Below are 63,356 nucleotides of genomic sequence, written 5' to 3'. Positions count from 1 at the left end.
GTAATAGCCTTCACATATTATAGGACAAATAAAATAAATACAAAAGTTTAGTTTTATCAATATATACATGTTGGTAGACATCAAGTAAATATGTACATATTTAGAAAAGTTAGGCTATAATTACAGTTGTTTTCACAAATATGATATGGAAGTTTTCATGAGTCCTGGGGTGTTGTCTCAAAACAATGTTGTGGATTAATTTCTTGAAGGTCCTGGAAATAAGATATAGGCTATCTTTTAGTGTATTTTAAAGAGATCAGTCTGTAGCGACTGACTAATCTTTTCATTGCTTCTTAAATGACTCCGAAGCTGATGCATCAACCTTAATGTATTCTAAAGTATATTTACTTGAATCTAGCTATTGGCTAAAGTTAAGTAGCAGTGTTTAGTAATGTCGCATTGATCAGCACTGTGAATAGTCAGCGGGATGAGCACGCTGCGATGCCACAAGAGTCACACACACACACACACACACACACACACACACACACACACACATGCACACACCTGAGCCTACACTAACTACGCGCGCGCATACATGCGCACACACAACTACAACTACATACCATTTTACATTTATTTTAAAATGATTATCCATGAAACTTGTAATGTGTGCGCGTGTGTTTATATTCTGCACACCTGCGAGCGTATACTGTGGCCTATAGTAGGCCTAGTTCCTTTACGAATTACTGTAATGATCACGGCTTTTACAAACTCCTGTTTTATTGACTATAATTGTCCATTGCATGGGTCAATAATGTGTCCGTCTCTACAGTTGTCTTTGAGGATGTATAGGCTAATATGTGGGGTATTGCAGAGGGCCAGGTGAGGCACTGCACCAGCGGACACCACAAGGGCGGTTGGAGCTCGGATAGCGGTAAAGGCTCCCAGCGTGCACTGCTACGCCGCATCACATCTCCAATCTGTTTAACTCCATATACATTATTTAAAATACACATGTTTTTTAAACATTCATAAAATTCTGAGCTCTGTAGTTGAATCATGCAGCCTACATACTCATGGCCCACGTCGCGTTGAACAGTAGCCCAAATAAATAAGGAATAATCTTTGTGTTTGTATACCGTTTGTCTGCAGTTTGTTAAGGAATAAGTGCGTTGGCATAGATTATTATTTAAGAACATTTGCATTTGAAAGCAGGCTGCAATGGAAGACTTGCAGAGATCAATAGCGTACGGGTGCCTTATGGATCAATTCCCATTCTGATCGATCCGAACGAAAATTGATCACAGAATGTTCAGAACACCTCTTTTCTGTCACCAGCGTAAAAGTAGGCTATAACACAAATGTATGTGCGAGTGCAAGCTTTATTTGACAATATCCTGCAACAGGTGTTGGCTGCTGTGGTGCAAAATAATAGTTTAATTTTTTTTGGTTTTTGTTAAAACGTATGATCCTTTACATCGTTGATGTATCGATAATCAATATATTTAGCCGTGGCACGGATGTTTATTGACTACGTATTAATCAGACTGATGGGAAATATTTCACTTTTAAGATGAACTGTTAAACTATTCAGCATAAAACGGCATCAAATCAGTCTTCACCGTCAAATTACCTTTGCAAGTTCATTTAGAATGTGATTGTTTATAAAGCCAAATATAAGATATAAGAAATAAGGCGTATGCCTTCATTTTCTGTTAACATTTTCACAGGCAATTTAATTGAAGATATGAATTATACCACTGGTAAAATCAATGTGTTATTATTTGATTTGATTATTTGTGATTTTTATAATAATACTTATTATATTATTATAGCTTTTATAACCTAGTGTAATAAAGGCCTAAAGTTGTACTTTTTACTTGTTCGTGTCAGGATAAATAGGTCTATTTTCATCTAAGATCTTAGATCTTAGACCTAAGATCTAAGATCTTAAGGTCTAAGATCATCACGTCAAAGCTAAAACATGTTCATGTGTTACAAAATAAGATATGTGTTTAAATTCATTACTTTGAGATATATTTTTTTGTATGGAATCCTTTCAACAATCCAAGTTACCCGTGAAAATACTATGTAGACTCTAATAACGGAACATCTCCTAATATTCCGATTTGCAAAAATGGCCACCATCAGGTTTGCCTGCATCGTCATTGCCATCAATTAGGCTATTAGAGAGAGAGAGAGAGAGCGGCAATCGAACGAGAGGCTGATTGGGTCCGTGCGGGCAGGCACCTAACTTGATCCTATTTCTCCCGATCACGTCTACTGCACAACATTTGCCGGTCAGTGCTTCTTCAAATGATGTTCACCCTGTGTAGGGAGCGGCTGCGAGTCACAATAAAACTAGTTTTCCAAGTTGCAGGTCGGTGCGTTTCAATGTATTCATGTAGCAATAGCTTTCATCCAAAGCGACGGACGGGGTGGTGTTGAACCTAGAACCTCTTGATCTGCAGGCTACCGCTAAGCTACATGTCCGTCCTTGTGTTTTTGTGTTGTGTCGCTTAAAGATAAATATACTTCTCTGCGCGTGTTGATAAAGACGTCACAGGACTACCAATTTAATAGTATTCCTTCTGTAATCATCATCATCAATGTCATCAGTAAGGTATGACATGATGTTGACCTTGTGTGTGTGTGTGTGTGTGTGTGTGTTTGCATACTGCATGTGGGAGTCTTTCTTTCTGTTCTTGAGTTTGTATGTTTGTCTGTTTGTTTATGTGTAGGCCTACGGGTTCATGTGTGTGTGTGTGTGTGTTGCAATGCTTAAGAAATACTAACATTCAACCTAAGGGTATAAAGTTGTGTTGCGTTGATCAATGGCCATGCAGGGCTCTGTCATGGCCTGGCTTGACACACACACACACACACACACAAACACACACACTCAGGTCTCTGTGAGGGGCTGGCTTAATGCACGCACAAACACACACGCACATTCATGCACACGCTCACACACATGGACAGACTGATGGACAGACAGGTAGTGATGTGTTAAGATCCTGTAGGACCCCAATCAAAGAGTAATTCAATGCAGGAGCAATATAATCTCGTCTCGTACATATATCCCATACACATGTCATTGGGGGGCTTTCAGATATATCAAGCATCATAATTATGATTAATAGATTAAATATGACTTTTAGGAAACCCATGGAGTAGATTTGTGAGGATTAACCTCAGATAAGATAAGAGTAGTGGAGTTATCCACCTCTCTGTGTCAGTCCAGCCCTGCGAGTCAACTTCAGTCTCTCTCTCTGTCTCTGTCTCTCTCTCTCTCTCTCTCTCTCTCTCTCTCTCTCTCTCTCTCTCTCTCTCTCTCTCTCTCTCTCTCTCTCTCTCTCTCTCATTACCCAGACTCCCCAGCTCCACACTGCATCGCCTGCTTCAGGATTTACCAGGCTTAAAGCCGCCTGCACCACTCCTTACCTCCCCCTCCTCTCCTCTCCCTCCCTCCCACCCCCCCCTCTCCCTCTCACCCCCCCTCTTCTCCCTCCCACCCCCCCTCTCCTGCTCATCCCCACCCCTCTCCCCTAACCCCTCTCCCTTAACTCCCCCTCCTCTCCCCTTAACTCCCCCTCCTCACCCTTAACCTCTAGCCCCTAACCCCTATCCTCCCCTTTCTACCGCTGGGGTGAGGTTAGATTGGGAGGCAACAAGTTTGACAGTGTACTATAAGCTGTTGCTCCCCACTGCCCCCTCTGCCCCCGACTCCCACACCCCTGAATATCCCCTGCCGCCCCTACACCCCTCCCCTCTATTACCTCCCTCCCCTCCCTCCTGTCCCCCACCCTTCTGTCCCTCCATCCGTTCCCCCTCCCCTGCCTCCATCCCTCCATCCCCCAGTAAAACTCCCAACCCGATAGAGCGCTGGTTGCTAAGCGACAGAGGTAGAGATGGATTGAGGAGACAAAGTCGATCAATTCCGGAGAGAGGGGGAGAAAGAGAAAAGAGAGAAAAAGAGAGAGAGACACCCAGAGAGAGAGAGAAAGGGAGAGAGGGAGAGCAGAGAAAGGGGGCGAAACGCCGAGCGATTGCTGTCGCATGGAGCCTCCAGAGCAGAGGGAGTTAGACATGGTCGTCTCACACATCTGTCTTTGTTAAGAGAGTCCGAGACATCTGTCCTCCTCTCCATCTCTGTCCTGCCGTCCCCCTGCTCTCACCCTCGCCGCTGCACAGGCTGTGTTGAGGCGTAGCTCCTTAAAATACAGTTAGGATTGGATCATGCTCGCTCTCTCTCTCTCTCTCTCTCTCTCTCTCTCTCTCTCTCTCTCTCTCTCTCTCTCTCACCCACACACACACACACACACACACACACACACACACACACACACACACACACACACACACACACCACACCACACACACACAGATAGGTACACACACACACACACAAACACACAAAACAAACGTACAAACACTCTCTCGCTCCCTCTTTCTGTCACACACACACGCAAACCCCACAGCACCACATCTCTCACATTGTGTGTGCGCGTGTGTGTGTGTTCAGGGCTTGGTGTTGAGCACATCGACTGGGTATTGATCGGCCCACTCCACCGCGCTGCAGTCAGCTTGTCCTACATAGCAGACTGTCTGAGTCTCTCCTAATGGCCCCTATCCACACCAGATCTTTATTTAAACTGAAAAGTAGGAATTAGCACTCACTCCACTCCCCTTCACCCATCCTACCATCCTCCTCCCCTCCGTCCGGCCATCCTCCTCCCCTCCATGGAACCCACTCGCCTGCTTGCATGGCCCTCTTCTCCTCTCCTCTGTTCTTTATCACTCCATCGTTCACACAGGACGCACATGCTTTGCTCGCTGAGATGGAGAGATATAGAGGGTGGGGAGAGGATGAGAGATTGGCGGGGGGCAGATGGAGACACAGAGAGGGGGTAAAGAGAGAGGGAGAGAGCCAGGGAGACAGAGAAAAAGAGAGAATGAACTCAAACAGGTGCCATCTTACCATCCCTCCACCCCTCACTCCATTTACATTAGATTTACATCTAGTCATTTAGCAAACGCTCTTATCCAGAGTGACTAACAGTAAGTACAGGGACATTGTCCCTGAGGCAGGTAGGGTGAAGTGCCTTGCCCAAGGACACAACGTCATTGGGCACGGCCGGGAATCGAACCAACGACCTTCTGCCCCAAAACAACCTTCTGCCTATCAAAACCAACTACACCTTTCCCTGCCCCGAGAGCGGTCCCCTCCCCAACCCTCCACCGCCAACCCTGCAACCCAACCCCACTGTGCGAGGATGGCCTGTATTCCTCTCCTGGTTGGTGAAGGGTGGGGGGGGCCAGTGTTGAGTAGTCCAGGAAGGTAGAATGCACCTGTGGACCAGGGAGGGGGTGGGGGGTGCCTCCTTAGCTACCTGTCATTCCGTCCGTCTCGTTTTATCTGCTGCTTCTAGAAGGAGGAGAAGGCAGGAGCTTCTTATCTGAACCCAGCAGGAACAGGCAACACCAAATAAGACGCACGCCGCTATCTCTCCTGGCACACACAATAGGGATTAATCGATCTTCTAATACCACAGATAAATCAATGACTGCCTTCCCCCCAGAGTTAGGCTGGCCAATCAGGGGCCTTATCGTTTGATCAACAGCGACTCCCTATCCAATCGGGATGAGAGGAGTAGAGAGAGAGGGAGATAGGAAGAGGAAGAAAGAGAGGGAGGCTGGTTGTAGGGAGGAAGCATAGGACTATTGTGGGGAGCGGGGAGAGGGGGAGGGCTTGGGGGAGGAAGAGGGTTGAAAGGTGTGAGAGAGAGAGAGAGAGAGAGAGAGAGAGAGAGAGAGAGAGAGAGAGAGAGAGAGAGAGAGAGAGAGAGAGAGAGAGAGAGAGAGAGAGAGAGAGAGAGAGAGAGAGAGAGAGAGAGAGAGAGAGAGAGAGAGAGAGAGAGAAAGAGAATCCCTACACCATCCCCCTCTCTCCCTCACCCCTCCATCCCCCTATCCATCTCCCTCACCCCTCCATGCCTCTCTGTCTCCCTCATCCCTCCATCTATCCTCCTTCCCCCCATCACTGATGTTCTGTTACTCTGTCCCACCTTCTTTCATTCTTTCTCCCTCTCTTTCTCTCTCTCTCTCATTCACTTTTTCTCCCGCTCTCCATCTTTCCCTGCCTCCTTATTGCTTTTTTTTCTTCATCTTCCCCGCGTCCTCTCTCGCTCTCATTTTCTGTGCAGGGTTCCTCTTCCACCTCATAATAACAGACTAAAAATATGGCCTTCTTCATGAGATTATTGATTTTGCCTGTAGCATTGTCTATGGAGAGTGAGAGGAGAAGGACAGGGGAGGGGGGGGGGGGAGGAGGAGGAGGAGGGGAGGAGAGGGGGTGGGGGGAAGCACCAGGAGAAAAAGAGAAAGGATTAGTCTTCCTCTCGTGATGCTCTCACCTTCCCTGTGTTTCCTTCGCCTCACCTCACGTGTTCAGATAACTGCTCTCTCCAGCTGTACAGGCCTTCATCACACTTACCCAGATTAGCCCTTCCACTCAGAGAGAGAGAGAGAGAGTGAGAGAGAGGGACATACTGTAATCACCAGAGCCTCCCATCATAGACGTGAGCTGTGTGTGCGTGCTTCCCTGGACCAGGGAGAGGGACCGTTCTGGGACTGGAGGGTAATGGGGGAGGAGGAGGGGGTGGGCCTGGGGGGGGGGGGCTGATCAATAAGATATTGATCCCAGCTGGCCAGAGCCTGGGGAATTGAGAGAGGGAGAGAATAGAGGGGGTCGTCGAATGGGGGGGCTGGGGGTGGGGGGGGGGGGGGGGCTCATCTCAGAGATGACAAATAGTATCTGTGTGAGGTGAGGTGGGGGAGAGAGGAGGAGACATAGAGAGAAGAAATGAAAGAGTTAGAGGCAGTGTGTGTGTGTGAGAGAGAGAGAAACAGACATTAGAGAAGAATAGAGAGGGAGAGACAGAGAGTGAAAGAGTGAGAGTGAGACTGTGCATGTGTATGGGAGAGAGAGAGGGAGAAACACACAGAGGTGTTTCCCCGTTACTATATTGCCCGTCACCCCAACCCAACCCAGGGGGCTGCTTCCTGTTTTGGCAGGAAGTCTGTCTGCATTTGAGTCCTGATATCCTACCCTGACACGGCTTCTACTTGTGTTTGTTTCCACGGAAATGGTAAACAGGTTCTACCCGAGCATTCTCAGTCACATCACGTATGATAAACACAAGGAGCAAATTCATCTTTGGAGTGTGTGCGTGTGTGTGTGTGTGTGTGTGTGTGTGTGCGTGTGTGTGCTTGTGTGTGCGCACATGCAGGAGGAAATGGAGGAGCAGCATACAGGTTGGAGTGCCAGGGACAGCAGGAGGAGGTGGAGGTAGAGGAGGAAGAGGAGGTGGAGGAGGTGGAGGAGGAGGAGGATGAAGAGGAGGAGGAAGAAGAGGAGGAGGAGGAGGAGGGGGAGGAGGAGAAGGAGAAGGAGGAGGAGGAGAGGAGAGGAGGAGGAGGAGAGAAGGAGAAGGAGGAGGAAGAGGAGGGGGAGGAGGAGAAGGAGGAGGAGGATGCAGGTTAGAGCACCAGAAGCCTCCAGGGACATGGAGGGCCTGCTGCCCAGTAACAACTCTGTGGTAAATAATGTATTGACTGCAAACTTCATCTCCAGAGGGAGGCTGGTCTGGGATCGTTAGTGCCGGTTTGTTGGCTGGTTTATGTAGTGAAGCTACTCAACGTTCTCCTGGAGTTGTTCCTCTCTTCTGATTTACAACGCTTTTACCTCAGGGTATGAATTATTAATCTGTAGATTGTATATAAGGATAGACGTATGAATGCACAAGTTATGTGGGTTCAGGTCAATTTGCCCTCAAGGGCACATCAACCCACCTGTGTGTGTGTGTGTGTCTATGTTCGTGTGTGGGTGTGCGCATGGGTGTATGGGTCTGCATATGTGTGTGCGTGTGTGTGTGTTATCAGGACGGCTGCATGGGTCAGGTCTACGTGTTAAAGTGTCCATGCAGGAGTCATTGATCCTGTCCGGATGTCAAACATTTTAGCGGCGTTCTCCATCTCCTTGTTATTGCCCCAACCCAGCTGTTAATGCATCAAATATCGTTTGCCCCCATCTCCCCCCATGCCGTCTCTCATCACCGCACGCAGCAACGCAAGAATACGACTCCCTCGTATCGCGCACCACTCCTGCCCCCCCCCCCCCCACCCCTCCCTGTTCCCTCCTGCTCCTCATCCCTCCATCCTCTCAGTCTCCATCAATCTTTACGACACCCGGTTGCATCTCCCTAATGTTTCCGGACTTGGTGGTATCCCTGTTCAAAAATTCTTAATTAAAGCCGTTCTGTGTGTTTACCGTTGGCCACATGACAAGCTGGACGAGGCTCATAAAACAACGTGAGAGGGTGGGGAGGGGAGAGGGTGGGGAGGTGAGAGGGTGGGGAGGTGAGAGGGTGGGGAGGTGAGAGGGTGGGGTGGGGTGGGGGGGGGGGGTCGAGAGCGAGGCCCAGATGCCTCTAGGCTCGCATCAGATATTTACCTCCATCTACACCTCGTTGCATCTCCCTCCATCCTGCTTCCACCATGTCTATTTTCCACTTCACTTCGCAGGACAGGAAGGAAGGAGGCGGTGGTGGTGGGGCGGGGGGGGGGGGTGGGGCACCTGTCATTGTGTGTGTGTCCATCATGCGACTGACACAGCTCAGTGTGATGTATGGGGGGAGAGAGGGGGCACAGATGGGAGGGAGGGGTTTGAGAGAGGACCGGAGGAGGAGGAGGAGAGAGGAGGGAGAGGGTGTATGGTTTAACTGTAGTTGGTAAAAGCTTTTGAAGTCACCTAAGGTTATTAAAGTTCATATCCTGGTTGTGACCCTCCTAGCAGCGTGTTTGACCAGGGACAGGACCCAAGCCTGTGACAAGACATAAACGTTTCATGTGGCAAGTCCTGGTTTGTGATGAGAAACCTCAAAAGAAAGGAAATTCACCTGACCACTGCACTAACCGCATAAACAATGTGATTGGGTGAGTTGTTAGCATGGCACCTGTTTATCCCAAGTCAAAGGTCATCAGTTTTCATATTCTACATGAGAGGCCTCTGGCACTAGACTCTGAGGAGACTTGAACTGTATGATGAGATATGACATTGTTTAATTCCCTTCCTACATGGGCCGGAATATGCACATTGTACACTATCAATCTCATACTGTGCCCTAGAAGGAAGGAAATATATGAAAATGATAATTGAACTTGGTTACAGCTTATAAGTCACCTTGTACCCGACACACATTATTCCTTCAACCACCAAGTACTAGGTTGTGATAGACCATTGATCCGGTACTGTTACTAATAAACACCTGTAATCAATCCTTGTACTGTAGTAAGCTTCTGTGTTCTTCCATGGCAACTGATTTACATTGTCATTTAGCAGACACTCTTATCCAGAGCGACTTACAGTAAGTACAGGGACATTCCCCCCGAGGCAAGTAGGGTGAAGTGCCTTTCCACTACGTCAGGACACTACGTCATTTTGGCACGGCCGGTGCCAAATAGTTTGTTACCTATTTGAAGTTGTTTTTCTACACTGTGCTTTGGGGTGTTGGATAATTCTAGTACAGTAGAACACGATAGCCACCATCACGCACATAACAACGGTCAGTTTCCCTGGAAACCAGTAAAGTTCCTCAAGATCTAATCGGTATAATTAGAACAACTGCCCTGACATAGACATATCAAATATGTAGCCGAACGCGTTCAAGTAACACCACGCGACGATGAAAAATGATACCCATCTGAAATGTGTGTGTGCACGTGTGCCTGCGCGCCTGATTCCGTGTGTGTCTGTGTGTGTGTGTCTGTGTGTGTGTGTCTGTGTCTGTGTGTGTGTGCGTACATCAGAAAGCCCAGCAGGTCAAGGACTGTTGTATCTTCCGCTCCAGCACGCTGGCCTCACCTCCGATGTGTGATAAATCCATCTCTGTTCTGGGAGAACCTTTCAGAGTGTGTGTGTGTGCGTGTGTGTCCATTACACAAGCGACACAGTTCCGTGTGATGTTACTCTCTCCCTGGGAGCTGTGTGTGTGTGTATCTTAGTCTTCTACCGGGAGCCGTGTGCATACGCGTGTGTCATCCTTTCTCGCTGGGAGGTGTGTGCGAGCGCGAGGTGAGAGAAGGGAACAAGGAGCATGTGTCATCCAGTGTGTGTGTGTGTGTGTGTGTGTGTGTGTGTGTGTGTGTGTGTGTGAGAGAGAAAGACAGCATGTGTGTGAGAGTGTTTGTGTCTGAATCCCCCACTTAGGGTGTGTAATGAGTGGAGAGGACAGCAGAGGCTCTGAGAGTGTTGAGCTCAGTTGAAGAGACTCTCCAGAGCTCAGGCTGTTGTGTTGACACCTCTTAACCCCGGTCCATCTTCTCCCTCTCACACACACACACACACACACACACACACGCTGGTCCGACCCACCTCACACTGGAGGGAGGGAGGGAGGAATACACAGAGGGGTGGAGGAATGGGCGGTTTATATGAGGGAGGGAGGGAGGGAGGGAGGGAGGGAGGGAGGGAGGGAGGGAGGGAGGGAGGGAGGGAGGGAGGGAGGGAGGGAGGGAGGGAGGGAGGGAGGGAGGGAGGGAGGGAGGGAGGGAGGGCACCTGAACCCGGGAGTCTGAGAACGTAGTGGGATCAAGGGTCAAAGGTCAGGACCACAGGACCACAAAGTCTTGTTAAAATATCTTTCATCCTCTTGGAGGGTCGTTATGTTATGGAGGTGTTTGGGGTTATATGATTCTATCTATCAGCTTCATCAGAGATCAGAATGGAGGTCAAGAGGGATCAGGAGAGGGTGGAGGTGGGTTTGAGGAGGACCTATGTATGTGTTTGTTCGTGTGTGTGTGTGTGTGTGTTGAGGTTCTGTTCTGTCAGGAGACCAGTGAATGCCAGTCTGTCTGCACCAATCACAACAATCGTACGGCGATAATTATCATATACATTTTCATATGTTTACACTCGATATTCTTTCATCGGGAGCGATGGCCGGCCGTCTGAAAAGGCGAGACTTCATCTCTCTCTGGCTTCACACTGTCATACATCAATCAGCACCAGCAATCTCTCTCTCTCTCCTTTCTCTCTTTCTCTTTTCTTCTTTCTCTTCATCCCTCTCTCCATCTCCAAATCTTTCACATTTCAATAATCCCTTTCTGGATAAATAAAGGTAGAAATATATACACAGGCATGCATGTCTGTTTTTATCTCACTATCTCTCCCCTCATCCCTCAATCCTCCCTTTTTGCTGTTAGAGTCGTCCTCTTCCCCTCCTTCCCTCCTGCGTATTCTACCTTTTATCAGTCCGCAGCTGTTAAATTAATAAATTGATATTGACGAGCTATCAGCCGAGGGATAAATTATTTGGGAGCAGCGGGCTAAGGTCACGTGACTGCCAGTGCCCAGGACTTGGTCATCATTCGCTACAAAGAATGTGGTGGAGCATCCCTCACCTTCCCCCCCTCCTTCTCGTTCATGCTGAGGGTGAGGTGGAGGTGAGAGAGGGGGGAGGGAGCAGGAGGTGAGGGGGGAGAGGGGGGGAGGTGGAAGAGATCGAGAGAGGATTGAGAGAGATGTAGAGAGCAGGGTGAGAAGAAGGAAGAGGGGGAAGAGAGATAGAGGGATGAAAGTCAAGAGTTTTAATCGTGTGAGTGCTCTAGCTACCCTCCGGCCATTGCTGACCTCCTGACCCTGGCAATGGCCTCCAGGTCAAAGGTCACCGACAAGGGTCAACGGGGATCACTGCCGGCCTGACCAGAGAACCATTCCCATGGCAACGTCACTCCCCTGGGTACCCAGAAAGGGATGGTGCAATGGACTTTCACACACACACCCACACAACAGGAAGAGCATCACATCTTTGCTGCTTGGTGAGGTAGCCTTTATTGGGCTCACACGTGCCTACCACACACACACACACTCTTTCACACACACACCCACACAACAGGAAGAGCATCACATCTTTGCTGCTTGGTGAGGTAGCCTTTATTGGGCTCACACGTGCCTACCACACACACACACACTCTATCACACGCACACACACATTCTCTCTATCTCTCCTCTCACACACACACACACACACATACACACACACTACACACATAGTCTAGCAGCTTACAGTAAGCAGTATAAATACACAACTCTGTCCAACAACCACACAAGGGAAGGGGCATAACCACAATCATGGCGTAAGCCATAGCGCTGCTGTCAGTAGAATTGGGGGTGACATGTGTAAGCAATATGATCCTCTGTAAGAAGGGGTGGGGGGGGTCTCCGGAGACGCTCGTGTTTCGTACAGGACATTAGTATCTGTTTGGCGCATCTGATGCAGTTAAACTGGTCTCATCGCGGGATTGTACTCGGCTGCCGTGCTGAGATAAATGTGATATTCACGCTGGAGCTTCTAGCTACCGCTGCGTTGAAAACAAACAAACAAACAAAATAACGGTTAGGTGGAGGATTTAGCAGCCCAGCGTGTGGACTTCTAGCGGGTGGTCAAAACAAGAAAAGCGCGTTTACAGGCGAGGTGCGCCATCTAGTGGGGGAATGGGAGGCTTACGTTTTACGCAGCGAGCGCGAACACCTCTCTTATCGCCTTCTCCCTCCTGGTACTCCCACTCAACGCTGCTCCGACAGAGAGAGAAAAAAATCTCTCGGTCTGCCTTGGTCTCCCGGGACCATCGGTCGATGCCTCGTCCTACCATATGTCTGAGCCCAGCTGTCAATCAACAGGTCAACGCGACCCCGGGGAGCCAGAGTTGCTGAGGAGAGAGAGACGGAGAGAGAGAGAGAGAGAGAGAGGGCGGGGGGGGGGGGGGGGGAGTGAGAGAGAGAAAAACGGGGAATGAGAGGGATGTTAGGGGGGATCAAACAGCCGACCTAAGGGATGACAGATGCAGATGAAAAGAGGAGGCAATAAAACATTTCTTCAAAGATGGCTGCGCGGCTCTCTGGCCGAGCGCTATGGTTAACAGTAAGAATAGCTGAATAGCGCCTCGCACTCATGACGATCGATTGGCCATTAAGTAAGGCTTTGATGCAGGCACACCGGCTATTGTTCAGCAGACACGACTAAGAAGGCAGCTGATTTCAGAACAACTGTCGGCTAATGCCACAAAAAGTGGCAACGTCCTCTTCCTAATCACCGGTAGTGCATTTGATTGCAAATCAAAAGGTCGCAGGTTCCAATCTCTGTATGTTACTTAAAAAAACCTTTGCTTTGAGATAAAAAGCTGCTCTGACAAAGATCTTTCAAAATCTCTTACATCAATGTAGTAATGTAATTCTAAAATGGTTTATTTCAGCAGATATTTTATCCAAAGCTATGGGGGTACCTGGATCCCGTTGATAAGCCGTGGAGTGCTCTTACCAATGACTCATACCTATCTCACGTTTTTCTTTGACTACGGATCAAGAGATTGCAGGTTCAAATCCCCGTCTACTGTATATGTCTTTGCCCTACCACTGAACTGCTGTCAGTGTTTAGTCAACATTGGCCTAGTGTTGGACCACACACTCAATCAAGATGATCTGGTTGGTCTAGGAGAGCAGCTTAGCACACACACACACCCCTTCACACGCGCACACACACACACACACACCCCTCCACACACACACGTGGGAGAACTAGGAGCTGATTTCAGAGCCGTGGCCAGAATGTTTCTGTCAGCGTCACAGCGGGCGTGATCCTCTTAGATCACTCTCTGGTGCATCAAGGCCAAGGCCTGGGCTTTAATCCAGACCACCCCCCACCACCCCCACCGCACCCCGCCGTACAGCTTATTAGAATAAGCAGATCAAAAACACTCAAACCTGTATGTGTGTGTGCGTGTGTGTGGTGTGTGTCGGAAGCTTGAAACTCATGCACTTAAAACACTCCAAACGATGTGTGTATGTGTGTGTGTGTGTGTGTATTGGTGTGTGTGCGTGTGCGAGTAGTTCCTCTCTTGATTCTACAATTTTTGGCAGCTGTTTTTAATTTTTAAAAGGCTGTTTTAAGAAATAGATGAGTGTGTGTGTGTGTCAGTGGTGTGTGTGTATGTGTGTGTGTGTGTGTGTCTTTGTGTATGGTGAAGGCAACCTATTTAAAGCCCTACTTCCAAGCAGCATGCGCTAAGCACATGCAGGAGAATTAAAGCCTTAAAGCTGGCAAAATGAAGAGGATTTGATGCAGAGAGCAATTCATGGGAATTAAACAAATTAGCGCCCCAATTAGTTTACCCATAATGAATAGGGAGATTTGCGGAATAAAACAAATTTATCGGGTGGATTTGCATCCATGCTAATAAAGAAAGAAAAAGATTCAAGTTTAAAATAACCTTGGAGACCTGTTTTACCTTGGAGACCTGTTTTACCTTCATCCCTTCCAAACTAGCAAATCTCTAGCTTCTTTCTGTAATCTAATTGCTTGTCAAATATTTGTTTTATTCAGTTGCTCAATAACTGCTGGAACAGAGCTCCCAGATCAACTGAGACAAACATACACACCTACATACACACACACTCTTCCATGCACACACACACATGCACACATACACACATGCACACACACCCTCAATGGAAATGTCAAGCAGAAAGGAATCATCCAAACTATTGATGGATGGACTGACAAGTCATAATTGACTGACAGGTCATAATTGACTGACAAGTCATAATTGACTGGCAGGTCATTTTTTAAGACGGTTTAATTGTTTGTTGTTTAGGTTTTTCACCCTGAGTTTACAGAGTTTTGGGTGAAGATATTTCCCAACGGCTTCTCACATACATCATTTATATGTTTTATACAAGACGGTTACACATAGATAAGGTTATGATTGAACTTTTTTCCCCCATTCCCAAAAACTTGGATAGCTTGAATACCATTCGTGACATTTTAGTTTTTGTTGTTTTATCATAGTTAAACTGGTCAAGTCTGTGTGGTCATCATTGTGCGGACTCTGGTCACATCTATTCTTCACCTCTCTCCTGACATCCTCTTCTCCTTTCTTCTTTCATATCGCCCCCTCCTCTCCTCTGCTCTCCTCTCCTCTATCCCACCCTCCTCTCTCTCCTCCCTCCATCAACCCCTCCTTTCCTCTCCTAGCTCTATCTCTCCCTCCTCTCCTCCCTTACTGGGCCCCCCATGGTCGTTCCTCCCTGCAGGAGAGGTTGTAGATTACACTGTGTGATAATCTGCCTATTTTCCGAAACTGCTTGGGATTGGTGGGATTATCTGTGTCGTTATCCCTGCATGGGGGAAGGGGGGGGGGGGCACAGCTCCAACACCCTCCTAGGCACACACACACCCACATGCTGAGGAAGACACACACATGCACACCCCCCCCCCCCACACACACACACACACACATAGGCATTGCATACACACACATACTGAGGCAGAGACACACGCACACAAACACAACCAGACTGTTAAGGGATGTTCTGATGACAGTCTTTAGACTATGAAGAAACTGGTTGGTTGTTTTTTTATTTATTTTTGTAAGTCACAAGTCATGATACATAGTATAGAAATAAATACAATATGATTACAACCTATTTACAGCAGCATCAAGATTATACAGTGTGTCAGTGCATATCTATATCAGAGTGTAACATTTACTCCAAAACATTAAACCACCCATAACATCTCAACTTTGGTATCAAGCATGTATTCACTTCTCCTATGTCTTCATTTACCAGACACTTTTGATCATGTCCACCCTGCCCATCGTCTGTCGGGATTTACAAAGTTCTCTCCTCCTCTCCTCCTGTTATCATCCTCTCATCCTCTCCTCCTCTCCTCCTGTTATCATCCTCTCCTCCTCTCCTCCTCTCCTCCTGTTATCATCCTCTCCTCTCGTTAATTTCCACCTCTTCTTCTCATTCACCTCTTCCTTTACCCTCAACCCCTCAGCCAAACTGGATGGGGGCCTGGAGGATGGGGGGCTGGAGGATGGGGGCCCTGGAGGGTGGGGGCGAGGAGCCCGGGGGGCCTCCTCTTCTGCAGCCCAGCCCAGCACCAGTACACCCAAGGGGGAAGGCAGGAGAGGGGGAGGAGGGGGGCTGGAGGAGGGCAGCACCAGAAGGGCCCCCCAGCACCCTGGAGCCGGGGAAGGGGGGAGTAGTAGGGCCCGGGGGTGCCTAAGGGGGCGTAGGGGGGCTGGGCCCCCATCCTGCGGATCCTCCTTCGCGCTCGGCGGCGGTGGTAGTCCCCATTGGAGAAGTCCCGGTAGTTGGAGGGGTGGACGGCCCAGAAATGCCCCTTCCCGTTGTCGCTGCGGCCGGCCTTCATGAAGCACTCGTTCAGGGAGAGGTTGTGGCGGACGCTGTTCCTCCAGTTCTTGTCCTGGAGGAGGGGAAAAGATCCTTTATTTCCTGCTGTACTTTGTACATGCACTGTTTGCATTTCGCTTCGGATAAAAGAGTCAGCTCATTGAGCAAAATGTCAAATGTAAATGCGATTTGAGAGGAGACCAACCTTGCTCTTGAAGTAGGGATAATGGTCCATGATCCACTGGTAGATATCACACAGTAGAAGCTTCTTCTCCATGGATGACAGGATCGCCATGGAGATGAGAGCAATGTAGGAATGGGCGGGTTTGTCCTCCTCCAGGCTCCCTTTGTTGGTCTGATTCTCTTCTTCGGGCACCTGCACTTCCTGGTTTTCCTGGTCTGAACTCTCAAGCTCCTCCCCCTGGCATTTGGGGCTCCTCGATTCTCGATCTGCCAAGTACCGTGGACTTGGCACCTCCTCCCCCTCCTTCTCCTCCTCCTTCTCCTCCTCTTTCTCCTCTACCTTTTCCACCTCCTCGTCTATCTTTACCTTCACCTCCATCTCCTCTTTCTCCTCCTCTATCTCCTGCTCCTCCTCTAGCTCCACCTCTTTCTCCTCCTCCCATACCTGCTCCATCTGCTCCTTCTTGTTAATAGGGCTCTCAGAGTCCTCTCGGGTCCCCTGCTTGTCGCCCTTGTTGTAGAGCAGGTAGTCAATGGTGAACCTCAAGCCCAGTCTCTCCCTGCTCCTGCTGCAGGCGCTGCCCTCCTCCATAGTCTCCCCTGGTACTGAAGCCTACAGACCTTCTCTTCCTCTGGGACAGATACTGATTGGGTGGCCCCCCCCCTCCTCTCCTGACAGGCGGAGTTCCCTTCGGGTAGGGGCAGAGTCCGATGCCCCCGTGAGACAAAATAAGAGGCTATCGTTGGTCTCTTCACCGCAAGTCTCGGTTTGAGTCGTTGACACCGTGAAAGACCGCAGGTCCTGTAGGCGCTCTGCGCACTCTCGCTGCACTGCTCTACTCTCTGGTCTCTCCGGGGACTCTCTGGTCTCTCTTCGGCTTCGCTCTGGTCTCCCTCTGGTACCTGCCTCTCCTCAGCTCCCTCCTTCAGACCTTTGACTCGAGCAGTGCTCCGGAGAACCGGAGGACGTCCCTATTTAAGCAGCCATCCCAGAGAGGCCTGCGGCGGGGGGAGAGGACAAGGCCAGCCAGGGGGTCCCATCCACTGAGATTATGTTTTATTACCTTAAGCAAATCTGTGTAATTACGGGAGATTAAACAGTCAGATTTAGTAGAGCATGGTGTGCCGAGGGTCGAGGATGGTGGTGCCGTCTCCGAGGGCCGCTGGGTGTGGTGATCCTCTTTGGGGGCCTGGGGTGCAGGGGGGGCGGGGGGTGAGGGGGTTCTGGGGGGATGCTCTGGGGCCTACAGCTTTCTCACATACATGCTGCTAAACTGGCATAATTAACTAATCAACATGTCTGTGGAAGCATCCAACTGCAAGCCTTAGATTTCTGGTCCTTGCAATTGCGCACGGCTGGGGCGGACTGGTTCTGCCTGTCTGGTGCTGGCTGGCTGGCTGGCTGGCTGGTGCTGACTGGCTGGCTGGTACAAAACGCAGTAGTGACCTTGACTAAGAGCTCAAATATTTCAGTTTAGTAGATAATAGATAATGGTGGTACAAGTAAAAGAAGAGTTATTTTCTTGACCACACAGTTCCCAAACAATGGGACTGTCTGTTCTGTAGTATTCTATTCGATTCTACATTACTCTACTCTGTCCTGCTCTGATGTAGTCTACTATTATTACTGTTATGTTGTTTTCTATGCTGTTCATTCTAACCTGAGTCTAATTTTTTTACTTCTCAGAACACCTTCAACCTTATGTTTCTTGTAGTGTCTTTTACAGGTTTGGAAACAACAAATAAATATGTGTTGATGAAGTATAATGTTCTAAGTAGTTCCCTGTTCATGAATGCTGGCGGACTGTAAGAGGACACACACTGTCTGGTATATTCAAGTACCATCAGGAAGGAGAATGGAGTTTACCAACCGTGGATTACAGCGCCCCCATGCGACCAAACACCAGAACTTCTAAAGTTGTCATCTGCTGGGATCAGAGTCGGAATTCAGTCCGGGCAGTGCTTTCGGCTTGTTGTCCGTTATGGTCACTTAGAGACACATGCAGGTCTGGTATGACGGTATCAGCCTGGGGTTCCACTTCCGACGTGTCCAGCATGCGTCTCCTTAATCAGTTGACATGTTAGACTTAATCGCCCCGGGTTAGATTATATTAGCCTACATGTTATTAATTTAGCAGACGCTTTATCCAACAGTGCACACAGGAAGTACAGCGGAATGTCAAGAATCAGAAATGCATTGTTCTACTGTAGGCTATCTCAGTGATAAGAAACAAGGAACAGTCTGTACAAGGTACATCGCAGAGTAATCACATCTCAGTGATCTCTATAGTAACCTACCACATAGTGCCTCAAACTAATTATGAAACACAAACCCCATAGGTTTTTCAGAATTCGTATGTAGAGACCATCATTGACTGGGCCTGCATTTGTGTGTGGCTACGTTTTGGTATATGTATGTCTAGTAGTCTATAACATATTGAAATTATGGAAAAGGATAGTATCCACTTGATAAATAATGTTATCATATTCCTGTGTAATTTACGGGTCAACTGATTGTATGCATCAATGCCTTCATAACAAATGAATAACTTTTAAAAACCAGAAATGGATCTTTGTTAGACGAATGTGGATCTCCTTTGCCCAACGAGCAACCGATTTGATCCGATGTGTTCTTGTTTTCCAATCCGTCAGTGCTTTACATTGTAACATTGACAACCTAATGTCAATCTCCTTTACAACGGCTGGTTCCGGCCCACTGTATTTGTGATGACGGTGTATAATTTGGCTACCTGTGGTTCGTTTTATTTCTTGTTAAAAATAGACAAAGCATTTATTCGATAAGCAATGGCTGTATGTAAATCGCGAAGTGGAATATTTTGCTCGGACGGGAATTGAATGGGCCATGTGTCCATTTCTCCGGATCACAGCGGGCTTTTCTCGGCTGCACAATTTGAACCGTTTTCACTGAGTACTTCCGACTAAGCTCAACACTATTAAACTAAGTGTATGTAAATGTTCAAATACTTTGACACTTTTTGCTTTTTCCTGACACCGAGGCCTACCGTAGGGGGTACGCCTGCCTCTTAGTATTTTTTTAAAGTTGGACTGTCACTTTAAAAAGCCTTTGTCACGCCTACTCAGCGCTTTCTCCCCCAGGCTCATGTCCAGGCCGCGTCCTGATTGGCGGCTGGGAACCGTCGACTAGCGTCTCCGCTGCCTCTCATTGGTGAAGTACTTGCCTTCGGCTCTAGCTCTCGCGGGGCTGCTGTACGAAGATGGCGGCCGAACTGGTGGAAGCGATGGCAAGTACAGCTCCGCTCGCCTGGGTGGTGGGGAGAGGAATGCTTTGGGAAGGGAACGGTGTCGGTTTGTCAGGGGAAACATGGAGGGTTTTGTTTCAGTACTGTAAACAATGGTTTAGTGTCGATATTGTTACAAATGCACTGTAGGGAGACGGGTCGGCTCCGGCTGTAAGTGCGCGTCTCTAGCATGCTGGCTAGAGACGCAGAAAAATGAATGATGAGACTACGAAAACATTCATCAGTAGGGAGTTGGCGTGAAGCACTATCAATCCACGCTTTATTCGAACAATGCAAGCGATTCTGACTGCTGGCCGCAATCGTCAGCCTTTCAAATAGACGTATTTACACTAGTGAGGCATGACAACAAAAGCTACCCCCTTGTCAAAGTGAAAGACAGGCTCGCGCTTTTCTGCCGTTCCCGACAGATGCATGTAGGCTACGGCTCGGATATCTTCAGTTCAGTTTAAGCCATTTATTACTTCAACTAGGTGGATTGTATGGTGTGTCCATTTTTTTACCAAAACATTTGAGTTTGGTGCTGTAAAATGTGACATTCATGCGCCTCCACTAGAGTCTCTAGATTCGGTTAGCAGTGGAAACCGAGCCGGTTTTAGTGTGTGCCTCTGGAACACAGGGTTGTTGGATTCTAGAACAGCCAAAAGCCAGACTGGACAGTAGAACCGCCATGTACTGATGTCTGACAGAATAGCAGATTGAGGTCTGACAGGAAGCCTTATCTAGCATCGTTTATTGTACGGACACGGTGTCTATTTGATGTTTTGAACGCAGCTCAGAAGCAACCAGCTCTGGATTCCCGAACCCAGCAGTCCCTTACTCTTTTCAGTAACGCATTCCCTCTTTTTCTGTGTCATGCACTCTTCTCCACACCTCCCCCCCCCCCCCTCTTCACATCTCTCCCCTCTCTCTTCCTCCTCCCCATCCTTTCCTCCCTGTAGAACATGGTGAAGAGTTTCCGGGTGTCAGACCTCCAGACGCTGCTGGCCTCCATGGGGCGCAGCAAGAGCGGGCTGAAGCAGGACCTGGTGGGCCGGGCCTTGCGTCTGGTCCAGACCGAGTACAGCCCCGAGCTCCTCAAGAACATCCGACAGCTGTACGAGTCCCGCTTCCCAAAGGCGTCCGGTTGGCTGGCGGCCCGCCGCCCGGAGGGAGGGGTCCCGGTGGCGTACTCGTCGCTAAGCTCCTCCCCCACAGCCAGCTCTCAGGGTGCTGACTACCTCAATGGTGGCCTGGCGAAGGCCTCCCCCACGCCTGTGCCCGAAGTCAAGCTGGTGTCCCTGCCCTTCTACCAGACCATGGAGACCCTGCTACGTCCCACAGAGCTGGGTAAGGACCTCCACACACACACACAGTCACTGTCTCACTGGCTAGCTATACCATAATAGTATCGTCAGGTGTCCGGAATGCTTGTGTCGCTGTTCTAATGCTCTTGTTGCTATGTGAGAGTTTCCAAGAATTTTTTTGGGTCGATTTGTATACAGGGACCAAGTATTTACCATACCTCTCCTTATGTGGCTAAGCCGTATGTGTATTCTGGTCATCGGACATGTGGTCGTCTGGTCATGTGACTCTCCTCTGCTCTGCTTCTCTCCCGTTCTCTCCAGTTGCCCAGAACAACGAGAAGCTGCAGGACAGCCAGTGTGTCTTTGAGCTTACGCAGAGCCAGGTGGAGCAGGTCCGCACCTCCAGGTGAGCAGGGGGGAGGGGCTTCCTTTAGAACGCGCCGTTCTAGTGGACCACAGAAGAAGACCACTGCACTGCTTTTGAATGGGCCCCATGCTCAAGGTCGTGTACAGTTCTAGGAGACAGTTTGGATGACTGGTGTTTTTGTGGATGATGATGTAACTTGGAAGGAAACGGGTAGTTAAACAGGCTGTAGCATGAAGGAAACAGGTAGTTAAACAGGCTGTAGCATGAAGGAAACAGGTAGTTAAAAAGTCTGTAGCATGAATGAAACAGGTAGTTAAAAAGGCTGTAGCATGATAGAAACAGGTAGTTAAACAGGCTGTAGCATGATAGAAACAGGTAGTTAAACAGGCAGTAGCATGATAGAAACAGGTAGTTAAACAGGCTGTAGCGTGATAGAAACAGGTAGTTAAACAGGCTGTAGCGTGATAGAAACAGGTAGTTAAACAGGGTGTAGCATGTAAACGGACAGTTCAACATTTTGTAGGAAGAAAGTTAACAAGATTTTCGAGGACGTCTCTCTAACTACTACTTTCTCTCTCCTGCCCAGCGAGCTTCGTCCTGGGATCAAATCAATCCAGGTTGTTCTCAGGTGAGTCCCTGAGGTTCTCACACACACACACGCACACACACAACACCATACCCACACGTCAGATCACACACACACAGCATGACACTCGCACACTTTTTCTCGGCTCTGCATGCCGCACACAGGACCCAAAGGTGTCTTTCAGAATTGCAGCAGAACACAGCATCTAAAATAGGAGTGAGCTGCCAGTCCCTGTTTCCCAGGCTACACTGAATGACGGACACCCCTCAGCCAGCCAGTCAGAGGCCAGAGGGCCATTTGGGTGACGTCTAATAGGCTTAGAGGTGACGGGTTCTTCTGGCGTGCACCAATGATAACCCTGATTCCTGTCTGCTCCAGAATCTGTTACACGGACTCCAACGGTCTGCAAGAAGACCAGTATCCTCCAAACATCGCCGTCAAGGTGAACCAGTCCTACTGTCATGTACCGGTACGTATGTCTGGAGGTGGGGGAGGGAGGTGGGGAAGGAGAACATTTATTTGTGAGGATACTTGATACTTTTTTCCTGATTTGGAACCTGGGGCTCGCGTTGATGACATCACACCCACCCGTTTGGAGGCAGGGCTACTGGTATCGGTGCTCTTCATCCTAACCTGATGGCTCGTCCTTCTCTCTGCATTTCTCCCCCTCTCCCCGTCTCCAGGGTTACTACCCGTCAAACAAGCCCGGCGTGGAGCCTCGGCGGCCCTGCCGCCCCGTCAACGTCACGCCCTGGCTCCACCTCTCCACCGCCACCAACAGAATCACCGTCACGTGGGGCAACTTCGGCAAGGTGAGGCCTGTCGCCACGCTGGCTTTTTACCCACAGTGTCCACCTTAATGCTGCTGGTGGGCTGGCTTGTTTGCTGGCTGGCTGGTTGGATTGACTGTGCCGGTTGGTTGGCTGGCTGCATTTGCTTTGCTTGTTGACTGGCTGCTACTAGATGGTAGACTACTGCAGGGATGAATGACGGTCTCTCCTCCTCCTCTCCCAGAGGTACTCAGTAGCGGTGTACCTGGTCAGAGTGTTCACCTCAGCAGAGCTCTTCAGCCAGCTCAAACTGTGCTCCGTGGAGACGGCCCAGCGCTGCCGAGAACGCAGTGAGTACACTCTCTCTCTCTCTCTGTCTCTGTGTCTCTCTCTCTCTGTGTTTCTCTCTTTCTCTCTCTCTCTCTGTCTCTCTCTCTCTCTGTCTGTCTCTGTGTGTCTCTCTGTCTGTCTGTCTCTCTCTCTGTCTGTCTCTGTGTCTCTCTCTCTCTTCCCCCCCCCCCCCTTCTCTCCTGAGTTTCTCCTCTCTTCCCATGTTGGGAAGGAGAGTGTCATGGTGGTTCACCTTCCTGTGTGTGTTTGTGCGTGTGTGTCTACAGTTCAGGACAAGCTCCGCTTCGACCCAGAGAGTGAGATTGCCACCACAGGCCTCAGAGTGTCCCTAATCTGCCCGGTAACTAACTGTCCAGCTGTCTTGTCTGACTCCAGTTCCCTGCCCGTCCGTCGGGGTCCCGTCGGGGTCCCGTCGGGGTCATGTGACGTGTGACATCAGGTCTGCAGTTGACCGTTGAAACCCAGGTAACTGACCCCCCCTCTCCCCTCTTCCCTCCCTCCCAGCTGGTGAAGATGCGTCTGGGCGTGCCCTGCAGGGTGCTGACCTGCGCCCACCTGCAGTGCTTCGACGCTGTCTTCTTCCTGCAGATGAACGAGAAGAAGCCCACGTGGACCTGTCCCGTGTGCGACAAGCCCGCCCCCTTCGAACTGCTCACCATCGACGGGTAGGACACACACACACCCACACGCAATCCTCACAAACGTCTACTCACACATGCGTGCACCCACGCGCAGGCATGTACGTGCCAGGGCCTGTCTGTCTTTCTCCAGCCAAGCCAGACCCCCCCCCCCCACACACACACACACACACACACACACACTCACTCAAAACACCACCAGTCTCCTACACACTCACTCACACGCACCCCCACACACGCTCTCACTCTCAAGGAATTTAACTCGGAGCACCTTCAGCCTGCATCTCCCAGGATGTACAGGAGCTAGAATGTTCTGGACTCTGTTAGAACATGCAGGGAAGATCAGTGTTGGTGCTTGTGGTCCCGTGTCTGTTCCTCTGCCTCAGCCGGCTTCGTCGGACACAATCTTATCTTCATGTTGCTGTGGTGTTACAGCTTGGGAAATGAATTCACTAGTGTGTCCTTGAAGGAAAAAATATGTCAGCTCGTCTCAATGTGTGTGTGTGTTTGTGTTACAGTCTTCTGTCTGAGATCCTAAAGGAGACGCCCGAGGACATAGAGGAGATTGAGTACTTGACTGACGGCTCGTGGCGACCAATCAGAGATGAGAAGGAGAGGGACCGAGACAGAGAGAGCAGCAACACACCCGATTACCCTGTGGTGGACATCTGTACGTCTGGGGGGGGGGGGGGGCGTGGGGGGGGGGGGGCGTGGGGAGGATGGGGGGGGGCGGGGCGTGGGGAGGGTGTAATGAAAGATTGTTCTGTGATTGTGACCGTTCTATCTCTTCTCCCTTTCTTCTCCTCCTCCTCCACTTTCCCCTCTCTCCCCCTTTCCCTCCCCCCAGGTGTTCCAGAGGCCAACGGCCACTCCCCTGCCCACAGCAGCACCAGTCAGACGGGGAAGTCTGGGGGGGCGGGGTCCACGGGGGCGGGATCAGGGGCCGGGGGAGGAGCCGTGGTGGATCTGACGCTGGATTCGTCGTCTGAGGAGGAAGGGGGCGGCGCCGACAGCGAGGACACGGAGGACAGCGCAGACAGCCCCCAGCCCAAACAAGGTCGCTATGACTACGACAAGGATCTGGTCACGGCCTACTGATTGGCTGGCTGGCTGGATGGACATGGACTGATGGCGCAAGAGGGAGAGGGAGGGGAAAGGAGGGGCGGGGGGGGGTGTTATGATTGACCTGAGGAGAGGAATCCATTTGTCCGCCCCTGCCCCCACACACACACACACCTCTCCGAGAGGGACATATTGCACGCCCAGATTCAGACACACACACACACACACCCTGCCTGCTTCTGGAGGGACTTCCCTTCCCTCCATCACAGGTCACAACAACCCCTTACACACACATACATACACACACACTTATGGCCCACCCTCGCCCCCTTCAACACTATACGCATCTTAAAGACTTTTGAGCAGATCACCCCCCCTCCTCCTCCTCTACCCTGAGACCTCCAGGCCCCAGACCACTTCCTGTCCAGGCCCCAGACCACTTCCTGTCCTCGTCTCCCTCCTTTGTTGACGCCTGTCGGGATTTGCAAGCGCTGGCTGAGAGTCTGGGGGGGGGGGGGCACCTCCTTCATTCAGTCATGAGGTCAACAGGTCAGGCACCCACAACAACAACAACAACAACAACCAGGAAGGAACATGAAGAATTCTTTTTTTTTTTTTTTTGCTGACTTTTATGGGACTTGATGCAAATACCCCCGTCCCCCCTCCACCCCCCCTCCCCTGTGGTCCTGGTGTGTTTCTGATTGAAGATGAAGCATTTTAAGCAGGTCATCTGGGGGGGCGGGTTGTTTGGTTTATCCCCCAGCTCAACCCCATCTTCATTAGTCAAATGACAACCTACCTCAGCCAATCGCAGCAGACCTGACCACAGTGTAGCTGACACCCGGGTGGAGAGAAGGGGGGTCATGGGAAAAGTAGTTTTTATTTAGCTAAGTCAACACTGGAGAGACTAGATGATGATGATGATGATGTTATAATAATCTTTCTTGTGCTATCACTTTACGCCATCTCCTTTTAGGCTGTGTGTATGTGCCACATTACACCCTGGCACTCGACAGATGACCCTGGTCACAAAGACTGGCAGGCAGACATTGAGAAGTGATTTTCATTTATTTTCATCTGCTCCCGTAGTCCTCGTTTGCCCTGAAACTCAGACCTGGGTGGGGGGGGTGGGGGGGGTGGAGCAGGTGCTGGTTCCTTGGCCTGTACCGCTCCGATCCCTACTCGGCAGTGCTGACCTGATCCCCGTCACTAACCCATCTCTTAAGCCCCGCCCTTTCCCGACACCCCCACCGGAGGAGAAAGACTAGTTGCTTGTCCTTCCTTTTTTAAACCACCTCCTTCCATCCTCCTTTTCAGTTTGCTGTGTTTTGGCCCCAGCTCTCGTCTCTGACGACAGGGGAATTATTTGAATAAGGATTCGAGGAAACGACCGCTTCCAATGTTGCGGATGGTTCCAGAAGCCAGGCGTATTGGGAGAGAGAGACCCCTCCCCCTCCTCCAATCTGGAGTGCAGTCGGAGCTGAGCTGGGCAGGTTTGGCTGCTATTTTATTTTTGAAGTTTTTTAGGTTGTGGAGGCTGGATCCTGCGTTGCCATTTGGCTTGTTGAGCTGGTCTACACAGGAAGTACAAAACAGGAAGTGGTGTTTTGTAGTATTATGTTGTTTATGGGGTGTTTGCCATGTTGTAGTTCTCTCTGTAGAAGGACTACAGGAAAGGGGGAGGGCTCACGGCGTGAGATGACTGACTGGATCTCGCTCTCGTATTTATTAACAACTTCTCTTCCTTTTGCTTTATTCATTCGTTGCGAGCGTCGCTCGTTTGTCGTTTTCCTGGCTGATGGTTAGTTTGGTTTTGAGTGTTATGAATTCTGACACGTGAGGAGCTGCCAATGGCCACCTTCTGTCTTGTTAAGACCGAATCAGATCTGCTGTCTCGTTAAGACCGACGAATCAGATCTACCGGGCTCCTCTCCGACCACTTCCTTCTGTTAGCTAGAATCCCCCCAGAACTGGATCTCAACGGACGGTTGACGTTGTGCCGATTTTTCTTTTCAAGGCGGGAACGGGAGCTTTTGAGCTAAAGGTTTCGAGTGTCGTCAAGGTAATTGTGTCTTCTGTGTTGCTCTTGAAATCTCGAGTTTGCAGACTGACGTGCAGATGGGCCGAGTCGCGCAGCAGAACCTCCTGAACCAATAAGAACGTCTTTCAAAGCATCAGGAAGCGGCTCACGCGGGTACTCTGTAAACCCATGTGACATATCTACCTGCCTCTGATAGGTTCGCCATCTTCATATTTCTAGCCAAACACACTTGAACCAGAGTCTCCTCTTTGTTTCCAAGTATGTACCTTCACACGGCATAACTGTTTACCCACCCACCCACCCACTCTGAATTTCCCCAATTTTAAGAGAGTCAATGTTGAGCTGGTTCCTGTGGATCTGAGCCAGATGAGTTGAGTTCGGGGGTCTGAAGTTGAAAGGTCAAAGGTGAGGACCGTATGTAGTGAGGAAGTTGTGGTAGTGACATCCCTTCTTGTAATAATGCTTAAAGGTAGAATGGACAGAGGCTTGCAATCCATGATGTAAATGTTTTTTTGTTTTGGTTTGTGTCTTTTTTATATGTTCATATTAAAGACAATAAAATTTAAAATAATATTTTATTAAGCTTTGAATTGCTTCCAAGTTTCCTCGAGGCGGAGGTGCGCGGTCTTAGAGGTTCAGGGGGGTGCGGCCTGTTGGCATTAAAGCTGCATTATGTCTCTGTGGGACCGAAGGGATGGGGAGGGAGGGTGGTCGAGGGGTGGGATGTGGAGTCCTGTACTACAGATTGGGGTCAATGGGACATGGTTGTCTCTTGTCTCTACTCGGAGAAGCCCTTCATTGAACGAGCCGCGTCAAAGACTGTAGATAAGACTGGCTCCCATGTCTTATGTTATGAAAAAACTGTACAATTCTAAATGATCGTATTCTAACACCTGTTATTGACGTGTGGAATTAATTAAACACATTTTTAAAAACGCCTGTTTCGTGTGCCATCTTTATTAAACAGAACGAAGTTTTAGAGATCATGTTCAAATTATGTTTGTTCAATGGCAAGTTTTCACACCTGCACAGGTATTTCTCTCAATGTACCACATGAGGGCGCAGTCCATTTAGTGTTCCATCTGACAGAATACCGCGATAGGTAACTTGATGTTTGTATTATTTAATTATCAAACCACAAACTCTCGCGAGTGTTTGAAGTAGTTGCTGCTTCCTGAATTGTATGCCAGACCTAAATTCCTCCTTCATCTGAGCTACACACCCCAACCTAACACCGGGAACCGTACGCCTGTACAACCCCTAATTCTACGGAGGGACCACCGTGTCGGTGTGCGGGGCAGATCCGCCAACTACCAAAGCTGCATTTGTCGAGAAGGCTGTCGCACTAAAGACGTTATTCTAACGAACGCATCTCACGATTTTCTTGGAGCAGTTAGCCAGCAAGTTGCTAACGTTAGCTAGCCTGCCAATAAGATATCAACGGCAATGCGTGGCAAGAGGTGTTGCCGTTGATAATCTTTCAGAAAATTTGAACTGTCTGGTGTGCCCTGCTGGGCGGGATATGATCCATTTAAACAGCTGAATGACATGCTCGTAAAGTAAGCTTCTACCAGCGTCAGACACACCGTCACGGCTATTTCAGAGTGAGTTTTTAAGATCACCTCACCGCGCTGATTTGTATTGGGAAATCCTACAAACAGCCAGACTCACGGACCCTTCCTAGCCATGGCCCCGAAGAGAAGACCCGTTCCCCTCAACATCACTCCCATCGGTGAAGGACAGGCCACCTCCACTACAATCGATGCCGCGGCCGAGTGAGTAGCTGAAGTCCTACCGGTTCGGTTGCTGGATCTGTAGCCGTGTAGCTTTAACCGAACGCTCGTCATTTAAAGTGTGTACAACTTGTACGAGTGTAGAAGGTGAACAAAGACGCCCATAACTTCCTATCTCTCTCTCTCTCGTCTCTTCTCAGGGCTAACCTGGAGGCCCTCCAGAAGAAGCTCGGTGAGCTGGACCTGGACGAACAGCAGAGGAAGAGACTGGAGGCCTTCCTTACCCAGAAGGCTCAGGTGGGGGAGCTTAAGGACGATGACTTCCACCCCATCTGCGAGCTTGGCGCGGGGAATGGGGGCGTGGTCAACAAGGTCCGCCACAAACCGTCCCGGCTTGTCATGGCACGCAAGGTGAGTCTCCACGCCCCCGTATAGGACAACCTGCATCAACGCCTTCAACCGCGGCAGGAGTTGTTCGTGTTGGCACTGTGCCTGGTAGCAGAGATGGGGGGGGGGTTATTGCACTGGGCCATCTTCTCTGAATCTCCTCCCCCCTCCGCCAGTTGATCCACCTGGAGATCAAGCCAGCCATCAGGAACCAGATCATCCGAGAGCTGCAGGTGCTTCACGAGTGCAACTCGCCCTACATCGTGGGGTTCTACGGAGCCTTCTACAGCGACGGAGAGATCAGCATCTGCATGGAGCACATGGTGAGAGACCCACACACACACATCCCCACACACACACACACTTGGTGATTTTGTTTTGGTTTAGTCCAGTCCTAAAGTGTGTGTGTGTGTGTGTGTGTCCTCTACAGGACGGAGGCTCGTTGGATCAGGTGCTGAAGGAGGCCAGAAGAGTCCCAGAGGAGATTCTGGGCAAAGTCAGCATAGCTGTGAGGATCCACACTCTGCCAAACACTCCTGTCTTGCACTCGAGAGCACGGGGCTTATCTCCCTGGAACTCTCCGGAACGCCGCTGCGTCTTAGCCCCTAGGACGCTCTAGAACACTCGGCTCACCCTAGAACGCAGCTTTCTTAACTTCCACGTGTGGTCCATAGAACATTCATACTCCAGAACACGAGTGTTTTATGTTACTGTCTGTGTGGTCTCACTGTGTGTGTGTGTAGGTGCTGAGAGGACTGGCCTACCTGAGGGAGAAGCACCAAATCATGCACAGAGGTGAGCCCTAGTGGGAGGGAGGGAGGGAGGGAGGGAGGCCAAGACATCCTGCCTTAGGGTTTACTGGGGCTCTGCTGTGTCAGTGTGTGTGTGTGTGTGTGTGTGTTCGTTCAAGTGCCCAGGCCACAGGAGAAGGGGCAGACTGCCTTGCCTGTGAGGCCAGCCCATAATTACACCCTCTCAAATGTTGTTATACAGCAGTGGCCACACCCTCCTTCCCTCCCTATCTCTTTCTTTCTCAATTTCTCTGTCTCCGCTTCTCTTGTTATTCTCCTTCTCCTTCTGTCTATTTCTCTCTCTCTCCTTCACTCTCTCGTCTTCACTCTCTCCTTCTCTCTCTTTCTCTCCCTCTCCCCCCATCCCTCTCATACTCTCTCCATCCCCCTCCCTCCTCTCTCTGACCTGTGCTCCGTATGTCTCAGACGTCAAGCCCTCCAACATCCTGGTGAACTCTCGCGGGGAGATCAAGCTGTGCGACTTTGGCGTGAGCGGCCAGCTCATCGACTCCATGGCCAACTCCTTTGTTGGCACTCGCTCCTACATGTCGGTGAGACAGCTCTCCTTCCTGCCTTCCTTCCCCTCCTCCTCTTCCCTCTCTTTCCCTCCCTCCTTCCTGCCTCCCTTCCCCTCATCTCCCCTCTCTAACCCTCCTCCATCGATGGTCCGCCTTCTCTTCCCTCCCCTCTCTCCGTCCCCCCCATCCATACCAGCTGTCAAGGGCCGTGCCCAGGAGAAGGCTGGCACTGCCAGGCGGGCACCTGGAGGGGGGGAGAGGCGAGGAGGGAGGGGGGGGGAAAGGAGGCTGTAGGAGAAGGGGGGAGGAGGAGGATGAGGGAGAGAGTTGGAAGGGAGAGGATGCAAGCGGGCACTCGGAGAAGGTGTGGTGATGCAGCCAGCCTGGTCTCTCTGCAGGGGGGAGGAAGGGAGAGAGGGAGAGATAGTGGGAAGGGAAAGGATGGGTGAGTGGGAGGGGGGGAGGGAAGGGAGGAAGAGGAGCTAGGGGGAGGAGGAGCTAGCGGGAGGAGGAGGCCTGGCATTATAGCGAGCCCTGCCTGGATGTGACCTGTGTGTGTGTTTGTTTTGTCCCTGACAGCCGGAGAGGCTGCAGGGGACCCACTACTCTGTCCAGTCTGACGTGTGGAGCATGGGCCTCTCCCTGGTGGAGCTGGCCCTGGGTCGCTACCCCATCCCCCCGCCTGACGCCAAGGAGCTGGAGGCCATCTTCGGACGGCCCGTTCTGGACGGGGCCGAGGGTGACACGCATAACTCCACCCGGCCCAGACCGCCCGGGCGGCCAGTCAGCGGTGAGCTGAGGAATGAAACAAACACCCAAACCTTGTGTTGGTTATGACTGTTAGCCTCACATGTCTGCTGTTTTTGCTGAGCCCTCTCTTCTTCTTCTCCACCCTCCTCTCCTCCATCTCCTCCCTCTCTCCCAGGCCACGGTGTGGACAGTCGACCAGCCATGGCCATCTTTGAACTGCTCGACTACATCGTCAACGAGGTCAGAACTGACGATTCATCGCCTGACAGTTGTCACTCTGTCTCCTGAGATGACTGTGTGTGCTAATACTAAATGGTTGTCCTCTCCCTCCTCTTACTTGTCCTTTTCTTCCTCTCCCTACTCGTTTTTCCTTAGCCCCCGCCCAAGCTGCCCCTTGGAGTCTTTACCTCTGACTTCCAAGAGTTTGTGACTAAATGGTGAGGCGGCCATCTTTGTTTGTCATAGTTCTGTATGTTTAGTTGGGATGTATTTATTAGCAGGCATGTTAACTTGTTAGCTAGGATGCTAATTTGTATTTGTTAGCTGGTGTGCTGATATTTGTTAGCTAAGATGCTAATTGTAGTCTCTTTTGTTTGCAGTCTGATCAAGAACCCAGCAGAGAGAGCTGACCTGAAGATGCTAATGGTGAGTAACAAACTGGAAAGATGAATGGCTGGCTGATTAACTTGCTGACTGGCTGGCTAGTTGACTTCCTGGCTGTCTGTCTGGCTGGTTAACTTGCTGGCTGGCTGACTGACTGGTTAACTTGCCAGTCGACGAAGACTGTTCAGTGAGTGAGGATGTCTAACTGTGCTCCTCTGTGTCCTCCAGGGCCACACCTTCATCAAGAGGGCTGAGGTGGAGGAGGTGGACTTTGCAGGCTGGATGTGTAAAACCATGGGGCTCAACCAGCCCAGCACCCCCACACGCAACGCCGAGTGACCTGTCCTTCTCTGACCTGCTGCAACGAAGAACGCAGCGCACGCATACACACGCAACGCACACACACGCAACGCACACACACACACACACGTAAAGCAGAGTGTCCTATCTTTCTATGATCAGCTGCAGCGCACACACAGACACACACACACACACGTTCCTGTTCTGCTTCAGTCCAGCTTAGTGAAAGGTTTCCTGGTAAAGTCTAAGTATTTTTAACCCTCATGGTTCACTGGCAGTTCACATGATCATATTCTATATACGACACCTCAACTCACCCCCTCCTCCTTTAACTCCTTCCCTCCTCCACCTCCTTCCTTCCTCCTCCTCCACCTCCTTCCCCCTCCTCCACCTCCTTCCCCCCTCCTCCACCTCCTTCCTTCCTCCTCCTCCACCTCATCCTCACCTCCTTCCCCCTCCTTCCCTCATCCTCACCTCCTTCCCTCCTCCTCACCTTCTTCCCTCCTCCTCCTCACCTCCTTCCCTCCTGCTCACCTCCTTCCCTCTTCCTCCTCACCTACTTCCTCCTCCTCACCTACTTCCTCCTGCTCATCTACTTCCTCCTGCTCACCTACTTCCCTCCTCCTCCTCACCTACTTCCTCCTCCTCACCTACTTCCTCCTGCTCACCTCCTTCCCTCCTCCTCCTCACCTACTTCCTCCTGCTCACCTCCTTCCCTTCTCCTCCTCCTCTCCTACCACTCTTCTAGGTAAGGAGGGGGACCTCCCATGTAGGGAAGAGTGGCCATTGGTGTGTTGCCTGGGGACCCTCCCCTGCCCTCTTAAACCCTGTATTCATGGGGGAGGCGTTAGACCCGAGGAGGGGGAGGAGGGGCGGGGCAGGGGGTGGGGTGGGGTGGGTTGAACCAAAGAGGGTTGTCATGACCACTGTAGGATGGTTGTGGATGAGATCTGCTAACTGACAGGGGCGCGCCAGTGAGGATCTTATCTCGAGAGGGCCGATTGGCCGTTCTGATTGTATGGGCCCCTGGTTTCCATGGTTACCCTGCGGTGGGCGTGCTCTGTCCGCTGCCATGGAGACACGCAAGGGAGAGCTTGAATGCGTGTTGTCCTTGGTTACAAGGATGCCAGTGTACCATGGCTACAATAACCCTTTCCTCTTTGTTTATGCCTAAGAACACTTTAATACCATGTCATTATTTACTTTAACTGTTTATTTAAACGAATGCCTGAACCATTTGTCAGTTAAACCAAATGTCTGAAATCACATCGGCTACTCTCAACCTGTTAATGGTCAGGTCCCTCTGACCAGCTCCCCTTTCCAGTGCTGAATCATGTTCAGCTCTCTGAATCATGTTCACCTGTTCAGCTCTCTGAATCATGTTCAGCTCTCTGAATCATGTTCACCTGTTAAGCTCTTTGAATCATGTTCAGCTCTCTGAATCATGTCCACCTGTTAAGCTCTTTGAATCATGTTCAGCTCTCTGAATCATGTTCAGCTCTCTGAATCATGTTCAGCTCTTTGAATCATGTTCAGCTCTCGTGAGTCAGTGATACTACTCTGTGAGGGGCCTATCTGAGCTGCCCCCCTCCGGCCAACACCTGGACCTATCAGAACACTCCTAACATGCACCCCACCAGCCCTCCTGAGGAACATGTGCTGGCTAATCTCTAATATCACCGACCAATCTGAGATAACTGTAGGGGAGGGAGGGAGGGAGAGAGGATGGATGGATGCATGCAGAGGGTATTGGGGTATTGAATCCCCCCCCCCCTCATTAAATTCACTGGTCTCCTATGTGTTTGAATGATATTTACAGAGGATGGAAGTACTATTTTGCAGTCTTAACTAAGAAAAAAGTTCTGTTTTTGATTTATGAAAAGTAATAAGGGAGAAGTCATTTTATTATAACATGAAAAAGTGTTGGATATGGTCATGTACAAAAAAAGGAAATAAAACTGATTTGTGAATGTATATATTTGACTGGTTTTGTGTGGCGTGAAAGACAAGACTATCCATGTTGAACTTTACACACATGCAATGTGATCATGTGTCCGATTGTTCTCCAGTTAGCCAAAGACCTGGGTCAAGCCTTGGACAACTGGGGCAAGCATGGGTGCTTCAGAACTTTTATGATGTTTTGTGTATGTTTATAAGGTTATAAAAGGTTGTATAACACTTAATAACGTTGGAAGGATAATCCAGTAAAGTCCCTTCAGCTTTAAATTGTTGTGAGGGCAGTGGGGTATGTGGGGGCGGGGGGGGGGGGGGGGGGGTTGGGGCAGAGGAGTTGGGATTGGGAAGGAGTTGTCTAGGGTTAGGATTATATTGGACTGTAAGTCTACGTGCTCATAAACAGGAATGACATCATTTGGTCTGCGAGGAGAGAGACGCGTTAATTAAGAGTTTTTATGATCGTTACTAACTTGAGGAAAGTTGTATTTTTTTTTTACTGAAGTTGGAGTTACGCTAAATTAAGGACGCTTTGAGTTTCTATTGTCTTTTTTTGTAAATGTATCTCTGGATTGTCCCCTCTATACTATTATCTTTCTGTACAGTTAATAAAAAAATTAAGTACAATTTTTGTTTTTTTAATTTTATGTAACGCCGACCTGCAACCTCTAGGTGGTGTGTGTGTAACTGCCTCTTCCTGTCTTTGCACACACACACACACCAGCCAACCACAGGTCTATGCACTTCCTGTCTGGATGTCTGTTCACTTCCTGTGGCTGGCTGTCTTCCCCATCCAGGTCTAAAAATGATGACAAGTTTGAAATATGTATATATGCAGTCAGGCAGCTAGTTACCTGGGAGTCTCTCACCTCACTGAGGTCACAATGTTGTGGGCGTTGGCCAATTCGGTGTGTCGGCGAGTGGTTGGCCAATCGCGTTTGTCGATAGTGAGTGGCTGGCCAATCGCGTGAGTTGATGGCGAGTGGTTGGCCAATTCCTGCACGTTGATGGCGCATGGTTGGCAGCCCTCTTCCGGAGAGAGAGAGCCATGTGACACAACTTGAATGTGAGATAAAGCACTTCCTGTTGTCCCACCTGGGAAACAGGTGTGTTAAGAGAGGAGAAGAAGAGGGTGGAGGGGGCGATGCTGGCAGACCCTGCGTTTCGGAATGTGCCAAGACTTGTTTCTGGGGTGGGACGCAATGACCTCAGGCAGTGAGGGAAGGGTGGGTGCAACTCTACCAAGAAAGAGAGAGAGAGAAGAGAGAGAGGGTGGGGGGGGGGGGGAGGATGGTGACAGAGAAAAGGGTGAGCGGAGAAAGACAAGAGTTGCAGCTTAATCTGATCATGACCGTTTAATCTGAGTGTGTGATACTAAGCACAGATGAACGTTCATGCTCAGATTAGCAACCAGGAAGTGAAGCGCCCACTCACTCGCCATATCAGATACAAGTAAAAAAAAAATATATATATATATATACATATATATGTTAACATGTAGTCGAACTACAATAATAAAACAATAACAGTCAACATCTGATATCACACAGAAATATGTGCTTCCCTGTAATCCCCCAGAGACGACAGTCAGACAGGAGAGGGAGAGAGGGAATGCTGTTTCTTTAAGAGAGAGAGGGAGAGAGGGAGAGGGAGAGGGAGAGAGAGAGAGAGAAAGGGAGGGACCTCTTTGCCCTCCAGAAACCAGGAAGGGAATAGAGTTGATCTGCTGCTGCCTGGCTAGCGCATACGGGGCTCTGCGTTGTACGACAGCTCGAGAGAAAGAGGGAGAGAGGGAGAGGGGCAGCAGAGCTAACTCACAACAACCAGCGGCACGGACATCGCAGGTGAGTTAAAGCCCACCCCGCGGTGCTCTGCCCCTGGGCCCTGACCGCCCGCGGACCCAGCCTCTCTGGAGGAGAGGAGGAATGAGGGAGGGGGGCAGAGAGAGGAGAGCAGGGTGGGGGTGGGTGGGGAGGTGGGTGGGGGGGGGGGTCGGCAGGGGAGGAGGAGGAGGGGGTAGAAGTGGGTCTCTCGACAAGCTCCAGCTATGCTTCCTTTTTTTTTCTCTTCGCTGTCTCGCTAAAGTTGATTTAGTTTCTTTGATTCTGAACGTGCCTCTCTGAGCCCCCCCTCGGATAAAGTTCATTTGAGGTGTTTGAGACGTCAACTTTCTAGGCAGGTGGAAGCACTTAAGAGAAGGGGGGGGGGGGGGGTGGTGGTGTCTAGAGGGGGGGGGGGGACTCAGGGCGAGAGGAAGAACCAAAAATAATTCTTTAGGACAAGGTGTGATGGCACGCAACGGCGGCAACTTTTCGAGGTTGTGTCACCTCCTCTCAGACGTGCAGGGGGGACGGGAAGTAGCTGGGAAGCCTCCAGACCGATCTGTTGTGTTGGTCTGTCCTTCCAGACAGTTTGAAATTGGTCAGAACAGGAATGAGTCTTCATATATAGGTCAGGACAGTGGATGCGAGTGTTTAAATATGTGTGTGTGTACAGTACGTGTGTGTTTATAAGAGTGTGTTCACAGAGTTGTGGTGGTGTGTGTGTGTGTGTGACAGTGCCGCTTGTGTGTTCTTTTCTCCCCGAGCACAGCTCTGTTTGATAGCTCGTCTGTACTTTTAATACCTGGCATCCTGCTAGCAACACACTGTAGTGTGTAATTCTACGTTGGAGCAGGATGGAAGAGGTGGCCAGACAGAAGACACATGGGAACTGTAGTTCGCAGCAGGGGCTGAGAACCAGGTCAAATAGCATCTGAGGACTCCACTTCCCAGAGTGCATTGCCCTCGGCCATACAGGAAAAAGAACAGCCTCCAGCCAATCCCAGCAAGGAGGTGTGGTGAGTGAGCTGCTGTCAGGCCAATCAGGGTGGAAGAAGGGCTGCCGGAACGGTGGGCTGAAAATAGAGGAGGGGGGAGGAGGTGGCTGGCAGAGGGATCAGGCTAGGGCTTGCCTGAGAAACCAGGCTGCTACTGGAGTTCCAGGGCCGAGGCAGGGGCCTGAGGTAGATAGCTGTCCAGGCACAGAGACTCCAAAGCAGGCAGGCAGGGCAGCCTGACCGGGGTTCTGGAGAACTGCTGCTGGCCAGCTGGTAGGAGCTCTCTAACTATACCTACTCTCTCTTTCTCTGTCTATCTTTCTTTCCTTGCTAATGTTTATGCGATATACTGCTTTCTTTCTGGTATTTTTCTCCTGTCTTTCACTCTTTCTCCTTCCCCTCTCTCTCTCTTTCTGCTGTCTGTGGAGAGAAGAGAGGGGGAGTTGAGGAAATAAATACCAGGTTCTGCGTGTGTGTGTGTGTGTGTATGTGTGAGAGGGAGGGTGTGGGGTTGAGACGTGTGCAAGAGAGAGAGAGAGAGAGACAGAAAAAGAGATAGAGAGAGAGAGAAAGAGAGAGAGAGAGAGAGAGTTGGGGCTGGCTAGAGTTCAGAGTTCAGAGCAGGAGGATGAAATGCTTCTGTTTTGAATTTCACGATCAGCTCAGACACATTAGCCTCCTGTCATGTAGTCGTGGTTTGGACAAGGGTCTTTGTTTTGTCGTGGGGGATGTTGATAGTCCGCTGAACATGTTGATTTTGGAGATGTGTTATTGAGCCGGTGTTTGTAAATGTAGGACACAAGAGACAAGAAAAGAGAGGGAGAGAGCGAGAGAGGGAGTAGAGGGAGACTGAGAGAGAAGAGAGGGAGGGAGGGAAAGAGAACGAGGGAGAAGGAGAGAGAGAGAGAGAGAGAGAGAGAGAGAGAGAGAGAGAGAGAGAGAGAGAGAGAGAGAGAGAGAGAGAGAGAGAGAGAGAGAGAGAGAGAGAGAGAGAGAGAGAGAGAGAGAGGGGGGGGGGGGGGGTGAGGGGACTACAGCCTGGACCCAGTAGAAGCCCACCAGAACCATTATAAGATCAATACCAACTTTGTTACACAAAGCCTGTTTGACAGACAGATAAGACCAGCAGCACTTTTACTAGGAGATGTGTGTGTGTGTATGTGTGTGTGAGAGAGAGAGAGCGCATGTCAGCATGTGTGTACGTGTAGGCTTGTGTGTGTGTGTATGTGTGTGTGTGTGTGTGTGTGTGTGACAGGAGCAGGGATACATGTGGCCTCTAGTGTTGGAAAGTCTTCTTGAGTTGTACATTGTGATGACCAAGCCGCTATAACAAAACCAGGAGAAGCTTTTGAAACTTTGGACAGTTCTCTATTACTTTCAGTTCTTCTTCTCTCCTTCACAGCTCTCTGGTCCTCTCTGTCCTTCCTGGTCCTCCCTCTCTCTGTCTCTATCTCTCCTCTCCCTTCCTCTCTTTTTTCTCTCCTCTCATCTCTCCTCCCCTCTCTCCACTCTCTCCTCTCCTCTCCTCCACTCTCCTCTCCACTCTTCTCCTCTCCTCCACTTTCCTCTCCACTCCTCTCTTCTCCTCCCCTCTCTCCTCTATCCTCTCTTCTCCTCTTCCTGTCCTCTCCTCCCTAACACCTGAGGGAGGAGCTGTGTTCTGTCCACACTGCTTTACTCTCTGATTTGTTCGAACACATCAGCCATCAACGCACGCACACGCACGCACACGCACACAGGCATATTTCTGGCAACCCATACTCGTCCAACTTGTTCCCAGTAGTGCGGGCACAGGGAGGGCTCTTTATTGGAAAGTGAAGACGCCCCAACTTGAGGAAAGGGCTTGGTAGGACGCACAGAGATAGGCAGCAGGCTGAACAAGATTTTTCCCCGTGAAATATAGTTACAAAACGATCGTCGCACCCTACCCTCACCACTTCCTGTTGGTACAGAAAAGCAGGTCTCGTTCACCTCAATAGTTCAAACTGTCAATCGATGTGGGCGACTTCAAAACAAATACACTCCATGTAGCACCACGTATTCGCTCGCAGTGTTTTCGGAGCTAGCACTCAGCGCTAGCCGGTGGCAGTAAGGGGTTAAATAAGGACTCAGGGCGGCTGGTCTGGAGGATGCAGGAGAATTGCAGGGGACTTTCGGTGGCTGGGGCCCAGCCCCAGACACCACCCATCAATTTGGTGGTGAGAGGCAAAGAAGTCAGATATTCCTGTGTTCCTCTCTGGGCTCCAGTCCGAGCTAGCAGGCCCAGAGGAGACGGGGAGACAGGTTGGGGTATGTTTTCCTTGCCATGCTACACTTTTCCTGGATTCCTTTCTCTTTCTTTTCTTACAGTCGAGGGTGTTGCTTTATAGATTGTTCCGGAACCAGAGGGCTTTGTCCCGTACGGAATAAAGTGAGCGCATTCCTTCACAGATAGGACCGTTTCTCTCTCTCCCTCTCTTTCTTTCGCTGTATCTCTCCATCTTACTTTCTCTCTCTCGATGTCTCTCTCTCTCTCCCTCTCCCCCCCCACCCTCTCTCTCTCCCTCTCCCACCCAGCCACTCTCTCTGTCTCTCCCCCTGAGTGTGTCTGTGGACTTGTTGTGCAGTAGTGAGTGGAGCTGAGGCTGTTTTGTGTTGGGTGTTGATGCAGAGGCTCTGACCTGATCAGATTATCCCGTCACAGAGTAGCTATGCTGGGTCACACCAGCTGTGGCTCTCCCATCCTCACCCCCTTCTCACCCCTCCTCTACCCCGCTCACCTCCCCTCACCCCCTCGACCCGCTCCCTTCCACACAAAATGTAGTATGTTTTGGAATGTTCCAGTGTGTTCTGTTTGGGAATGGTTGGAGGGTTCTTCCAGATCCTCAGTAGACTGAAGGGGGAAGTAGGTGAGTGGTGGTCACAGACAATCCAGCACAGCATGCGTGTGTGTGTGTGTGTGTGAGCGCGCAGAAACAGAACAAGACGAGGAGGGGAAGAGGAAGAGAGAGCGACGGTGAGAGGGTGAGAGAGAGGAAGAGAGAGTGGAGACATAGCGAGGCCTGGTGTCTGACGGAAAGAGCAATGGGGCTGGAGAGAGAAAGAGAAAGAGGTGGAGAGAGGACGAGGCCGACAGAGCGACGTGGAGAGAGAGGGAGAGAGAGAGAGAGAGAGAGAGAGAGAGAGAGAGAGAGAGAGAGAGAGAGAGAGACAGAGAGAAAGAGAGAGAGAGAGAGAGGTAGAGAGAGAGAGAGAGGTAGAGAGAGAGGTAGAGAGAGAGGTAGAGAGAGAGGTAGAGAGAGAGAGAGAGAGAGAGAGGGAGAGAGAGAGAGGTAGAGAGAGGGAGAGAGAGGGAGAGAGAGGGAGAGAGAGGGGGCTGGTCATCTGATAACAGAGGGGTTCTGTTACACGTCTGCCCCTGACACACAGGAAGTTGTCGCCTCCCGGAGAAGAGCACAGTCCTCAGCGCTGACTGGTTCTGCGCTGACTGGTTCTGCGCTGACTGGTTCTGCGCTGACTGGTTCTGCGCTGACTGGTTTCGCACGCTTTGCTGCTTGACGAGCTGGTTCTAGACAGGCTGTCTTCGCGAGAGGCTACTTACGTGACAAATTCACCCGATAGTCTTTTATTTTTTTACAGGCCGGTTCTGACAGGCTGTTTCTTCCAGGAGCTGGCAGAGGAGGAGACAGAGAGATATGGATATAGAGCAGTTCAACGCAGGACAGTGTCGCCGAGCTGTTTCTCCATCCCTCATCTATCTGAGGGGAAAGCAACCTGAAAGGAACTTAGACCTTTGAGACCAAAACCATAAACTTTTACGGTCAAAGATTGTACAGGGATATTTGATAGGGCTATAATTCTTTTTATAATGGTGAAGGACGCCCCTTCTTCTGGAATACTTCTGTAAGTTGTAGACGGTGGTAGTCTGAGCCACACCTCGTCTCCGCTGCGCCAGGGTACAGGGGAGTGAGCTCTGCTGGAGTCGGCGGTTCACTCAGGGTGGGAGGAAAGGTTACTTGGTGTGAGTTTGTTTAAGACTGCCTCGCCCACCTGGCATACCTAGCTGTGTGTGTGTGTTTGAGTAGAGTGCTATATGCAGTGTGTGTGTGTGTGTGTGTGTGTGTTTGCAGGTGTGCGTGTGTGTTCCTTCTAGGGTGTGTCTGCAGCAGCTCTCCACGACTCCTCATCTATCGCTCTCCACTCACTTCCTGCTTCCTGTTGGCTCAGCCAATCAGAACGCAGGCCAGCCATGGCACAAGTGACTCACACGTCAGGCCGTGGGCCCAAATCCCCCCTCCCCAACCCACTCTTCTTGGAAGCGCCCATGCCCCCCTCCCTCCAACCCTGCCAGTCCCTCATCCCCCCTCCCCTTTCCCCTCCCCCTGCCCCTCCCACTCCTCAACCCACTATTCTTGGAAGAGCAGCCACCTCCCTTCCTCCCCTTCATCCCCTCCCTCACCCTCCCTACCCTCCTCCCTTGCCCCTCGCCCCTCCTCTCCTTCACCTCCTCTCTCTCTCTCTCTCTCTCTCTCTCTGTCTCTCTCTCTCTCTCACTCTCTCTGCGTTGGTGATTATCCTGTAATACCCTCCTGTCTTGACCTTGACCTATCCGGCCTCTGCTAGGGTGATTCCCTCTGCCTCTCTATCAGCTGGGTTTCTCCACGGCGATCGCTAATCTCGCCAAGGGAAGAGCAAAGCATGGCGGGAATTAAGAACGGGGGGGGGGAGGGTTGCTGGGAAACTATGCTGCTTGATACTTTGACTGTTCGATTCTGAGTATCTGTTGCTCTTACTCTCTCTCTCACACACAAACACACACTCTGTCTTTTTCACACACACACACACACACACACACTCTCTCTCGCTCTCTCTCACTGTAGCAACAGAGCCGTATCCATCTACTAATCAGCAAGCTGTTCAGAAACATAGATAGCTTTAGATAGGGGCCCGTGACACACAAACACACATTCACACACACACATGTACCTGTGATACACGCGCACCTTCACACACGCACGCACACGCACGTCTGCCCTGACCTGTTTGTTACAGTTCTTGAAAAGCCTCGTTTGGCCAATGAGTCATCAGCGTGCGTCTCTCAGAGCCAGGCGAGGTCGGCCCAGGTGAGCTTGCTGGGAACGAGAGGAATGTGTCAGACAAAGAGCAGAGGTACTCTGACACCACTGTGTGTGTGTGTGTGTGTGTGTGTGTGTGTGTGTGTGTGTGTGTGTGAGATCGGAGATACAGGCCGCATTAAGGGCACCGCCCAGTTTTTTCCTAGAACGGTGGTTAGTGCATATGGGCAGGAGATGAAGATGGTATGGGTGGGGGTGTAGGTCACAGGGGGAGTAGTTGACGGTAGATCGAGAGATTACAGATTCAAATCCCCCCCCTTACGTCGCTTTGGATGAATTGGTCTTGAAGAGAGGGGCGGAGCACCTTCTTTATCACCAACCGTCTCTGGAGTTGGATATCTCTTACTGTACACCCCCTCCCAACATTTCGTCCATTTTTTATCCTTTTTTAGAGTCTTCCTAGGAGTTTTTCCCCTTGTCTTCTTTGAGGATCTTAGGTCGGTTTAGATGCAGTTTCATGGCCATCGAGGAAGCGTTCTGTGACTTTGCTTGTGAAAATAGCGACACAAACAAGATTTGAGGATGTTGAATAGACTGTAACGTGGAGGAGCTAGGAGCCAGCGTGACTATAACTCACTCTACTGCCTGGGGCAACTGTGAAAGAACAATTTCAACATAGGTTAACTGTGTAAACATAGTTATCATAACAACAATGATGCTAATAATGTTAACAGTTGTGTTTGGCGTCTTGCTGTACCCCTGCCTTGCAACAGGCGAACTATGGATCTCTGTATGATGGTACACTTTAGATGCTGTCGTTATTGTCACATCTAATCTTCTTCTGTGCCCAATTTGTCTGTTGTTTCCAGTTCGCATCTGTCTAATGAACAAACCGCAAAGGCTAAATGATAAAACTCATGCTGAAAACATGAATTTTAGCAATGATAATACTAGTATCATTATTGTTGTTACAATCATCCATTTAAGGGTTAAGGGTTGAAGATGAGAGTTAGGATCTGTGGGATAGGGGTTAGTGTCTGTAGGGGGGTGAGGGAGGAGGGTGAGGGGTGAGGGTGGGTAAGGGTTGAGGATCTGTGGGGGTGGGGGCGAGGGTAAGAGTGAGACTACCTGTTAAGATCCAGGTTTGACTTGCAAAGCAGCATGACGCCAACCTGTGTGTCTGTGTGTGTTCCCATCTCCTCGCATGCCTATCTGCTTGTTTACCTGCATACCTGCCTGCATGTGTAAAGGTGTGTGTGTGTCTCTTGCATTGTGTACGTGTGGATGTATTTGTCTTTTGAATGTATTTTTAGCCTCACCGCAAGAATGTTTGTGTGTGTGTGTGTGTCTCTTTGGATAAAAGTATTCACAAACTAAATGAGATATTTGAAAAAGTATCAAATGCGTTTGTGTGTGTGTGTGTGCGTGTGTGTGTGTGCGTGTGTTTGTGTGGAAGCGAGACGTAAGCCAGCGAGAGGGAGAAGCGTTGAGGGCTGTGGCCCCTGTCACCCACAGACATGAATAAGTGATAAGAAATGTTTCTACCATGAAGAGGTGTCAGGATCAGGTTAGTCCACCGGCCCACCGAGAGGGGGAGGAGGGGGCAGGACAGGGAGAGGAGGAGGAGGGAAGAGAAGCTATTTTGGGCTGTGTCGCTCTCCGACCTCAGGTCAGATCTGGAGAACCCAGTGTAGCATAGCCTAGCACAGCGGGTTAGGCTATGCTAGGCTTAACCTAGCCCAGCTCTGGACAACCTGTCCTGACATAGCCTAGCTTAGCACAGCAGGGCTAGCCTAGCCCAGCTCTGGACAACCTGTCCTGACATAGCCTAGCTTAGCACAGCAGGGCTAGCCAAGCCCAGCTATGGACAACCTGTCCTGACATAGCCTAGCTTAGCACAAAATAGCTTCTGGGTAACCCAGCAGGAGTAGAGAAAAGTGGTGGTGAGGAGAGAAGAACAGAGAGGAGGCGAGGAGAGAGGAGGTGAGGAGAGAGGAGGCGAGGAGAGAGGGGAGAAGAGATGATGAGAGGGGGGGGGGGGGGAGATCTATTTCCACCTGCGAAGGACATGACAGTTAGCCTTGTGGTCGCCCTCTATCTCTCTCGCTTTGGCCTTATCTCTCTCTCCCCTCTCTCCACCTCCCCTTCCCTCTGTCTCTCTCTCTCTCTCGTCCTCCCCTTCCCTCCTCTATCTCTCTTGGTCTTACCTGCATATTCAAATAACAGGGGTGCAATTCTATGTTCTCCATGGCTGTCTACTATATCTTTGTTCCACTAAACAATGGTGGATCTTGTCCTGACTGTGGTCAGTTGACTATCATCAGAGAGGCATAGCTGGAAAGGACAGAGATAAATAGAGGGAGGGAGAGAGGGAAATGTACAGAGAGATAAAGAGGGGTTATGGGGGGAGGAGAGGTGCAGAGAGAGACCTATAACTTGTATACTGTTTCAATTGCATGTTTGTGTTGCCAGAAGACAAACGTCTGTTTCTTTAACGTGATATCATGTTGGGATTGTCTTGCTATTTCACCAACACTGGGGGGGGGGGGGGGTCAGGCACCATGCTGGAACTGGATAGGTGTGGAGGGGATGAGGAGGTGTAGGAAGGAAAGGAGGAGAGGATAGTAGCAGAGGAGAGGTGAGGAGAGGAGAGGAGAAGAAAGGAAAGTAGCAGAGGGGAAGGGGACAGGATGGAAGGCAGGAGAGGGGAGGAGGCCAGGTTGAACAGGTCTAGTGTATGTACATGTGTGCTGGTCTGAAGGAATGTCATTTGAATGCGTTGCTCTTATAGAGAATAATCCCCCTGGCTCACCTCCTGCTGTGCGGGCTGGCAGATGGAGGGGGGGGGGGCTGGATTTGTGTGTGTGTGGGGGAGAGAGTGTGTATGTGTGTGTGTTGATGTGAACGTGTGTGTGCGTGGGATTGGCTGTGTATCTCTTTGTACTTGTATGTTTGATGGTGTCCATGTGTGTGTGTGTGTGTGTGTGTGTGCGTGTTTGTGTGCTGTGTGTATGCGTGTGTGTTCACTCTGGGCTGCGCCCCCTCCCCCCCAGGCACCAGTCGATCATGTTAATCCCTCCCCCCCCCCTCCACATACACACACCACACACACACCACACACACACCACACACACACCACACACACGTGAGAGAGGGGACAGCCTTTCCTGAAACTTGGCACACAGCGCTGGGTGGGGTAACCGGCTCAGACCGGATTGACAACCTCCCTTTTTAATACCCTTCCCTCGCTCTGTGGCCTGTGTGTGTGTGTGCGTGTGTGTGTGTGTGTGTACTCCCACTCCTCTTGTGGGATATTTCCTTATCTCTCCCCTCTGCTCCTCCTCCCCCTTCTCCTCTTATTTCGCTCCTCCCCTCTCCCTTGTCCTGCTTGTCCGGTCTAGGTAGCTACCTGTCTGTTTGTTTGTTCCAGCTTGCTACCTGTTTGTATCTACCTGTCTGTCTGTCTGTCTGTCTGTCTGTCCTGTTCTGGTTGTTAGTTACCTGTCTGTCTGCCGGTTAGGACAGACCCGTCCAGTCCAGTCAGCTCGAGGAAGCCTGGGAGGTCAGAGGTCAGAGGGGAAGCCAGGGTGACCATGGTGTTAGTGCTTATCCTATTGCCACCCTAACTTTTACCTCCAACCTACACTGAGACTCACTGTTCCTCTCTCCCCTCCCCTCCCCCCCCCCTCCCAGACGCACGAACGCACGGACGGCAGGACGGACCCACGATCGGCTGGTGTGATTGGAGGCTCAGCGGCAGGCTGGTGGAAGATGTCGTTGGGCGCTGGGGGGCGGAGCGGGCGCCGCCTCAGAGCCGCCGGCCAATCGGGCGGCGGCAGCGGCGGGGGCCGGGCGTGCGAGGCAGAGGAGGGGCCGGTGGGGATCCCCTTCCCTGAACACAGCGCCGACATCCTGGGCAGCCTCAACAAGCAGCGGCTCAGCGGCCTGCTCTGCGACGTCCTATTGGTCGCCCAGGAGCGCGAGTTCCCCGCCCACCGCTCCGTCCTGGCCTCGTGCTCCGCCTACTTCCACAAGCTCTTCACCTCCGCCGCCGCCGACCAGCAGAACGTCTACGCGCTGGACTTCCTGTGTGGCGAGGCACTGGCAGCCATCTTGGACTTTGCCTACACGGCCACCCTGACGGTCAGCCGGCGCAGTGTGGCGGATATCCTGAGCGCCGCCCGGCTCTTGGAGGTCCCGCCCGTACAGGAAGTGTGCACACACCTGCTGGATACCAAAGTGCTCTCCCCGCTGGTGAGCATGCTCAGTACTCTCTCCGCTTAGAACCAGGAAGCTTGCAGGGAGCCATTAAAAAACACTAACGACGTGTTCACTCTGTCAGTCTGTCTTTTCCTCAGTTTTTCCCTTTCCCTCGATCTCTCTCTCCCTCTCCGTCTTTCTCTCCCACCCTCGCCCTCTCTCTCTCTCTCTGTTTGTCTTTCACTCTCCCTCCATCCCACCTTCCATCCCTCTCCCTCTCTCACGGACCCCTCTCTTTTGCTCTGACAAACTCTGTTCATAGCCCGGGGTCACAATAACACTGACCTTTTCACACTGACTCATGCCAGCCAATAGTGTATGTGTGTGTGTGTGTGTGTGTGTGTGTGTGTGTGTGTGTGTGTGTGTGTGTGTGTGTGTGAGAGAGAGAGAGAGAGAGAGAGAGAGGGGGGAAGGCTAGTTGGTTCACATGCTGCATTCTACAGACCCAGCATATAACACCTCATCAACTCTCCCGTGACGTACAGGGGAATAAAATCCGATCTACAACATCGCTCACTGCAACAATTCTTGTTGACCCTTAATATACATTTATATACCATCGTACCTTGAAATGATATTATAAATCTTAATATACCATTATATACATTTATTTATCTTTATAATATTTACATACATGTATAACCTGTATATACTTTAATATTAATTAATGTACATTTCTAACCTTGACACACCGTTACTGTAAATATCTTTAAATACATTTATACAATTTATTTACCTTAAGCAATATTTTGTTCATTTCTTAAATACATATCTAACCTTTTTGTCATGTGCCGTCTCTTCTAAAAGCGTTCGGTAACTGAGAGGGCCCTAACAATAATATGGAATGGAATCTAATACGCTGATTAGGCTTATGTAGATCGTGCTAGTGATTGACAAAACCAATTCACACTCTGCGGTTAGTTTATAAAGTTTTTTTTTCTTCATGATTTTGCTCGAGTGACAAACTCAAAGCCACAGTGCACAATCGAGATCCAAAACTTTACGTCAAAACGTGTCGTTTTTTTTGTCTCTCCAGGCGGGAAGTGAGCGAGGAGAGGAGAAGGAGGACGAGGAGGAGGGGACGGGGGGAGCAGGAGGGGGGGAGCAGGGGAGGCGGCTGCGCGCGCGGGAGTATCTCGAGTACTTCCAGCGGGGGGCGACGTGGAGCAGCAGCTGCAGTACCCCAGAGCTCAGGGACATCCCCACACACCTGCACTGTAACCTGGGCAACGGTACCCACAGCAACGGGGGGGGCCCAGGGGGCCCCAACCAGCACTACTCCCCCCTGGCCCGGGCTCTGGCCCACGAGGAAGAGGAGGAGGAGGAGGAAGACGAGGAGGAGGAAGGGGAGACGGGGGAGACCAGAGACGTGCTGGCGTGGGCCCGGGGGAACGGAGGAGGGGCCGGGGCGGGGTTCTTCCCCCCGGCCCAGAACGGACACCACTTCTACCTCCCCACCGAGCCCAAGGCGGAGGAGGAGGAGGAGGAGGGGGAGGAGGGCGAGCAGGGGGCGGAGGGAGAGAGGGGGGCGAGAGGGAGAGGGGGTCGGCCAGCGCCCTCCTGCAGCAGATGATGGACTCCATCGAGAGGCAGAAGGAGCGCGTGGCGGCGGGGGAGGAGCCCAACGAGGGGGAGGACCCCGACGTGGAGTTTTACTTGAATTACTTTAACAGCGCTCAGAGCGAGGACCCCGCCTCCGCCGTCGCCATGGCGCAGGGCCTCCTGCCCCTGTGGGCCTCGCGGGGGGGCGGGGCGCAGGAGAGGGGGCCGGGGGGCGGCGGGAGAGGGGCGGGCGACAGGGTGGGAGGAGGAGGAGGAGGAGGAGGAGGAGAGAGAGGAGGAGGAGGGGGAGTAGGAGGAGAGAGGAAGATGCGTTCCAAGGCGTTCCAGAAGTGCCCCATCTGCTCCAAGGTGATCCAGGGGGCGGGGAAGCTACCACGCCACATCAGGACCCACACCGGCGAGAAGCCCTACGAGTGCGCCATCTGTAAAGTACGCTTCACCAGGTAAGCTCCCGCTGTCCACTCGCCCTGGTTACGAGGAGATCCCCCTGGTAAACAGACGGTTGTCCCGGTAACAAAGGGATCGCCCTGCTAAGGAGGTAATGGTCCCCCCCCCCCCCCACAACCACAAGGGCAACCATCCCATTGATCCCCTCCGGTAGCAAGTCGACCGCTTATGTCTGAACGAGATCTCAGTCCTCACTGACCTTCCCTTCTGCAGCCATCCACAAAAACACAAACACAACACCGGGGTCGCCAAGGGCAGCCTGATTAGCTTAGCATTACCTAACTCACTTAGCACAGCCTTAGCGTTAACCTGGTGTGACGGGCCCGCATATTAGCTAGGCTAGCGCACTGGATGCATGCTGTTGCAGAAACGAGGACCTAGCTTAGCATAGCACAAGCATCTGGTATGGTATTGAATGGATGCCGCCACCACAGCCCACCCCAAGGAACCAGTGTCTCCGACTCAGTGATTAGAGCTAGCTCGCCATGGTCATGGAGTTCAGGGGTTGTTTACAGGGATGGGGCCTGTGGTAAAGTCCTGGAATGTGGACTGAGGGTCCTATAAAAGAGGGTAGGGTTTGCCGTTATCAGGCTGGTTAGCTATAAAGGCCAGCTGGGAGGCAGATAGAGGGGGCCTTCAGAGCCACACGGGTGCCCTTTCTGTGCCAGTGCAATAATTTGAACTTGTGATCCCTGGTTATGTTGATTATTGCCCACAGCAAAACCAGTGCTCTCTATCTCTCTCTCTCTCTCTTTTTCTCTCTCTCTTTTTCTCTCTCTCTTTCTACCTCTCTCTCTCTCTCTCTCTCTCGCACACACACGCAGGCAACCATGCACACACACAGTCGCACACACCAGCACACACCAAACTGAACGGACACACTGAACGGACACACACTCACAAGCGCAAACAAACACATGCCCACACACATACACAGTCCCATGTAGTTTGTTGGCTAAACTAGGCTAGGCTAGGCTATGCTCTGTTGGGCTGGGCTGGGCTGGGCTGGGCTTTGCTATGCTATGTTAGGCTGGGCTAGGCTAGGCTAGGCTAAGCTAGGCTAGGCCAGGCCATGCTAGGGTAGGAATTTCATGGTGTTTGCTTGGATTGTTTTCCCCGTACCTAAGAATACAACCTTTTCCTTGAAACCTGCTTCTTAATGAATTAATCAGGGGACATGCATTGGAAATAGACGCTCACTGGAAATACCCAGGACCCTTTGCGTTGAGTCTAGTCTAAAATAACCGACAAGGTAGGTGGGAGAAGAGGAGGAGGGAGGAGCGAAGAGGAGATGGAGAGGGAAAAAATGTGAAGATGTAGGTGAGAAATGGAGAGGGGTGAAGAGAGGAGGAGGGGTGTAGGGGAGGGGAAACGAGTGGAGGAGGAGAGGAGAGGAGAGGGGGAGAGAGGGGGGTGGAAAGGAAAGGAAGAAAGAGGAGGGGAATAAGGAGGAAAGGGGAGAAGGGGAGAGGAGCAGGGGAGGAGAGGGGAGGGGTATTGTAATCTTAATCCTGTTTGATCAGGGTTAAGAGTGTGCCTCGCTCTGTAATTTTTAAATAATTCACCTCCGTCACTGTTACTTTATCCCAAGGCCCCTTGCTCTGTGTGTGTGTGTGTGTGTGTGTGTGTGTGCGTGTGTGAACACGCATGTGTGTGTACGTAGGACCAAGTGTGTGTGAGTGTGTATCTGTGTGTGTGTGTGTGTGCATGCTTTGTGCTTTTGTCTTGTTTGTTCGTTTGTAAGGACGTGATAATCCCTGTCCATGTACAATGTGTGTCGAGCAACAGAAGTCAGTGTTATCTGCTCCCAGGTCCAGTCAAGGTGGAGGCTGTAGGAGCGTTGAGTGGTTGACAGTTGGCACTGCCCGGATTCAAAGCTGCTTGCCACTCCCTTACTTGGCAGGAGAAGATTATTAGTACTTAGTACTCAGCTTATCCCACAGCACTGAGCACACCGAGCACTGTGGCTAATGTAGTCCTAAAGCTAGGATGCCCCAGATCACTGTGGGTAGTGTAGTCCCAATCCACGCTATGCAGCCCTAGAGCACTATGGGACGTGTAGTCCTGGTGAGAGCTCTGTCTATAGCCACAGGGCAGTGTGGATAATGTTGTCTCAGTCTCTGCAGAGCCTACAACCACAGGACATTGATCTGCGGTCTGTACTCTGCAGTGGAACAGGAGATAATAAAGATGTCTTCTTTATGACTTCTTCTCCTGGGGTGACCTATCCGATCAAATAATGAAGCAGTGTTAAAATAACAGGTGTAGTGCAGGCTGAAAGGTCCAGAACGGTAGTGTCGGATGAGCCAGAAGTGGAGGAGATTCTCAAGGTGTGAGTCAGTGCATTCAAACAGAGATATAAACAGATCTTATGTAGGTCGATACCCAAGATGTCCCTTCTACAGAAGATAGATGTTCTCAGCTCCAGCTGAAGCTCAGGGAGGAGCGGAAGGGGGGGGGGGGGCAGGGGGGTAGGGGGACGCGGGGGGGGGGGAGCAGGGGGGTAGGGGGGCGCAGGGGGGGGGGGAGCAGGGGTAGGGCACAACACAATGCAGCACGTCTGCTCTGTGGAACGTGTCTTATCTAACTAGCCTTATCTGCCCGCGTGTGTCTGTGGGCATGTGCGTGAGAGAGAGTGTGTGTGTGAGCGTCTACATGCGTTCATTGTCACGTGACTTGGGTTAAAGAAACTGTTTGTGTGTGTGTGTGTGTGTGTCTTTCCCCTCTCCAGACAGGACAAGCTGAAGGTCCACATGCGGAAGCACACCGGCGAGAAGCCCTACCTGTGCACGCAGTGCGGCGCAGCCTTCGCCCACAACTACGACCTGAAGAACCACATGCGCGTGCACACAGGCCTACGACCCTACCAGTGCTCCAGCTGTTTCAAGACTTTCGTCCGCTCCGACCACCTCCACCGGCACCTGAAGAAGGACGGATGCAACGGCATCCCATCCCGGAGGGGCCGCAAGCCGCGGGTGCGAGACCCCGGGGCCCTGGAGGCCCCCCTGGGCCCCGCGGGAGCCGGCCTGGGGCCCAGGGCTGGGGGGCGCGGGGGCCGGGGGCGGAGGCGTCTGGAGGTGGCCTCGGTTGCTGCGACGGTGGAGGGGGGGGCCAGGGGGACCCTGCCTCGCAGTCCCCCGCCTCAGGAGAGGCAAGGCCAGCCCGGGCCCTGAGGCAGCGTGGGGTGGGGGGGGGGGGGGGGGAGGGGTGGGGTGGGGGTTGGAGGGACCAGGAGGGAGGACACCGTCGTCGCAGACCTGCCGCCTTCATCGACCTGGGAGGAGATAGAAAAACTAAATCACGCAGACGCGAACGTTTTGGAGAAAAAAAAACAACACAAAACAAACACAAAAAAAAAACTACAACTAACTATTCCTCTATAAACCAAATCAGGGTGTCACAAAATCTAATCTCTTACGTTCCTTTTTCTTGTTTTGCTTTAGAAAACAGAGTAGACACACACTCACACACATACACACAGACATACGTTCAGTCCTTCGGTTTGTCAAAGAGCAAAGAAATGCTTCAGATCACCCATCCCTGAACTGCTTGGGGCCTGTCTGTCTACCTGCCTGTCTCTCTGCCTCTCTGTCTGTCTGTGTGATGGTCAGGAAACTCAGGAGAAGTAGAATGTCTCTGAGTAGAATCGTAGTCTCTCAGTAGAGTCTTTCAGTAGAGTCTCTCGGAGTCTCTCGGAGTAGAGTGAACAGTCTTAGTCTCTCAGAAGAGCCTTTCTGAGTAGCGTCTCTAAGCAGTACCTATGCAGTCCAGGACTAGATGTGGTGGATGTCAGACTAGATGTGATGGATGTCAGAGGCTCATCTTCTGTGCTATGTACCACGGTCGGACCAACCTTCAGGTCACCTCAGGATAGCAATCCTTCCTCACACTCAGAGACAGGAGAGAGAGAGAGAGATGGAGACAGAGATAGATTTATCAAACAAAAGAGAGATGACAAAAGGACAGAACTATGTCAAACTAAAGAGATATTTTTTAGAAGACAAAAAGATGGAGAGAGAGAGAGATGAAGAGTGAGATCCAAACCTCTACTCTTATTATTCTTTTACAGACCAGAAATGTACAGTTACCATAGAAACAATATCTCCTGACTAGGGCGATATTATGCAAGATACTTCTCAATTCTGATGCAACATAAATGTTCTGTGTCCTTCTAACGCTCCAGACAGAATCAGACAAAAGGGTTTGATCGAAGTGTTACTTACTCTATGAAATATATTTTAAGAAATCTATATGGTTCAACTTTTAATGTTTAATATTGAGTCGAATCCACTCGCAGGGGCGCTCTTCCATAGCAGGGCGGGGGAGGGGGGGTATGGGGGAGGGTTTGGGGGTCTGTGTTTATGAAGCACTACCATCCATCAGTGTATCCGTCTCCTCCTACCCCACTCCATCCTGCCACCGCAGAAATTCCAATTTATTTCCTTTTTATTTTGTCAGATTTTGTCTTAATTTGTATTTTTCTTGTTGTTTTCTTGTTTTTGGTTCCTTGTATGAGTTGACTGCTTTGGGTACTTGGCACTTTGCATTTGTAAACATGTATATAAACATTGGGGGGGGTGGGGAGGTAGGAAATGTCAGTCCCTTTACAATGCTGAGCTATGTATAATTCCTACCTGCTTGGTTTTCCTTCTTTGGTTTGACCAGGTCAAACTGACCACTCTGAGTGGACACAGAAACAATGGGGTAGAATGTTAGAGATGTTGAATAGAGGAACTTGTGCGTCAGAAAGATTGTTGATGTGTGGAAAGAACGCCCAGGGCGACACCGAGATCCGAGATCGAGCAGAGACTTTGTGCCGTTTCCACAGGAAGTGGCCGCTTCCACAGGAAGTAGTCCGTTTCCACAGGAAGTGGCCACTTCCATAGGAAGTAGTCCGTTTCCACAGGAAGTGGCTTGGTGCCAGACATATCGGGGTGCAGATTAACTCTTCACTGGTTAATATGCATACCGTCAGGGAGCCTGTCTTAATTTACTGAGAGGAGGAGAGAAGGAGAGGAGGAAAGGAGGAGAGGAGGAGGAGAGGAGGGAGGCGGGCCACACCCCTCATACACGTTTTGCGTACAGTTTAAACGAGGGATGGCCGACCAAGAGAGGCCTCTAGGCAGCCTAGAGGAGGCGTGTTTAGCTGTGCTTCTTCTAGTCTGTCTGCCGTTGGGTCCAGTGAGCACCATGCAACCTGCGTGATGAAGAGAGCAATAAAAAGCTGTCCACTTAGAAAGGCCAAATACCTACACAGCTGCTGTGAGGGGAGAGGGTAGGGAGAGAGAGGGAGGGGTGAGGAGGAGGGTAAGGTAGGGGGATGGAGGGTGGGAGGGAGGGAGGATGGGTGTGGTGAAGAGAGATGTAAGAGACTGTTCGCATTCCATAAAGACGAATCTGCGCCAGCGCCAAGTCCGTTTCCACGCAGACTGGAATCAAATGAGACTCCCTCTCGCTTCCTATCTCCCTCTCTCTCTCTCTCTCTCTCTCCCTGTCTCTCTCTCATTCTTCTGGGATCACTAGCAGGCTGCCAGGGTCTTTCGGGCAGCCTCAGCAGAGTTACTCAGGCAGGGAGTGGCTGTCGGCGACGGGCGAGTTCGTACATGCCCTCTCCCCTACCTGCTCTCTATCCGTACCCTCCCTCCCCTGAGGCTCCCTCCTCCTGGCTTCCCTCTCCTCTCCTCCTCTACCCACGCTCTCCCCCTTAGCCTCCAACTTCCCTCCTCCCTCCCCCTCCTAGACCCCCATAGCCTCCTCCCACCTCCCCCCCGCCTCCTCCCTCAAGCCTCCAGCCTCCTTCCCCCCGAGCCTCCTCCTTCCCAGAGAGAAGAAGCAGGCCTCCCCTTCCAGCAGGCCTCACACATGGTGTGATTACAGCCATTCCCCCACGTACATCTGGAACGCTGGAATCCTGAATGGGATGACTGCGCAGTCCATCAGACTGGGGCCAGAACAGCCTTCCTCCTCCCTCGCGTCCCTCCTCCCTCCCCCCCCCCCCAGCCTCCGTCCGGCCTCCTAACCCTCAGCCTCTTTCCCTCCAGCCTCCCCCCTAGCCCCCTCCCTCCTCCTAGCCTCCTCCCTCCTCCTAGCCTCCCTCTTCCTGTAAGCACAGAAGAGACCCTCGACCTCTCTGCTGGTTGGTGGGAGACAGAGAGAGAGAACTGGGGGTGGAGGAAGAGGAGAGAGATGGACTCCGAGGGAGGATTTGTGTGAAAGGGGAGAAAGTGAGGAGAGAGAGAAGTGGGAGGTATTTTTAAAGGGGTAGAGAGGGCTGGATGTTGGGCTCACCTGAAACTCCTCCACCTTCACTGCAGCTGTGTTTGTGAATCAGTACTTTTGCACCTTACGGGAGAAAAACAGGTCCTGAAAGCACTTTGATACTAAGCAGGGCACTTTGGTCAGAGAAACGGGTACTTTGGAACAGGGAGACACCACCGAGTCTGTGGACGGTGTCTCTTTTGGTTCAATGTTTGACGACAAGCTGCCAAAAATATCAAGAAATGTAAAATCGGATCTCTCAGACAGAAGCTCGATGGGTTTTGTGATCTTAAAAATTCTTAAAGAAAAAAACAGCCCCCATGTAACTGATTGCACTTGAAATTAGATTTGATCTCAAGTTCTGGATGTATTTATTAATGTCTTAATGCAAAGGTGGGGGGTGTGTGTTGAGCAGAGGGGCCAGGCGTGGAATGTGCGTGTGTGTGTGTGTGTGTGTGTGGCTGGAGGGTCTCAGGAAAAGCCTGGATAAACAAACTATCTAGTCCCATCTGTTCACCAGCCTCTCTCAGAGAATCTGATATTAACAAAGGAATACCACACACACATTTATATGCACACACATACACTTACACACACATACACACACCCACGTACACACAAATAACATGGTTATTCCATCTACCGTCCAATTCAGATATAAATACAATTCATATACAAAAATAATTCCGATGTTGAGATGATTCCCAACCTGTGGATATCCAGGCTGAGCCCATGTGAGACCCCCCCCACACCCCTCCCACACACCCCCACACCCCACCACAAGCTCCTCCTCCTCATCCCCGGGGGCCCTATACAGCCGAGCGTGTTGAATCTGACCAACATCCACTTGAGTTCACATTCCTTCTCTGTTTGTCATTACTGAACTGTGGAGGCAGAGGTGTGTACATAGACACAGCCCCCTCCTTACGTGTGTCCTTGTTTTCTTCAAGACAACAAATGTTGGCTCTGCAGCTTACAGTTTTTGTTTTGTTTTGTTTTTTTACTAACTTGAGGGTTCTGTGTGTGAGGGTTTTCGCGGGGTGGGGTGCTTTCTGAGGTGAGTCGTTGTGGGAGAGGGATAGCCTGATAGCCTGGTAGCACTGGAAGAGTGCTTTTCGCTGAGACAGCAAGAGTTTGCACTAAGTACATGTCCTTGTCCGAGGCCAGGGATGAGACCTCCGTAAAGCCTGGAGGTTTCCCTGTGCACAGGGGTGTATGTGTGTGAGTGTGTGTGTGTGTGAGTGTGTGAGTGTGTGGGTGTGTGTGTGCGTGCGTGTGTGTGTGTGTGTGAGAGTGTACACACACTCCACGACTTAACGTAGAGAGTCCATCCAGTACCCTCTCATACTTATTCGCGTACACCTTGTCTTTAGTTACCAAAGCAGGCATCAGACTTGTATAAAGAGTCATTGCACATTTGAGTTACCAATCTCACTAAATATACCACAGCATCCCCCCCAAAACACAGTCAAATACCCAGGGGCTCTTGGAAAGAGCTTGGATCAAATCCATATGTAAGTTGTGTAACAATAATACGATATTGAAAACAATCATAGAGACCCTATTTATTGATGCCACCTCTGGGAGGTAGCTTAGATAGACCCAACGTTTCTGAGCAGTTTTAACCTAGCCTAGCCTGGTCTAGTTTAGCTTGGTCTATCCTAGACTAGCCTCGCCTAGCTTAGCTTTAATTTCTCCTAGCTTAGTTTAGCCTGGCTAGCCTAGCCTAGCCTAGCCTAGGGTCAGATTCCCCCCAGGTCACTGATACTCTGCCAAGATGAGAGGGCGGTGTCCCTGTTTCCCGAATCTACGCGTGTCTTTTCCAATTGGCACCATTTTCCTTTCTTCCCTTTCTGAAGGTTTATTTTTTTCCAAGAAGTTAAATGTTGTCTCTGAAAACAACATAACAGCTTACGAGTAGCAATGATAACCAGGAAGCAGGAAGTGGCTGGGGTTTGTTGTCGTGCGTGTTGTAGTCGCTGGCACTCGCCTGACTTGGCTCGTACGCCGCCCAGAAGCACAGCAGGAGAGGCTGGCGAATGCAGTACAGAGCTACGCACAGCACAGCGCGAGCACAGCCAGCCCTGGGCTGGGCAGAGGCCCTTCAGAGGGGCTCCTGGCCGGGCCTCTCTCTCTCGGGGGTCTCTGTCCAGAAGGGCTTTGTTTGCACTTGGGGTCCCTCTCAGGCTATCAGGTACACTGGTTTGCACAAGTGGGGGGTTCAGGGCCGGGGAGGGGGGAGAAGGGGAATGGGGAGGAGGGATCAGGGATGCTAGGAGAGGGACCGGCGGACCTATCAGATGCTGTGCTGTGTTATGGTGCCAGTTGATTGGTCTGTCCTGCTGTGTTTCCGGGGGTCAGAGGTCAGGGGGTAACAAAGAGGGGAAGGTGGTTTGATAGCAGAACACACCTAAGCAGAGGAGGCCGAGAGAGATGAGGGGTTGGAGGAAGGCAGTGAGGGAGGAGGGGGGGAGTGAGTGGGTGGGTGGGTGGGTGGGTGGGGGGGGGGAACGCTCCATCCCCATGACGGAAACATTCCTAACTTCACATCACATGATTCCCACTTTAGGGTCTGGGTTTGGCGAGGAGGAGAGGAGAGACCTGGGTGTGACAGGAGAAACGTCCAGCCGTCTAACCGCTGCGTGGTTCTGTCTGTCCGCTCCTCCTCTGCTCCTCGTATGAGTCGGACGGACAGACCGACAGCCTGTCTCAAGCTTCTGCGATTGTAACAAAGCACTTTGCGAAAAGGCCATCTGGAAATATTGTGTGCTGTCAGTTCACGGTTAGGGTTATTATTGTTGTTGTTGCTATTCCTGTTCTGTTCTCTTTTTATGGATGATTATTTAAATGAAAATTCTACATGAAAATTATAAAAGACTTGAATATTTTATGTTTTGGGTTGACGTCTGTTTGTGTGAGAGAGTTATCTATATCATCTGGTAAGGAGAAAGGTAGACCATCTCACATGGTAGATATACCCCTGGTAGACCATCTGTCACTCACCATCAAATCTAACATCAACGGAATATGTCGTTAATGACACATAAAATGTGTCATTCAACGCGTTTGACTTCATCTCTTACACGGACCTCGGTCTAGAATGTTCCAGGCAGGCTGTAGAGCAGTGGTCTATAACAGAGGGTCTTGTGGAGATGAATAACTGATTGTGGGAGAGGCAGAGTGATGACCAAAAATTGTAAAGAGAAGTTTTTATTTTTATTTTATGGAATCCATACAGCTATAATTGGCAGGAAGTGATCGGTCAATTGAAAACGAGAGCAGCAAAATAAAGCTTGGTACAATATTTTGTATGCAAATAAAACTAATCTGTGGGCAGAATAAGAGAGATAACTATACCTGCAGGGCGTCAGTGATTATCAGCTAGCGTTAGCATTAACGTTAGTATTCGTGTTAGCATAATTATTAACGCTAGCATGGACTGCAGAGCGCTGTTACTCTGGTAACAGTCCTGGGGCAGTAATCATGACCATGTCTCTGGTGGGGGGGGGGGGGGTGATGGTCAGGGGTGTGATGGTTCTGGAGAATTTGCACTTTTGTCTCAGAAAATAAGATGTATTGTATATGAGACCACTAAATCCACACCGTCTAAAAACGTGTAATTCCCTATTATTTTTGTTTCGGTTTATGTTCAATTTTTTCTTTCTTTTTTATGTTTGCAAAACATGTGTGGCGTCCTGGTTTAAAGATCTTTCTATTAAAATTACAATGGTTTTTCTGGTCTATTTAGTCCTTGCATTTAAACACAACAAAGGATGTCTGTGTCTGTATATATATATGTGTGCATGCGTGTGTGTCACAGTCATGAACTGAGCCTATTCACCTTTACACTGAAGTTTGATTTGCTGCCTCATGCAAAGACACAGAACAGCCACAAGAGGGCAGTGTTCTGTCTGTAATGGCCCTGTGCTGCACGGCACTGCGAGCAGATCAGGGAGGAGTTACTACAACTGCACTGTTTAGCTGCTGCATGGCCACACACATACATACACACACACAGACAGACACACACAAATACACACACAGACACACACACAGACAGATTGATGCAGCCAGAGAGCCAGGGAGTCACATTCATGCTTGCATTGCTTCTCTAATGCTGCCATGTACATGTATGAGTGTGTGTGTGTAGGGGCTTCAGTCCTTGTATTGGACCACGGTTGAACATAAATGTGTTGTACTTCACTGCGGTAAGTAATGTTGCTTGTAATGTTGAACTGTTTGTCTGCCTGCCTGTCTGTCTGTCTGTCTTGCTGTCTGTCTGTCTGTCTGTCTTGCTGCCTGCCTGCCTGCCTGCCTGCCTGCCTGTCTGTTTGTCTGTCTGTCTTGCTGCCTGCCTGCCTGCCTGCCTGCCTGCCTGCCTGTCTGTCTGTCTGTCTGTCTGTCTGTCTGTCTGTCTGTCTGTCTGTCTGTCTGTCTATCTGTCTGTCTGTCTGTCTGTCTGTCTGTCTGCAGGAAGCAGTCTGGCTGTCCCTCCAAGCCATTCGATTTACTCACTAGGGTCATGTGACATCTTATTAACCCCACACAGAGCAGACCTGCATGCTCTTGTCCTCAGATGGCATAACACACACGCATGTGCAACCTTACACACACACACATACACACTCATCCTGACACACACACACACACTATGGTATGCGCCGCATGGTGAGGTCTGTCCTGTTCCTCTCCCTGCAACATGCCTGGGAGCTGCTGCCGTCTCTGGAGACAATTCTGCTGTATACGTGTGTCTGTGTGTGTGTCTGTGTGTCTGTGTGTGTGTCTGTGTGTGTGTCAATTCATCCCAAGGTAGATAGGCCCCCTGCTGCTGAACAATGAACACTCGGAAATGTGCTCAATGTTGGGGGGGGGGGGGGTGAACACAGCTCCCTCCAGCGACTGGTCCCCTCAAGCTGTCTGTCCCAGTGGTGGGGATTGTGTGTGTCTGTGTGTGTGAGGATACATGTGTGTGTGTGTGTGTCTGTGTCCTGAGGTGTGTCTCTCTCCCGGCGGCCATATTCCGACCAGTATCCAAGTGTCGCAGAACAACAATAATTACATGTAATTACACGTGCATGTGTGTGTGTAATTACAGTGTCCGTAAGAAGTGTGTTCTTTCTTATGGTGATAAGGGACGTTGACCTCTCACCTTTGCACCCTGTACACTCTCATCCTGCCTCCAGCCTGTCTTTTGGCCTTCCCTCAGTCCCTCCGACCCACCCTCCCTCCCACCTCCCTCCCATTCTTCGCTTTCAACAGGATGGGTGAGGTGAGGCGGGAAGGGGGAGGCTTGAAGGGGATGAGTGAGTGAGTGAGGGAGTGAGGGTGTGAGGGAGGGAGGGAGGGAGGGAGGGAGGGAGGGAGGGAGGGAGGGAGGGAGGGAGGGAGGGAGGGAGGGAGGGAGGGAGGGAGGGAGGGAGGGAGGGAGGGAGGGAGGGAGGGAGGGAGGGAGGGAGGGAGGCTAAGAGAGGGAAGCTAAGAGAGGGAGGCTGGGAGGCTAGCCTCTAGTTGTCCCTGCTCCCTTGAGAACAAGGCTGAGCTGCCTTTAAACCACTGCGGCACTGAACCCCTGCAGTCATTAATATGCAAAAATGCAAATGAGAAGGTAATTAAGAACGGTAGCTCTCTGGAGACTCTTTGATTGCTAATGAATTCTAATCTGCAAAGAAAAGGGGGGAGGGGAGGAAAAAAAAACGGATGAAAGGAACATGAGAAAGAAAATACAAAAATATAGCTAATTTTGTTGAGTTCTTTTTACTTTGCGGAGGTATTAGTGAGGCTGAGGATTAGAAAGACGTGTGCTGTACATGCTACATTCATGTTGTCCATGCGGTTAGCATGTATCTGCAGAGAACACCACAGCTTATGCACTCTACTATGCATTGTTTAATGTGGGAAGGTTATTAAAGTTTAGGTCATGTTGCCGTGCTGAGGACTGAGAGCTGGTGTAAACAGATAGACAGGGAGGCAGACAGACAGACACAGACAGATAGACAGGCAGGGAGGCAGACAGATAGACAGGGAGGAAGACAGACAGACAGACAGACAGACGGGCCGGCAGGCAGGCAGACAGGCAGACAGGAAGACAGGCAGGCAGTAGCTAAGCAGAGAGTGTAGCAAGTGAAAAAAGAGGTATTGAGAGGCGAGTGAAAAGAGAGGTATGGATCTGGGTCTACAGCAGCTGTCTTGTGGCGTGGGGGGAGATGTCATTTCAACACTTTTGTGAGCAATAACACCCCCTTCCACCTCCACACACACACACACTGGCACACACACACAAGCATGCCCCTCCACACACACACACACACGCACACAGTGCTGTTATTGTTGTTCCAGTGCTCCCACGACACCAACAATCTCTGTCTCCCTCCCCCACATTCACATCTATCTCCTTTCTCTCCCTCTCTCTTTCCCCTCCCCCTCTCTCCCCCTCTGTCTCCCTCTCTCCCCCTCGGTCTCCATCTCTCCCCCTCTCTCCCCCACACACTCACATCCATCTCCTCTCTCTCTCTCTCTCTTTCTCTATCTCTCCCTCTCTCCCTCTCTCCCCTCCCCCCTCCCTCCCCCCTCCTTTTCTCCTCTGTCTCCCTCAGCCCTCAGAGCTTTTGTGACATACCTTCCAGAATTGACTTAGAGTCAATTCAACAGCTGATCTGATTCTAATCATGTGACTCTCCACACACCTCCCACTCAGTTTAAGATCTCTCTATCATCTCCAGTAAGGAACAAGAGAGCAAAAAGAGAGAGACAGAGAGAGCGCTATTATACTGTCAGAGCTCTGTCCTTCTCTGTCTTTGTGTCTCTGTCTATGTCTCTCTCTTCCTCCATTTCTTTCTTTGTCTACTTCTTTCTAGTCTCTCTTGTTCCCCCTTTTCTGGCTCCCTCTAGTCTCTCTCTCTCTCTCTCTCTCTCTCTCTCTCTCTCTCTCTCTCTCTCTCTCTCTCTCTCTCTCTCTCTCTCTCTCTCTCTCTCTCTCTCTCTCTCTCTCTCTCTCTCTCTCTCTCTCTCTCTCTCTCTCTCTCTCTCTCTCTCTCTCTCTCTCTCTCTCTCTCCTGAAAGTAATCTTGAATGACTTAGTCCCGGTGAGTATGTGTTAACCCTGTACCCCTCTTCCTTCTTCCCCCTCTCCGCTCGGTGCTGGAGCCGGGACGGGCGTGCTTTGGTAAACAGGATGCGTGCGACTTGTTGACTCTACCTGGTTGACCGGGGCTGGAGAGGGGAGACCCCTGCCACTGCCTGCTCGATAATGACTTTTCAGGATGGCAAAGGGGGAGGAGGGGAGAGGGAGGAGGGGGGAGGGGGGAGCTGGACAACCACTCAGCATCGTCCTTCTTCTGAACAGGTTGATATACTTTGAGTGTGTGGTCAGGTTCGATCCTGGAGACGTATTGTCCATCCCCAAAGCTTTGGGAGGGGGGTGGACAATACAATGGAGGGGGGGGGGGTGAGGATGTGTGTATATGTGTGTGTGAGGATGTGTTTGTGTGTATGTGACGATAAGGGGTGTGTGTGTACGTGTGTGTGTGTATGTGTGTGTGAGGAGGATTGCGTCACACCCGTATTTGTGTGGACACAGTGTTCCTCCTCCTATCAGCAGTTCCAACCTGCTGGACGATGAGAAGGTGTGGTGTCTCTTCACTTCACCAAACAACCTCTTTAGCGTCCCACGAATAATTCAACCTTGTAGCTCTCTCTCTCTCTCTCTCTCTCTCTCTCTCTCTCTCTCTCTCTCTCTCTCTCTCTCTGTGACCAGACAGTGAGAGGAAGACAGAAAGAGAGAGAAAAAGAGGGAGAGGGGAGGACAGAACGAGAGCGAGCACCGAGACCACAACAGACTGATAGATTGACCGGTTCTCACAGACCCAGAAGACAGGCTCTCTGCCAACACTCCTGACCTAGCCCTCGCACACCAGCCCCACATTGGACCCTTCAGGGGGGCAAGAAGGCATGAATCATGGCCCTGTCTGACTGGTGGAGGAGGAGGGGGAGGTGGGTGGGAGGTAGGTAGGTAGGTAGCGAGGGGCGGAGAGGAGGAGGAGGGCCGTGTTCAGCCTGGTCTCACCCCCAGCACTCACGGCCACCAGACCTGACCCTGGCTGGTGGGTTGGTGTCAGGGTGAGCTCTCCTGTCCCAGTTCAATAATGGAGACGGATTATCATGGGTCTGTAAGTTGATGTGAGATGAGGGGAGAAGGTTGGTGTGTGTGGGAGGGAGGGAGGTGGACGGAGGGGGAGGTGGGGGAGATGGGTGAGGTGGGAGAGAAGGTGGGGGAGGCGGGGGAAGGGAATTTGTTTTGACCTAGTTTTGTCTCTGATCATCACCCTGTGTGAGATATGGAGATGTGGAGGACTGGAGAGATGGAGGGATGGAGGGATGGAGAGATGGAGAGATGAAAGTATAGAGGTATGGAGAGGTGGAGAGGTGGGGGGACGGAGAGATGGAGGGATGGAAAGTTGGAGAGATGGGGAGGTGGAGGTAGAGAGTTATGGCGAGATGGGGAGTTGGAGGTAGAGAGGTATGGAGAGATGGAGAGGTGGGGGGACGGAGAGTTGGAGGGGTAGAAAAATGCAGGTTGGAAGGGATGGGGAGGTGGAGAGACGGAGAGACGGAGAGACGGAGAGACGGAAAGACAGACTGACAACCCATCTGGACTACATAGCAAACAACAAAACACAACATGCAACGCAGAACCCCCAGACAGCACACTGCTCCCTGTACCCCCCCCCCCCCCCCACGAGCGAGGAGCTCCCTCCAGGAGCATCTATTATTGATTAGATAAACACATCTAGAACCGCATAATAACGTGCACCGCTAATGAACAATTACTGCTTACATGAATGTACTTGAATCGAAATATTCACGCATAGATAAATATTTCATTAATTTCCACGAATATATGAGCGATTAGCAGCGATGTGCTAACCATATGCTAATTCAGAGGCTGGGCATCTGGTGTTGAGGCCAGAGAGGAGGGGGGGGGAGGGTCCTAGGGGCATGGGTGACTGCTAGCTTCTCCTGATGATTGTGTTCAGCTCATATTATTAAACCCCTTCATGTATTTCATTATGATGTATGACAGTGCCGTATGTGGTCTTCTGTTTTCTCTTGCAAGGCAACAATGCAATGGATATCTGTAACCTAATATATGTATATAT

The 63,356-nt window shown here is 50.8% G+C and overlaps 4 protein-coding genes across 5 annotated transcripts; 3 read left to right on the top strand and 1 right to left on the bottom strand.

The window, feature by feature from the left end:
* Window positions 1-15,833: 15,833 nt before the first annotated feature.
* foxq2 (forkhead box Q2) lies at window positions 15,834-16,979 on the bottom strand. Its single transcript, XM_084692307.1, has 3 exons — window positions 16,680-16,979; window positions 16,410-16,589; window positions 15,834-16,277 (listed from the first exon to the last, which is right to left on the bottom strand). Exons 1-3 carry the CDS (start codon window positions 16,977-16,979, stop codon window positions 15,834-15,836), a joined length of 924 nt encoding a protein of 307 aa, XP_084548433.1.
* A 2,560-nt stretch (window positions 16,980-19,539) lies between these two features.
* Window positions 19,540-27,701, top strand: pias4a (protein inhibitor of activated STAT, 4a). Of its 2 annotated transcripts, XR_014750742.1 has the most exons (12): window positions 19,540-19,650; window positions 20,607-20,994; window positions 21,273-21,357; window positions 21,905-21,946; window positions 22,283-22,373; window positions 22,588-22,716; window positions 22,919-23,024; window positions 23,292-23,365; window positions 23,530-23,690; window positions 24,182-24,333; window positions 24,511-26,962; window positions 27,094-27,701. XR_014750742.1 is itself a non-coding variant. In XM_084692483.1 (11 exons), exons 1-11 carry the CDS (start codon window positions 19,624-19,626, stop codon window positions 24,759-24,761), a joined length of 1,506 nt encoding a protein of 501 aa, XP_084548609.1. In that variant the 5' UTR covers window positions 19,540-19,623; the 3' UTR covers window positions 24,762-27,701. The 2 variants fall into 2 exon arrangements, 1 of the variants encoding a protein (XP_084548609.1); XM_084692483.1 differs by having other exon boundaries at window positions 24,511-27,701.
* Window positions 27,702-27,941: 240 nt separating this feature from the next.
* On the top strand, window positions 27,942-32,725 carry map2k2a (mitogen-activated protein kinase kinase 2a). Its single transcript, XM_084692484.1, has 12 exons — window positions 27,942-28,325; window positions 28,428-28,541; window positions 28,700-28,910; window positions 29,063-29,209; window positions 29,317-29,394; window positions 29,630-29,681; window positions 30,104-30,228; window positions 30,775-30,985; window positions 31,121-31,185; window positions 31,321-31,382; window positions 31,545-31,590; window positions 31,777-32,725. Exons 1-12 carry the CDS (start codon window positions 28,315-28,317, stop codon window positions 31,885-31,887), a joined length of 1,233 nt encoding a protein of 410 aa, XP_084548610.1. The 5' UTR covers window positions 27,942-28,314; the 3' UTR covers window positions 31,888-32,725.
* Window positions 32,726-35,564: 2,839 nt separating this feature from the next.
* Window positions 35,565-51,116, top strand: zbtb7a (zinc finger and BTB domain containing 7a). The gene is given in 5 exon segments (XM_084692306.1): window positions 35,565-35,645; window positions 45,367-45,927; window positions 46,970-47,458; window positions 47,461-47,939; window positions 50,675-51,116. Coding segments are annotated over 4 exon segments (1,893 nt in total). The 5' UTR covers window positions 35,565-35,645; window positions 45,367-45,444.
* The last annotated feature ends 12,240 nt before the right edge of the window (window positions 51,117-63,356 follow it).

The sequence above is a fragment of the Hypomesus nipponensis genome, chromosome 26 (assembly GCF_054491055.1).
Source record: "Hypomesus nipponensis isolate SF chromosome 26, ASM5449105v1, whole genome shotgun sequence".
Lineage (NCBI taxonomy): Eukaryota > Metazoa > Chordata > Actinopteri > Osmeriformes > Osmeridae > Hypomesus > Hypomesus nipponensis.
This window is presented reverse-complemented; position numbering and strand designations above follow the sequence as displayed.

Coding starts and splice junctions, on each gene's coding strand:
- map2k2a (XM_084692484.1), top strand. Junction 31,186..31,320: donor TCGACTACATCGTCAACGAG/GTCAGAACTGAC, acceptor GTTTTTCCTTAG/CCCCCGCCCAAGCTGCCCCT. Junction 31,591..31,776: donor CTGACCTGAAGATGCTAATG/GTGAGTAACAAA, acceptor TGTGTCCTCCAG/GGCCACACCTTCATCAAGAG.
- foxq2 (XM_084692307.1), bottom strand. CDS start 16,979: ATGGAGGAGGGCAGCGCCTGCAGCAGGAGCAGGGAGAGACTGGGCTTG. Junction 16,590..16,679: donor AGGAGAAGGAGGGGGAGGAG/GTGCCAAGTCCA, acceptor CAGGAAAACCAG/GAAGTGCAGGTGCCCGAAGA. Junction 16,278..16,409: donor ATCCCTACTTCAAGAGCAAG/GTTGGTCTCCTC, acceptor CCCCTCCTCCAG/GACAAGAACTGGAGGAACAG.
- pias4a (XM_084692483.1), top strand. CDS start 19,624: ATGGCGGCCGAACTGGTGGAAGCGATG. Junction 19,651..20,606: donor CCGAACTGGTGGAAGCGATG/GCAAGTACAGCT, acceptor TCCTCCCTGTAG/AACATGGTGAAGAGTTTCCG. Junction 20,995..21,272: donor GCTACGTCCCACAGAGCTGG/GTAAGGACCTCC, acceptor CGTTCTCTCCAG/TTGCCCAGAACAACGAGAAG.